This window comes from Phasianus colchicus, chromosome 2, assembly GCF_987193195.1.
Source record: "Phasianus colchicus chromosome 2, bPhaCol1.hap1.1, whole genome shotgun sequence".
Taxonomy (NCBI): Eukaryota; Metazoa; Chordata; class Aves; order Galliformes; family Phasianidae; genus Phasianus; species Phasianus colchicus.
Genome location: NC_143437.1, coordinates 74,759,319 through 74,831,407, shown reverse-complemented (window position 1 = coordinate 74,831,407; position 72,089 = coordinate 74,759,319). Strand labels below are relative to the sequence as shown.

General features: G+C 38.2%; 1 protein-coding gene across 6 annotated transcripts; it reads right to left on the bottom strand.

Moving 5' to 3' along the window:
- Nucleotides 1–17,501: 17,501 nt before the first annotated feature.
- MAP3K7 (mitogen-activated protein kinase kinase kinase 7) lies at nucleotides 17,502–67,739 on the bottom strand. 6 transcript variants are annotated; one of them, XM_031611234.2, is made up of 18 exons: nucleotides 67,518–67,739; nucleotides 56,018–56,128; nucleotides 54,430–54,495; nucleotides 53,467–53,512; nucleotides 52,790–52,928; nucleotides 51,578–51,702; nucleotides 47,879–48,007; nucleotides 45,847–45,977; nucleotides 45,360–45,441; nucleotides 44,235–44,386; nucleotides 43,439–43,598; nucleotides 40,749–40,829; nucleotides 33,337–33,404; nucleotides 26,584–26,692; nucleotides 24,635–24,721; nucleotides 23,762–23,823; nucleotides 23,114–23,229; nucleotides 17,502–20,668 (listed from the first exon to the last, which is right to left on the bottom strand). In XM_031611234.2, exons 1-18 carry the CDS (start codon nucleotides 67,605–67,607, stop codon nucleotides 20,488–20,490), a joined length of 1,935 nt encoding a protein of 644 aa, XP_031467094.1. In that variant the 5' UTR covers nucleotides 67,608–67,739; the 3' UTR covers nucleotides 17,502–20,487. The 6 variants fall into 6 exon arrangements, with proteins under 6 accessions (XP_031467094.1, XP_031467088.1, XP_031467089.1 ...); XM_031611228.2 differs by lacking the exon at nucleotides 24,635–24,721 and having other exon boundaries at nucleotides 67,518–67,738; XM_031611229.2 differs by lacking the exon at nucleotides 24,635–24,721 and having other exon boundaries at nucleotides 33,337–33,401; nucleotides 67,518–67,738.
- Between the last annotated feature and the right edge of the window lie 4,350 nt (nucleotides 67,740–72,089).

The following is a 72,089-nucleotide window of genomic DNA, read 5'->3' as shown; positions in this document are numbered from 1 at the left end:
AGTACAGGGAGCTATGATCAGTTGTTTGCCTTTTCGTCTAAGACTGACTTTCCAGAAATATTTTTCTTGTGAATGTTTTTTTTTTCTTAGAGAAACTTCTCATGGATTAGTGCAAAGGTCAATATTGAGGTCAGAGGAGTCCCAGACATTAGGGCAAGTGTGGTTTTCCCCTTATAAATAGGTAAAATTCTGAGCTCAGGGCTTCCTTTCATTTAAGAATTGTAGAAATAGGATTTGAAAAGGCTAAAATTTAGGATGGTTCAGACTGACAAAGGCTAGAGGTAGCTCAGACCCAAGTATCATTCATGTGAAGTTTTTGTTTTTCAGGCTTCTCAGAAAGGAAACGCACACATCCAGGTTTAACAAAATGGCAAGAGAGAAGGGCTCTTACCATGTCTCTGGCTGGTTCATTGTGCTCATCTGGTGGGACAAAGTCAGAGCAATTGCTGAAAAAGAGCCATGCCTTCTGTTAGTGAGTGTCTTGAAAGGGGACATGGAGATACAGGTTGCTGATAAGGTGACCCAGTAAGTGCTCTTCTAAAGAGAATGAATTGACAGGTCCTACAAGAGGGTGAGGACTCACTGGTGCTAAAGAAGAAGGAATTCACTGCCAGTGGGAGCTGTGAGGTCATTCCAAATAAAGGGCAGTGCAACAGCTGGCCTTCTGCTCATTCTACCCACAGTTCCCTCCCACTGAGGGGAGCTCTAAGCTCCTCTTAGCTCTCTTATGGCCTTGGCTCCCTTTCCTCTTCTCACAACTTTACCAGTGACCCCAGTTCTCCGGGTTCCCATCACCCCAGCCTTCCACATCCTTGCAGTCTACCAAGGCCTGCAGCTCCCTGCTAAGCCTGCTCCCTGGCCTTTGCTCCATCCTTCCCATGCTGTGGACACTATTGGTGAAAATCTTAGCACGATGCAGTTTTTCCATTCTGTAAGATCCCCCTCTGTCTCATCTGCCCTTGTGTTAGCTGATCTCTCCACATCTGTTGATTCCTACACAAGGAATTTCTTTTCCTTCTCATCTGATTTGGCCTGTGACAAGTTCTCTCTCCGCCACATTCCCTGCTGCAGAACCCCTTTTCTGCAGAACCATGTGGGTTTTGCTAAGAAAAACAGTGAGCTCTGCTGTGACCTCTCTCTTCCGTTTGACCCACTCTTTCCTTTAGTCACACGCACAGCTTTGACTAACAGTATTATTCTGAGGACTACGGCCTCTCCTTCTGTGAAATTCAAAGACAACAGCTATGTTCTGCTTCAAGAACCCAACAGACCAAGTGAGGGGCCCTGAGCAGTGGCATGGCATTGTCCATGCAGTTAATTAGCAAGCTCTAGGCACACTGGTACTCTCTCATAAATGTTGAGACACTGCCTGGGACTGCTTCCTGACAAGCTGCAGAAAGGCAGTAGTTACCTGTATGGTGTGAACAACATCCTGCAGGTTTGTGTCAGCCCTAAAGATCTGAGGCCCACGTTATTTACAAAGGTAGGTGTGATTAGCATCTAAGCTGTCATGAAGAATGACTCACTGGCCAGAAGACAACGCCTATCTGCTTGAATGGCACCCTGGACCTTTCCCTCAGCAAACAAGGACTGAAGCCCAGAAGTTGCACCAGCACTACAGCATTCCTCCCATGAGGCCTGCTCTTCCTCACTGTGTCTATGGGAAATGTGTAATGGATTTGGGAAGCACTGAGATAAACTCCTGGCAGAAAGATCCACCAAGGACCTTCAGACCCTTCAGAGACACCTCAGTATTCCCCCATTGCCTGCTCTCCAGGATGGGCTGGATTTGCTTTAGCGTGAGCCAGAGTGCCCTGACACTCTCTGAGTGCCCTGGACACAAAACCAAAAGTGAATTAAAGCCTAGGATCTAATGGTAGTGCTTTCTTTAGTGTGAGGGCAGCCAGATTTACATACTGAATTGCTGTGTTAAGACAATTCAGGCAACAATATGGGGGAAGACCTAGAGAGCTCGTGATCCACAAAAACCCAAGGGAATCTTTTCTTATATGCATACCTTAGATTGTAATGTATGAAATATTGTAGCTAATGAGTCCCATTTACCTGAGGTGTTAATACATCCACATCCTGTATCACTTTTATCTTTTGACATTTTAGAACTTCTTTTTTGAAGTGATAATTTCCTTAACGATATTATTGTGAATTCATTTAAACTCCTAAAAGCTTAGCTACAGTCTAATTGTGACATCGATATTGATAATATGAAATCTGCTTTTGGAAAGCAAATGCCTGTCTATTAGCAGAATCTTGTATAATTGATTTTGAGTTGAGAGCAGCAGCTGTTTATTCAGTTCGCAGGTTTCTTGTGGTTTGTGGTTTCTTGTGGTTTAAACATTTGCAGGGTGTAGACACTAATGAGAGCACTGAATTGTTTATGGTGATCTTTGAAGGAGCACTGCAGATTTGTTACGAACTTTTGCCAGCCCAGCAGAAATATATTAGTGTCTCCTTATGCAAAGTCCCACGTGCAGAGTAACCTCACTAATCCAATGCCTTGGGACCGTGCCACCATGCAGGGTAGTGAAAGTTTACCCTGCCATCAAATGGCAGTTGATTACAAGATTTCTTCAGATCTATTATGTGGAGGATTGCCTCTCTCCCAAAATAGGTCTCTCAGGCATAAAGCAAAACAAAAAGAAAATTCATTTTAAAGCTCTTGCAGCAAAAGCCAGTGTAAGAGCAATGGACAATGCATTAGCTTAGGAGTTACCTCCTCAACTGCTGAACTAGTTCTGTCTAGCTAGCTCTGCACCACGAGTGCATGGATAGGCTGCCCCAGTTGGAAATCTGTCTCTTACAACAACAATCTCCTGCCAGAAACTTTGAGATAAAGCTCCTCTTTTTTCTTCTTTTCATGGCTTTTGACTTTTACAAGTACTTCCATACCTATTCCACCACTGCACATTTTCCACTGGACAGTTCATATTGGTATTTATGAGCTACAGCGAGAATGGTCTGGTTCTCCCAAACTCAGAACGTGACCAAATTTCTCTTATTAACTCATAACTTAATAAGTACTGACTGCAGAGTGGTCTACTAGATGGTTATCAACTCTATAGGGAAGGAGAGGAAGTTTATTTGAAGTAGGCTTGCCAAGCCTTTGAAAAAATACACCTGCAGAAACAATATTAAACCATGGAGGAATAGAAAAATTGATCTCACAATCCTTTCTCCATAAATATTCTTCATGACAGATCATCTTCCTTAAGTACATGGCAAAAGGGAGCCCTCTAGGGTAAGTATTATGTGGGAAGATCACCATTTTCAAGGTGCTGCACAGCTGGTTTCATTTTGTGCTTCAGCAGCAAGGAAACACATGTTCATGAAACACGATAACTTATGTTGCAACCTCTACATCTAGAAAAACCTAAATTGCTGCTTATCCAAGCCTAGGAGACTTTGCCAGCAGAAACATCTCTGTACCTATTCCCTGTGTCTCTAAGCATCTGTCAAAGAGCAGGTGGAAGAGCTGAATGTTCTTTGCAAAAGCTCATACTGGTCATTCTTGTACTTCCTAAAATAGAGCATGAAAAGGTGAATGGAGGCCACCTCTTTTACCCAAGTCCCATTCTGGCCTTCACTTCTTTTCACAGCTGCCAAAACCTCACGTATTGCCTCTCCTTTTTCCAAGGTTTTCTGCCACCACACCAATGCTTCCACTCTCTGCTATCTGTGCTTCCAGTATCAACAGCCATCACGTCCTATTTGTATACTTTATCATGTCTTTTCCTTCTACTGCTCTCAGACTTCTTCAACAAACAATCACACGCATTCTGCTAAGCTTGTACACACTGCAGTGGGGTGAGGAGTACGGAAGGGCAGGAAGAGGAAAGCAGTGGTGGTGTGGTGAAAGAGAAGAGTGACAAAAGTAGACAGCTGGAAGGAGTGGGATTGGTTATGATATTTAAAAATACAAAATCTTGGTGCTAGTAAGGTAGGTGGCTTTTGTGGTCTGTTTTATGCAGTCTCTTCCTTGCATTTGATTGAATGCAAAACTCAGAGCCACTCTAGTCTTCTGGCAGCCCTGTGGATGGTAGGATGCCATGAGATCTTTTGTTCAGGTGGGATGGAAGTCCTTTAAGTTGGTTACAGCAGACCCCAACCAGCTGAGCCCTCCCATCGCTCATGTCTTGGAAGCACTGCATCCACTAGGCTTCATAGTCTCATACTGTTCTGTCAGTGAGGATTTACTGCTGTTTCAGATCTAATGAAACTCTATTCTTCCTGCTGTTTTGCTAAAGCACATGGCTGTAGCTCAGGTAAATTACAGGCTTATAAAAGAAATGACTGGGTGTTACCACCTGGTCTGCACTGAAGGGATGATAGACCCAGAGACTGCAGAGACTCCTCCTGAGCCTGAGAAATAATGAATTGCCTTGCAGAGCTGTGGCTTTGCAAAATGCTACAAAGGCTTCATTTCTTCCTTTCATTCCCTTTTGTTTACCACCCCAATGGTGGTGCTTTTACTGGCTTGGACAGCTGTGTAGCTAAAGGATTGTATGACTATATATTGTCTGGCCTTTCCTTCTAATCCAGAAATACTACAGGCAGTAAAAAAAAACTTGTCCAGAAATTCCTGTCAGGCAAAAAGTATAAAACATTTTTATTTTCAATGGGATTTTATGTTTCTTCTTTTTCAATTCATATGCTGAAGAAATAGAAACAATCAATTTTGCCTTGAGTGATAGACTATGCCTGTTTCCTCTGCCACATGTGGGAGCACAGCCTTGAGCTTCCATTGGGGCTGTTCTTTGTGTATAGCTCCTGACTTCAGGCTGCAGTCAGTCTGAATGAAACAAGGTGAGAGAATTTAAGCTGATCGGTTGGGTGAGAAAAGCACCAAACCTGATGTTTTGCTGTGCCCATGTCTGTAAACATAGGCCTAGAATGAAAATAACAACATCAGAATTCATGGATGTTTCTTTCCTAATCAGGTGCCATGACACAATTAGGAATATAGTTATCATGGAAGCATTAAGTTTGGAAAAGACTACTAAGATCATCTAGTCCAATCACTGACCTATCATCACCATGCCCATTAACATAATCTTTTTTGAAAACAAAAAGCATCTTTTCAGACTTCACTGCTGACCTGGACTGAGCTTTAGATTCTTGTTTTAGATTTTGAAATTCTTCTCCTCCACAAGGTTTGTCCCAGTTTTGAATTGGCTTCACCTGGGGAACATTCCTGTATTAGTGAGCTCCTCTGCCATCTGCTGGAATGTCTGATGAGCACTGTGGGTTAAGTGTTTCATGCTTTGCAATGATGCTTTGTTTTCCGTGCCTGGACCACACCCTCTATTATTTCTCCCATCTGACTGAATTTCTAAGGCAGATCCTGGTGACAACAAAAGCACAGAGAGTCTCTAGGTGTGCAAAAATAACTCTTGGGAGCATTATGTTAGGTGCAGCTTATAGGGGAACTCCAGCTGGAAGAGAAGGCAAATGGAGCACTCACTAGCAGGGCAAAAACATTTGCAAGAGCTATCTGACACACTGGCCTTACCTTTCCTCAATAGGCAGAGTCCATCTTCTTCAGAAAGGTGTGAAGGTTTTGTCTGAGTTACCAAACTGTATCAATCTCCAAATCTACCTTCCTGCTTCTAGACCAGATCTGGTTATTGAGCCAAGTATGCTTAATACCCAATAACTAGTAGCAGAGTTCAGCTGTGAGACATGATGATTGTAAAAGGCTTCACCTGCTAAAGAACATTTCAATTAGTCTATTCACTGTTCTGAAGAAAGATTATGGCAGAAGACCAGATCTGGGGTGTTGGCTGCTTCCTCTGGAGTCGCAGACCAGAATCTAAAATGCACTACACAGTATGTCGTGTTGTGTTTCCAGCCAGCATCCTGGGCTACTGAACTAACAAATGAAAGTATCATGAGCTTTGCTGCTGCAGAACAGAAGGGCTGGAGCTTCCTCAGGACAACATTTCTGCTTCCTCTTGAACTTGGGAGATTCAGATCCCATTGTGGAGGGTCTAGGTAGCAATGATGTTCCCTGTTCATCTGTTCTGTTACAAAGATTGACTCTTCAGCTCATGCAGATGCTGTAGCTCCAGAGCATTTACAAGAGGCGAAGAGCAACTTAACAGCTCCCAATTAGCTTCTCGGAAAGAATACACGGTGCTTAAGTTATGCCAAAAGATCAGCATGCGACTCCTTTGACAAAAGCAATGCTGCTATTCCTTGTGATGCTTTAACCTCCTGCGGTGCCAGATGTAGCTAGTGTTTTACTATTTCTTTCTTCAAATAGCAGTGCTCAGGGGGGATAAACTTTACTTAACCTAATTAATTTTAATCACAGCTTTCAAATCTCATACTGTGCAAAGAATTACAAATTGGAATACATTAATAGAAGCTGTGGTTTATGCTGCAAGCTAATCGGGAAGTGTGCATTTACATTTTCTGCATGAGTTTGCAATTACCATTAAAATAAAATTCAGTTATGTCCTTTTATATTACTAAAATGTGATGAACAGATTGAGCTAGTCTGATTTGTTATAGAAAATGACTTGAAAACGGCCCACATTTCAAAGAATTAAATGATTCTTACTGAGTAAGAAGTTTTAGAAATGACTTCCAGTTGTCTAGAGTTAAGGTGCTTCCAGGCATTCTGGTTTAAACAATCTTTCTTTTACAATAATGGATTGCCTAATATTTCCTACCTGCTTCAGTGCTGATCCACAGAGGGAACAAAGAGAGTTCTTTCACGAAGTCAGTGATGCTTTGCTGAGAGAGTAAGTTGGAAAAATAGCATCTCAAAAGACTTCATCCAAAACCCACTGCTGAGGTACCACAGCACTGAGAAGCAGTCCAGAAAATTGCCCACCCAATGAAAGGCTTCTTATCTGGTGAATAATTTGGGGAGGGCTAGAATACCCCCAAATCCTACAATCCAGCCAATTTGGGGTTTCATTACAAACACAAAACTCCTTCATGTGATTTTGCAATTGTAATTCTAGTAGGACCACACTGCAAATTTTACTTGCACCCAATTTTGGAACCTATGTCTCTAATAGGAATGCATGTGGAAGACCAGTCTCTTCAGCCCACCCCCCAGCACTTGACCTTGAACAGAAGCCCGCTTTTGTACCCATGTGATTGTATAGGAAGGCTGAGTGTCAAGTTTCTGTGGACTGTGTCACTGTAGGTCTAAGAGCCTCTGTTTTTAGAGTACTGGTGACTGAAGAAGTTGAAAAGAGAAGTAGAGAGAGAAGAACAATCTTGGCCTTGCTGACACACAACAAAACAGCAGAGTTTTTTTTAACAGAGCTGTGATGCCAGATCAAAATGACTTGGCTGTGTAATGCCTGTTCTCAAAAGCAACTTGGACTTTTAGGAAACTAAGTCCCATTCATTTCAGTGGACAGCCAGCATCACCCTAAACATGTAACCAAAGCCCCTCAAGTCATTGTGGCTCATCTGAAAATGCATCATGTCTGGGGAAATGGCTTCATTTTGAGGAGAAAGTGAATTGCTCCCAAAGGTATAATTATCCTCAGGAGTGCAGTGTTACACTGCGATAGGGCTCCAAAACACTTGCAATATGAAGTTCTACACTGTAGTATAACAACAGTGTTCAAGAGAGTACAGTAGTGCTTGTATTTGTTTTCCAGCATAAACACCTTGCAACTTAATTTTTTTTCCTTTTTTTTTTTTTTTAAACTCAAGATTATGCAATGCTTGCAGTGCAGAATGAAGAGGAAAACCACAGTCTCATCATGCAGAAACAGCTTACTCCTTTGTATAGCAAAAGGTCAAATTGCATTGCTTCTGGGAAAATGCAAGCAGCTGTATATATTATAGATGATAACCTTTAGCTAAGTTGTAAGCCTTGTGCTTGTTAAATTATTGATAGTACATCGGAGGTTCATGAAAACCATGTTTAACATGCTGAGTTCAAATAAAAAGGTTTGTGAAAATGGTTTTTGTAAAATGTAATACAAAGTACAAATATTGATACAGAGACCAAGAATCTGGAACATCCCTTTTTTATTAAACAGGTTATAACATGTAAAATAGCACTGAAGCTCACTGAAAACTCTGGAAGAAGAAAATTAACTACATTATTGCTGTGAAATATCACTTCAAACTTGTATTTGCATCAGAAAGTTCACTGAGGGTTTCTTCTCTTTAAAAATTCAGTTGAAATGCTGCTTAGAGAGCTCCTAACCACAGGATGATATGAGTAGCTTTAAAGGAAGCGATGAGCTGATTCTCAACTGATGTAAATCACCAGAGCTCTGCTAAGGTAAGTGGAAATCTGCTCAATGGACACTTCTAACAGACTGCAGATCCACCAAAATAGTTTCTCACCATGGTTTCAAGAAAGTAAACAAAAGGAAAATTGGCTTTTCCACCCCTCTGGTTTCTGTGCGTGCCTCTTGTGAGATGGCACGCTGATGGTGCAGAAAGAAATGCAAAAAACATGCCTCGCCTTCCTCTTTGTCACATGCAGGTAAATCACCAGCAGATTCCAAACCGCTGCACTGCTGCAAGAAAGCAGAGGGAGCACATGGCTGCAAGCAAATCTGCCTTGTTTCAGGGTGATTTGACAGCATCTTTTGTGCCAGGCAGGAGGTCTACCTGGTTTGATGAGTCATCTGTGAGGTTTAGCCATTGATTTCCTTTATAATCTGTCCAATCAATTTGTGTTCTGTGCAAGTCAATCAAGGCTGATTTCTGAAAGCCCTAAGATGACTTGTTGCTAGTAGCCAAAATCCAACTTCTCTGGGGCCAAGCTGTCCAGCTGCCATCTGGGTCAGCCTGGGTTTTATGGTGGCTCTTTGCAGTAGCTGGAAGCTCCAGCCTCCTCCCAGGTGGACATTTTATGTGCTCCTAAATTATTAGCAGCACCAAATTTCAGACACAAAACCACTTTGCACCCATTAAAGCATCGTTGTGCATTGAACAGATATCAGCATGATGCTCCTTTCCAACAAGTCTGTATGTAAATGAGGAACCCACTGCAATTCTCAATTCCAAGTCATAGATCAGCTTTCAGCACCAGCAGCTGATGACTTAGCACAGTTTAATCAGCTCGGGAGCATTCCCAGGCCTCTGCTGAAATGAAATACGTGCACAACTTCAGGCTCGCTCAATGACAACCAAAGTTTTTAGGTTGCCAGGCCTGGGGAGATTTCTCTGCAGAGTGGGGCTGCTTCTTCAAAAGCAGTGATGTTCTTCTGAAGGGTAGGGAAAAAAAAAGAAAAAAAAAAATCATTTTTGCATAATCATAGCTTTCAGTAGAACAAAATTCGTGGCTCTGTGGGAAATCACAGAACAAAGACTCTTAGCAAGCATGAAGTCCTCAGTGCACTGACGTGTTAATATAAGAGAAAAATTGCCTTGCACAAAAGGGACCATAATGGCTGCTGGCACCATTTTTCTCTTGCTGGGTCTTTATTCAAGTTCTTGTCACAGTTACCACATTTTGAAGATCTCTGTGAACAACTCAGCTCAAAACCCTGCCTCCTTCTGCTGCTCAGCCCTCCTACAGCAGAGGCCTCTCAACTGCTGGGAATCCAAGACCCACCTCTCCACCTCTGAGCTGCAAACTGCTGCACTCTTCCTATCCAACTGAATAGTTGTCCAGAGAAGTAGTGGATGCCCCGTCCCTGGAGGCATTCAAGGGAAGACTGGATGGGGCTCTGAGCAACCTGATCTAGCTGCACGTGTCCCCATTCATTGCAGGGGAGTTGGACTAGATGACCTTTAAAGGTCCCCTCCAACTCAAACAATTCTATGATTCTATGACATACAAGTAGATGGGCTCATGAAAAAAAAAGTGTGAGAACCCAAATGCTGAGAGCAGGCAGAAAAAGAAAATGAACTGCCTATGATGAAAAATGAAATAGTCAAACCTCATACTGAATAACCTCAAAAGAAGTCAAAAATGTTGTTCTTGCTTGCCTGCTTTAAGTTCACAACAGAGAGAAAGTGAATAAGAGAGAAGTAATGCACATGGGAAAGCACTAAAAGGAAAAGAAGATTTATCTGCCATATGACCACTGAAGCACACCGGTAGGATCAAAACTACACTGCGTGTGCCAAGCCACTTGGGTACTTGACAGGCCTTCTATTCTTCCAACATCTGCAGTAGATATTCTTCTCCATGTGCTGCAGAAGCCTTTTATTTGCTTAAAACTTGAAGTCCCCAGCCTCGCTAGCTCATGCTCTCCCTCTCCTGAATAAGAGGAGAATCCTAGCATAGCCTTTTATATAAGAAGTAACTTTCAGTACTGAGGAGTGTAAAATGTAAAAAAAAAAAATCTTTTAAAATGAAGATTTTTGTTGTTGTTATTCATAATATCAAAACAGCAGCATTTTACCTCTCCAGTGACACGTGTAATCCATTTATAGCTGGCATGGAGGGTAATTACAAAATGATTTAGCCTGTGCTGGCATTCTCCATATTGCTTAATTAACTTTTAAAATTTATTGTAGTTTCTTGCAGATCCAGCTCTACTCCTAAAAGCACAAACATTATGTTTTGGCTGTTGCAAAGCTGACACTGAAGAACTGCAGAAAAACTGCATGTATTTATTACCACTCTTGTGGTAAAAACATAGTGCTTTTCACCACAAGTATACACAGCAAAGAGCAGAAGGACCTATTTTCCCTTTTCCTCTTGCTTGAACTTAGAGGATAATCTGTACATGTCAGACATATATTGATATAGAAATAAATACATATCTCTCAAAATCATATATCCAGTAAAACCAGAAAATGAGATTAATAATTAGTTTAAAACACATCCATGGATGCAGTCGGTCTTATTGGTGCAATTTAGGGTACTGGTGACCCAGGTGATAGGAGTTCCCCTATTAGGATGCTGGCTTTGGTAGCTCCCTGACTGGGGCTGGGTGAGAGTTCCCATGAGAGATGGGCACTCGAGCTAAGCAGCTCAAGTTTCTGCAGAAGGCAAGGGGGTTGCTCTCTACAAAGAGATAACAAAATCGGATCTTCAGTAAAACAGCAGTGGCGTGCAGAGAGCAAACAGAACACGATGCCTTTCTGTTCTGTGCTAGCTTTTGGTTTTGCCCTTCTGAATGTGGCTCTACTTCCTGGATCACTACAGGCTAAAGAGAATCCTGCCCGCTTTTTCAAATCAAGTGGCATATAATCAACAAATATACAGAGTGATTAGGCTGGTATTTACAGAACGTATAGCTAGAAAGATTATCATGACAGAAAGGGATAATTAAAAAAAAAAAAAAATCATGAAAACTCTCACCTGTGCCACGAGCTCACAAGAAAACTCCAGAGAGAACAATCTCCAGGAAGAGATCCTTCCTCAGTGGCAGTCAGCCATGAAATGGGGTCTAGGAGAGGTGCAGCCAGGCTCCACCCCTTCCTGTCACACAGGTGAATTGCCTTCACCTGAGCTCCTGTAACTGACACAATGCTTTCCTCAAGTGATCAATCAGAGGTTCAGGCTGTGATTCTAAAATTCCCATACAAGTGAGTTCTAGCTTTCTCAAAATGATGGGACTCTCGGAGCTGAGAGTAACTGAGCCAAGTCAGGAGATCAGCAGAATTCACTGTTTCATAGAGATTTTCTCTAGACATCAAGTGAAACAAAAGTTTGTTTTTTCTTTGCTCTTTCAGTGCTGCCACAAGAAAGTAATGTATTTTATTTATGGTTTTGCAGCCAGTGCTGGATTTCATAAAAGGAAAATGAACTTGCATTTCCTAAATAGCAGAGAAAAAACCTTGAGAAATTCTTTCTTCAAATGTGCTTTACATGTGGAGATGCAGCTTTAGGCAAATTCTTCAATAACTCCACTGAATTTTGAAGTAATGAAATGCAGTCACTTGTAAGGAGAGTCTTGAAGTGTGTAACATAAACAGATCTCTGACAAACTCCTACTTGGAGTTTGAACAACAACAAAAAATCAGAATTTTCAATGATTTTACAGAATTTTTAGCAAGTAACAGTTCATTTTGATTAGAATATTTTCCTCTCTCCTTGAATTGTAAAGCTCTTTTTGGCATTACCAGAAAGGTGTCTCTTAGACTGCTTTGTTTCATTAATAGTTATGATTCTGAGCAGGATTCAACAGAGTCAGCTGCTGTATGTAGCAGGCTCCAAACCCATTGTCTGTTATTAAGATCTTGTTACGCAGGAGACATGTCTCATGTGAAGATGGAGACACTGCTATGTGTCTCCAAATGATGTATCCTTCATGCATTGTTATCCCTCTTTCACAACAGTCAGACTGTATTGCAAGTGGCTGATAAACTTCCAGTCATACCAGTCCAATCAACTTAGCAAACAGCAGCAAAAAATGCCTCAATCTTTTCTGGCCTAGAAGTTAAGCACTCTCCAGGTGTAAGAAATACCCCCAATTTGTGCTGCTTACCTGCATCTTCACCAGGAATAGGATCACTGGAACCCATTGGAGAAAATCCCAGATGAACTGGCAGGAAAGCCATACCTGACTCCCAAATCAGGTATGGACATTTTGGAAGGTCAGCTACCATCCCTCAGGCCTCTGGATCTCTGTAACCATGCTTAGAAGGTTTTGGGGAAGTGTCTCAGGTAAGAACTACTCTGCCAGCAGGACATGCTGTCAATAAAAGCCTGCCTAATGGCTACATACACATCCTTTTCCCCTAAAAAGTTTCAGTGTGACCAGCATCATACACAGTCCTTGTGCTGCGTCCTTGTTCTGTTGTTATAACCTTATGAATTGTTGTGAGATATTTGCCATTATAAGCCTTTGCTAAGAGTTGTGCATCTAAATAAGCAGTGAAAACCCAGTCATTCCTGTCAGTCTTCTTATTACTGATGCTCTATCTGCTGCCAAGTAAGCTCTTGCCTTCTGGTCGCTGCAGTGACATTTTTACAAGATACTGCTGCCCGCGAGACCAGATGACTGCTAATGACCCACATCCTTGTTCCTTGCTTCCCTCGCGCCTCTAGTTTCTCCACACTCAATTAGGGAAGGAAATTGAGGTTAATATTCCTGTCCTTGAAATTAAATCTATCCTTGCCCCACAGTGCAATTAATGAAAAGAATTTGGATACAGAGCCTCTAGGTCACAGGCTTATGTAGGAGGTGCTGGTAATGATTCACGTCACTCATTTGTCTGCTGGGTGGCAAACACCAAGCAAATTGGTGACGTTAGCCTACATCAGAGATGTTTCCCTTGCAAAACCACAGCCACAATTTAGCATCCCCTTCTGCTCTGAGGTGAAGGTGTGGTGACTGCATGACTTCTTGTGCTGCAATTCTGCTGGAGACGCACCAAGGGCACACGTGGGTCTGCTGCTTGTGGTACTTCTATTTCCAACCATGATCTGAAAACTCTGGCTCTTGCATCTCAAAACATTATCTGTGGTCAAAATTATAGGGCAAGTTATGCTGTGTGCTCTTAACATGAGAATTGCAGGTCAGTTCCATGTTTGGCAGTTTTTAGGCCCAGAACATATTCAGCATCACAAACACAATAGCGGGGTCAAGATGGGTGTATGTATCATTTCAGGTTTTGTTCACTGATGGATGCTGACAGATGGGGAGCTGTCAGGGTCTTCACAAATGCTAACATCAGACAGCTAACAATCCCTCCCATGCCCATTCGTACAATCTCTGGGGAGGCTGATGCACAAGGCAGGGTGCTATCTGCTTTGCATCACCCACTTCAGGAGTCTAAATCAGGGTTGTTATTTGAGCTGCTGTGGAAAAGCACCCCATTCCCTTAGTTATAAAGCTAATGGAAAGTAGTGCTGTGATGAATACTCCCAGTGTCCCCCTGGCTGCCTGCTCCAAGGCTGAGAGAACATCTTCAAATTCACAGCAATAGGGGCTTCTCCCACTGGCTGCTGTCCTAGATACACTGGAATAAGATTTCCAACCCTGACAAGTACAAACAGCTCTGGAAAATAAAGAACAACCTGCAGTTTTCTTTTCCTTCATCTTGTTGGAACAAAACAAAAACGATCCTTAGAGCCACTGCTTGTTTTTAATCATGCTGAAAATTTTTGTACTTTGCTGTGGCTGAAAGCAACCAGAGCCAGCATTAGTGCACTACCATCACTCACACCGCAGTAATTAGGTCTGAGCTGATACCATGGGGAACATTAGTCCAACACCAGACATTGGATCATAAAGGTTGAGGAGAGCTCAAAGTGCTTAGCATTCATCATCTGATTCTTAAGGGATCTGTATCCATGCCAAGTTAAGAAGTGAACAGCATAGCTTGCAATCCATTGCCATACCGTACAGCAATATTTTATGCAACTAGCCCTAGCAACACTGATGCTGCACTCAGCTTCTGACCTGCCTGGGGGTGCAGATGTTCCTCTGAGCACTCCTGGCTGGGCAGCAGGTCACACCACAGAGCTGGCAGCAAGGAGGTTTGGGAGAGCTTGCAAAAACCTTCACCATGTGGAGTGCCACTGGGGTGGCTTGAGCACAGAGCTAAGAATGTCTCTCCTGAGTACCTCTGTACTTTAGGTGGATTTAAGAACCAGCACATACTTTCCCATTACACAGCAGGAGGGACCACAGCATAATCACTCAGCACTTTTAAGCTTCTTTTAAAACATTCAGTTCATTCTCTCAACCTGCTATAGCTGAAACACTCAGGAGCTGGCAGCACTGGCTGACAAAGAGCTATGGCTAGTAATTATAAAGTACATCACCAGTTTGGAGAGCTCTGCTGTATTGTTTAACAAGTGATCTAAATTTCAGATTTCTAAAATGTATACAAATTCCTTCTTTTTTTTTCATTTTTTTTCTTAAGAGGAAAAGCAATAAGCAGTTATAAAATAAGCCCTCTTGTGAGCACACAACAATGCTTCATCTGACACCTCTGCAGCTACATCTACACAGAGAAGGTGAAGGCCAAGGACTTGGGCAGGTGATTACATGCTCCTAAAACATCAGAACTGAAACAGCTGTGACTGAAGACTCACTTTGACCTACGGAGCTTTTTTGAGGAGGGCCAATACAGCTCCCCTGGCTGTGGTTGTGAGGCTTTTTACTTTTCTTCCTTAAGACCTGTGAGGTTTGAGCACTCCAGAAAGCAACTATGAAATAGAGCCCCTATGAAATCTATCTACTTATTTCATAAAACTATGAAATCGTGCCCCTTCTTGTTTCCCTATGCTGTCCCTTCAGCAGTGCACACAGACCATACCTTATGCTAGAGCTACAGGTGTGTTTCCCTGCTAAAAAGATAGGAAATAGTGTACTCATTTTTCTTTTTTCCCTCCATTTAAACAAAAATCCTGCATTGCTCTTCAGGCATCTCCTTGTACATAGCGTTTTAGAGAACTATAAGCAGATTGACCTAATCCTCAGACTTCACTACAACTTTAGTGTTTCCCAGCACTCATGGACACCTGGAGTGGTTGTTAAACCCCCTATGACAACAGCACTCTGCTCCAAGGCTGCCACTTTTGGCTGCTGAACTTCACTCTTATTTTAAGCACAGCTGCGCCCATCAGCATGGCTCCTTCTGCTACCTCTTAGGCCTTGTCCGTGCCCTGGAGTGACAGAAATACTTTGTGCCTGGAGCATGCAGCTCCAGGCTGAGCTCAGAGGACAAGCTAAATTAGCTTGTCCTACCTCCCTAACCATTTGCGGCTCTGCTCTAGCCTGGTTGCCACTGATGATGTAAGAAACTTTAATAAGAGTCTGATTTGCACGTACCAGGTTTAACTTTTGGGAGGCAGCTGTTCTGAAGAGTCCTGGGATCTGGCAAAAGGAGAGCCCCCTGGGGCCTCTCAAGAACCCTCAGCATCACTCCTGCTGTGATGGTCGGGCAAACACAGGCATCCTCACATCATGGGATGACTTATTCCCTCTTTTAGAAATAAATTTGTAGCTGCCTGTCTTCAGAAGGAAATCTGAGCAGTCTTAAATTTGTGTAGTGTTGGCACTAGCTACACAGCTTAAAGGGCTCAGTGCAAGCAGCTCTCCTTTTCTCATGCTGTTTTTTGCCCACTCCTCTTCTTACCCAGGGGAGCTGCTAGGGCCATCATGGGGGTTTGGCAGATCACTCAGTTGGCCCAACTGCTCTAGGCCCACCTACCCTACCAGATCATCAGTTTCAAGTCTCCTAGAACCAGGGATTCTTTTTTTCTGATTTTCCTTGTGACCTAATCCGTGTGCTGAGCCCGTATGCTATATGAATGGGAGTCAATCCTTGGTCTTCTGCCTAAATACCAGAGGAGAGCAGCCTACGTGCAGCTGCTCTGCTGCCTCTTGCCCTTGACATCAGTGGGAGGGAAAAGGGAAGAACCCTGCATTTTCCTGGTTTCTATGCCAGTGTTCAGGGATTAGTATTTACACTGAGACCATCAGCTGCATAGTACCAGGGAGAGGTCTGAGTGAAGACAGAGCTCAGAGCTGCAGTTTAGGATGGGGAAAATGTGGTCAGGGTGCGCAGCACCACCCTCATTGTCCCCTAGCACCAACTAGGAGCCACACTTTCAGCCCCACAAGATAGAGCTCACTTGTTCTGTTAGTGCTTGTTCAGGTTAAAGTTCTGGGATTATAGTGCTCTTAAAGAATTTTAAGACAGTATTTTGTTAATAAATTATCTGGCTTAAAGTTAGTTCAGCTTTTTCATGAAGTACACCCAGTGTCTGGAGTCAGAGTGCAGGTGTGAAGCTGAAATACTCATAGCAAAACTCTCAAAATTTGAACTGTTCCCACAAGCAGGAAAGGACCAAGCAGGCACAGCTCTTCAGTGCATTCTTCCACATAGACATCCATATGAATATGTCTTTATGGCACTTTACCTCAGATTCTTAAAGCACTGCCCACTTAACCTTTAAGTTAACCTGCAAGCTAAAATGCTATTTACAGGAAATAAAAGCTTTCTACAGAGAGCTTACCTCCCTCAGCTCAGCAGGTTCTGGAAGTAAAAGTAAATGTCAAAATTCTGATTGGATGCAACTCTCCATATCTATTATACATGTTAAGCAGATAAAACAATGTATATGTGTGCATAAACATGTACATGGATTATTATTTTTTCCCAAGATTATTCTCCTCGTGCAAGGGATTCTCCTCTCCTCCTGAGGGATCAAATGCACACCTGTAGTGGCCAAGTTGTTCAAAACAGCTCAGAACTGATCTGATGCAAGATTTTGTGTTCTTCACAGGCAAGGACACAGTTAAAGGTTGCATCTATCTGTGATATGTCAAAGGAAGCTCTCAGACAATAAAATCCATTACAAATAGGACAGAGAAATTCTAGGAAAAGGAATCTGTAAGAACAGCACAAGAAGAGCGCTCATCTTTTCACAGAACCCATATGAAAGATTTGGCATTCTTAAAATATCTCAATAGTCAGCTATGACCAGGAATATTCATCCCACGCCCCACTTCTGCACACAGGAAGGGAAGAGCTAATAACAGAAGAATTTTCTTTCGGTGGCGGGAACAACTGTGTGATGATCATCCCCCACCCAGTGTGGGATTCCAGAAGAGATCAAGGATGCCCTGGCAAGAGCATTATTATCTGTTGTGGAAGTCGCACAGCTTTTATTAATGAGATTCCTAATAAAGTATTAAAACCCTGGAGCAGAAAGCCACACTGCTAATTCCTGAATCATATGAAATCATTCACCATTTTATATACAAGTTTTGAATTACAATCTTCAGCTTCTCATCAGAAAAAAAAAAAAAAAAACAGGCCTAAAAAAAGCATTTTTTGATAGAACTGCACAGTGTACAGAAGCATACTTTCAGTTACACAGTATCTTACAGAACACATACTTGAACAAAAAGCAGAGCCTGTTATCTCTCCTAGAAGGCCCTACCCGGACAAAACTAGATGTGTCACCTCCATTACCAGAAGAACGGCTTTAACTGGACAAAAGAGTACATGAAAAACCTCCTGAACGCTCCAGATAGTTTAACAAAAGAAGAAAAGTACATTTGTAAACAACTTTAAAACAAGAACCTTATGAAAATAGTAACGGTCACTAGAAAGTTAAGCTATTAAAATCTTCATAGCCCAAATTGGTACGTTTTACTGTTTTTTGGTGGTTTTTTTTTTTTTTTTTTTTTACACAAATTTTGCCACACAGAACACTTCACTGAAAAATATAGGCAAATAATAATAATTAAAAAAAGGTGCATTTAAGAAAGAGACAGTTTGAAAGCCAAAGCCCAAACTCCAAGTTCCCCTTGTAAGTTACAAGAACAGCGCTACAACCCAGCTGTTGAATGGAGCTGAGATCAACAGTGCGCCGGTAGTACAGCACTTGTTTTGTGATCTGAGATTCTTTTTAATGTAAACTCCAAAAAGTCAAAAGCTATTGTTAGAACTGACTTTTATATTACGTACCATGAAGCACTGTTTTCACTTTCATTATCCAAATTTTGCCATGAATTGACTTTTTGTATACGGTATCAACTTATTTTAAGCAAATCTGTTTTACGATGAGGCAACCAGGTAAAAACTGTTCTGAGAAATGATTTTGTATGTGTAATTATCTACCATGCATCTCAAGTCAAGCATTAGTATTTATGTGCTCTACTTGATGCTTAAGCACATGTTAAGCAAGCTGTTGAGCACGGAGTGAGTCCATTTTGGTAGATGGACAGATGTATGTGAACAGCAATGCTTTGGATAACTTGTGCTATTCCTAATACTACAGTTATTTTCTCCACCAATTACATTTTACTATAAATATGTGTGCCCTTAAGTTGATCCCAATATCAGTTTCATCTAACTAATCAAATTATCTGCTAAGATTTTGGGAATGATAGCCCTTCCTTTATTTAAGTAAAAGTGGGACATGTTTCTTATTCCTAAAAATTTGCCAACAGCGGATTTATTTTCAAGACAGAGTGACGCTGCTCAGTAAACTGTTGGTCATTTTTGTTGTTCACAGATAAGCAGAAGAGTATTGATGTTTATTATCAGGTATACAGGAAGGGGAATAGAAAATACTGTGATATTTCTACCATTAATGTTTTTCTAAGTTCTGCTCATGGGTTACTATAAATAATTATTGATTTGAAATAAACAAACTGAAGTTCATATTACCTCTCATATTTTGAGGGCTCAGCAGCTAAATTTCAAATTTTTATTTTCCCTCTGCAAAATAATGCTGTTAAAGCCCTGCCGACACCTGAGTGCGCCAAGAGCTCACGTGAGGACTAATTTTCTCTTCTCTTTAGAAATACCTAATTTCTGTACTAGTTAGAAGTTAACTCATAGACCAAATAATAAATGTGCAATGTAAACAAGTAGTTGTAGTTGTTTTCTCTCATGTAATAATGATAAATAATGACTCTGATCATTATCTATCCTGCTTGAGTTCATTAAATGCAATTCTTCATTCACAAAGGCAGCAGCAGGCATTCTGAGATGGGCTATGCTCAAATGACTGGAATAACTGAGATTCCTGATGGAGATCTAAGCCTTTTCCCTCATTTTCTTAACAGTTTCCGCAGTTTTCATACTCAATTGCATTTCATAATTTGCTACTTAAAATAAATTCATTTCCCCAAGCCTTTTTCTTCCTATCCAGAACAAACTTATTTGCATTTATGGCAACTGCTGTTCAGCAAATAAGTTGTAAAGAAAAAAAAAATTCATGTGAAATGGAATGAAGAGAATATTTAAAATTGCGTTAATTTGCTTTCTGAATTTCATTTTCAGAATGCTTCAGAGAAAAAAAGCTTTAAAGGCTTAAAAAACGTTTTTGCACATTTTTGTTTCTTCTAAACAAGGGATCAATTTTACCCAGTGAATCACTGTCATAACCGCTGCCCAGTAACTACATGAAACTGCATGTCATTCCCCCCAAGAAAGTAAAGAAAATACAGTGTTTTACTTCAAATATTTTATGAATGCAAGATTACAACAAATATATTAGTCAAAATGCAGGGCTATCAAGCACTGAACCAAGGATGCTGGCATCAGTTTGACTACCATTTTGCAGGTGGAAAAAATATACTACGACTACAGATAAAAGGCATCACTAATGCATCATGAATTACTCTGGTCAGCCAACATCACCTCTGCAGCTTGGTGCATGTTTACATCCTGAAAATAATAATGATAAATTTGTTTGAGATGAGACACTGGAACAAAGCCATTCTTAAACAGGAAAGTTTTTGTTTTGCTCTTATCGAGGTAACACCAAAAACTAAAACCAAGATCTTACAATTTAGCAGCCATTTTAACACTTGTTAGGCTAGCCTTCACACAAGGAGCATGCATACAGCCACTGTTCTCGCTTTATATTGAGGGCTGTTGGTTAATTCAAGTCACTGTTTTCTCACCTTATCTCATTAACCTGTTGAATCAGATGTCCATCGTAGGAAAAGGAAAAATTAAATGATGTTAAGTGTAGCAGACAAATACAGATCACACCGAGAAGCTAACACTCATGAGTTGTCATAATAAGGGATAATAATAACAATTAAAAAAAAAATCAGTCTTTTCTGTGCATATTTTTTTCATTTGAAAGGTCCCAGGAAATCATGATGTGCCTGGCCGTTTCTGTTGCTGATTTCTGATGACCTCTAATTGTTTTTTGCATTGCTGATAATAAGTTGAGAGACTTTTATTTTCATCTAACAGCTTTTTATGTTCTTGTACCAGACGGGATGTATTTTGCTGGTCTTTTTCATCCTGGTCCAGTTCTGCTATTAATTCTTGCCTGCGGTAAAAAAAAAAAAAAAAAAAACAAAAACAAAGGAAAAAAAAAAAAAAACAAAGGAAAAAAAAATACCATCAATTATAAACAACGTCTATTTGAGCAGAAATGCATCACAGAATCAAGGAATCATTAAGTTTGGAGAAGACCTCTTAGATAATCAAGTCTAGCCATTAACCCATCCCCACCATGCCCAGTAAACAGTGTCCCTCAAGATGACCTCATATGTTTCAAATACTTGTTTGATCATCAGTCTAAATTTATGGCAGTTGACATTCTGTGCAAAAAACTAAGTTGACAAAAATCTTATTCTTTACAATAGTCTGGGAGAAATTCTCGTCCAAATCAAATCCACATTCAAACATTAAAACAGCTGGAAACCAGCCTCAATCTCTTCTCTTGTCCTTTTAATAATAGCTTTCAGGTGTAGAACATCTGAGGATCCACAGAGAAATTCATAAATTTAATACTAATTTTGCTTAGTACATTTAACAACGCAGTAAGCAATTTAAGAGGCAAAACCAAAATAATTTAGATCAGTTTTTAGTGAAATGCTGTTTTGCTGTTTTCTATTTGGAATTGACCTTCCTAAAGCTGTGGAAAGCAGAATCAGGCAGAATATTTTTACAATTGTTACTTGAGCTAATTTATGCAGTAATCATCTAAAATGTTTTTTAGCAACTACTGTTAGAAGAACAAATTCTCTACAATTGCATCTGTTAATTTCTGTACTGCAATTTTCCATAAAACATAAAGTTGTGAGTTGTTTTTTTCCCCAGCATCCTAATTATTTACATACAGCATTAAAACAAAACCACATTTGGAATTACCTGAGTGATTCAGTTAAGATTTCATCACAAAAGTTTAAAGCTGTAAGAACAGTATTCTGTGCTTTACATGCCCTTATGACATCATTCATGCTAAAGTTTTGGGGTTTTTTTTTTTTTGATCTTCAGAAAAACACCACAGCAACAGGCAACTTCGCATTGAAATGCTGTTTTGTACTTTGAACTGTACATTTTAAAGTAGTGGAAAGCAAAATTAGGCAGATTATTTTTGTAGCTGTGATTTCACTTAATTAATGCATTAGGGATTCAATACGTTTTTTAAACAACAATTTTAGAGGAACAAATGCACTGACAAACTTGCTAAAATTTATCCTACAAAATGGATGTAGCAAAATAGAATACAGTTTGTTTTACTATTTGTTTATGAGGTGACAAGAAGGCAAGCTGCCAATAGTAATCTAGCAATAAAATAGTAGAGGAGAAAGTTCATGTTCTTAATTAATTGTTGCCATGTGGTTTGTAATTACAGTTAAAAAATTTATTAGTTTAACCTTTATAGAATAATTATTACCTTAAACAACATTAAATACATCAACCACAGTACTATTTTTTGTTTCACACCTAAGGGCAATTATGTTCTGATTAAGAAAAAACAACTGGGGAGAAATCTATATACAGACAGTATGGGGGAAAAAAGGAAAAAGGAGAAATCAAAAGGTAAGAATTAGTTTTGAAACAGAAGCCCAATTTTATATTGCCAATCAGTCCTGAGGGACAATGGAAATAAAAACAAAATTAAGATCTTCACTCCAGTTTCAACATTTCTTCATGAGCTATGTAAATTCTAACAGTACTTGGAAAAAAAAAAAATGTTCTCAAGATGCTAAGTCAGAAGTGAACACACACAGGCACTTTTTTTTGTTCTTCAGCTATTCCACAAACACCAATGCAAGCTCTTCTTACAACACTTTGCCTGCCATGGCTTAGACCCTGGTGGGTAGCAATAAACCAAGTAACCAGCTTAAGTATTTATGACCTCTAAGAACTGCCCCCCAGCACCAGGAAACAGAAATGATGAGAAGCAAAACATAACAGAATGCAAATGGACATTCTGAATCAGCAATAACTTTGGCTCCAATTCAACTGTACATGCAAGCAGTTTCTTCACATATACATGTACACCATAAGAAAGTACATAATGGCTTTCATGAATTAGGTCCAAAACCCCTACTAGAAAAACATGATATTTGACTTGGTAATCCTGATTGATGAAATACAGATTGACAAATGTTGGATATAACACAATAACTAACTGTTAAATAAGTAATACTAAGCTATTATCTGAAATTCTATAATGCAATTGAAAGTCTTTTACTGGACAGAGAGTGAAATAAAATTCCAAGGTTCCTCAACAGTCCAGATCTTTTATTTGCAATGATGCAAATATAACTACTATGGTACATAGGCCGATGTCCCATAAACTTGAAGGTGGACTTGTCCAGAAGAAAGCCTTGATATTGATTAAAACTTTAGTTACCTCTCTGAATATCTCACCTGTGGAGAGTAGTTCAGTATTTCTAAGGGATTAGGTCTGAAAAACGATCATGGTCTATGAAATTTTACTTTGTAAAGCCTGAAATAGCAGTCACAGATCACTTACTTCCTCTGCAACAGCAATGCAATTTCTGTCTGAACTTTCATATATTCTTGTGCCATTTTGCAGTGCTGTTCAAACACAGCCATAGATTCTTTGGAGTTCGGGCATGGTGCTAGAGGCTGAAAATAAATCAGACATGTTAAAAACTAATGAACTGATATCTCAGTGTACAGCATGTTAGAACGTCTCCACAGAGTATTTATAACATCTTTTAAAAAACGGTAAGCTTTTAAAAATAAGTGTTAAACCACGCACTGGAAAATTTTACTGCACTGATGTCAAAGTCAACTCAAACCTCCAAATTGCAGTTATTTATCTGACAGTGTCTTCATCAAAAGGAACAAAAATCAAACTAGTTTTTAATCACACACATAACAAATACAGTGAATGCAACAATTTGATTCAGTAAAACTCAAGGAAGGAATGTCTTATTTTGACAGTCACTCATATTACATTTGGTTTTATGGATCATGTTTCCCAGAGGCTGTTTTTAATAGCTTGATCAAATCTGAGTCAACCAATCTCAGATTACATAATATATTTTTTTTAGCCTTGGTCAAAAGTTAGACAGAGTATAAACACAGGTAAATACGTGGCACTGTATTTTGCAGTCCCAAATTCACACATTAGAATAAAGCATATATTTGTTACCTGTAACTGATGATCTAATGTAAGATACGCCATTGGGATGGAGTTATCTGACCCATTGGTCTCTGTAACAATAATAACAATAAGATTTTAATGCATTTTTAAATGGAGTTCTATTTTTATAGGACAAAAACCATAATACTACATTATTTCACAATACACAATCTGAAGATGAAAAGGCAAATGGAAATAGCAGTGTTCCAATCCCAAGGCAGGTGATTTTTTTTTTTTTCTGATAAAGTTAGGAACTTCAAAATTATGGTCTATCATTTCAAGAAGAAATAAAGATTAAGGTGATCATTCTACCTTTCTAGAAGTCATTTATCAGCATACAGACTTTAAAAATACTATTTTTGCACAGTTTGCCATCACATTCTCTGCTTACAAAAAAAACTGCCATTTCATTCTTGTTTATGAAGGATCAGCCAGCCAGCCATGCATCTAATGATTTTAAAATTAGAAGCTGTGCAAACCAACTCTGCCAAAATAAAAAAAAGCTCAGTACTGAAACCAACTCCTGGTGAGGAGTTTGTATCTTCCTCACAACATGCTCTAGGGCATCCATCTCCTTTGCTCTGCTTTGTGGACAGCAAGGAACCCAATAATCAGCCTATCTCCTGGGTCTGGCTGCTCTCTTCTTACACTGCATTGCTCTGACTTTCTCTAGTTCTTTCATTCTATATATAACATGGTTCTCAATTCTTATAGGTTGCATCTTTTGGAAGCCCGGAATTTGGGGAGAACAAAGTTACCATTAAGCTTTAAGAGACATAGAAGTAAAGACACATTGAGAAACTACTGATTTTACAGCTGCATTATTGCTACTAGAGAATTATATGGAGGAGGGTAGGTGGGGAAAAAAAAGGGGCTGCTTACCCATACCCCAAAAGCACCTGCCACAGAGTAGTCGTGGTAGAGAAACTAAGGTGTTGCCCTCAAAGACTACGCTATCTCCAAGAGCAGCTTCAAAAGGAAACAGAAATAAGAGGGTGGGAATGGAGAAAAAGTGGTTAAGTCTATGCTTGTAAGGAAACTAGAAGGTGGTAAAAATAAATGAAAATAACAAAACAAAAATCAGAGAGACTTAATCACCACAGTGTCTTAGATAAGAACAATATTAAAGGCCTTCCCTGCTTTTGACTACTGCCATATATGGAATACTGCTACAGCAAGGGAATTATTGCAATGCTTCAAATACATCAATGCATGCAAAAAACTTCAGATTACATTCCTGAGCTTCTGGTTATGTGTCATAGAGCTGTAACTTTTCCTGTGATTGATCAGATTTGGCTGCGTCCTTATTTTATTATCACTTTGCCTCATTTACTTATTAATGCATTCTCTTTTATAGAAAACTGATTTATCTATTTAAAAATGTAAACCTTTGTTTATGGACTTCATAAACCTAATGTGAAAAAATACACATGGTACATTCTGTATTTACCTGAGTATAAGGTGAGGGATTTCTGTGAGCAAGAAAGTCACCAAGTAATAGACCTAACTTTAGTTCCAGCGGTGTGCTGCATTTAAGGCCAAACATTTGGGACAAACTGCCTTTGTGCTGGCGTAAGACAAGCAACTTCTGGTTCCCAGCAAACTGTCTATTAAACTAATGGTAAGAGATTGCTTCCATGTCAAACAGCAATTCCTGTAAACACTCACTGTCCAAAGCAACTTGGAAGCACAAAGGAAAGCACAGGGTAGGCTATGGTGGAAAGCAAGGGCTTTGGGAATTGTATGCTACTAGGCATAGTGTGTGATTAGGCAAAGTGATAATGGGCAGAAAGAAGAAAGCAAAGAGGCAAAGTACAAGAGTATGCTGCTCTCCTCCCACTAAAACAGGGGAAAGAAGTACACATCTTATATTCAGAATCACCTTATATTTGGTAAAATACGAGTACGCATATATATATATGCTGGCACAAAATCAGTCCATATGTGAATTTCCATTTTGCAGTTGGTTACAGGAAAAGAATGACAGAATCTGATCAGCCAAAGATGAAACAGATCACAAGTGAAAGGTTTCAGAATTTAAAGCACTATGAAGTCAAAGAATCAAGAATCATAGAGTTATTTAAGTCTTGATTTTAAGCCTAAGATTCAAGAGGTATGACCCGGTAATGAAAATGTAAATCTTATTTATATCCTAAAAAGGAATTTCTAGGGATCCATCATTTCCATGTAGTCTAGTATTGGTTCTTCTTGTGATGGCATGCATTATTATCTTTAAAGATCAAATTCAGCTATTTTGTATAGTCTTAATCACCTTTCATCACCTTTATAAAAGAACAGCAATGCTATAGTAATTACTTAGATTAGTTCATTTAAGAACAGTAAATTTTATGTGCATATTGTGTATGAGCAAAATTTCAACACATAGATTAAGAAAAAAAAAAAAATGACGTATTCCAGCTGGTACTCACCTAAGTAGCATTTCTTTCCAGAAGTCAGAGCAATGAAAGCTTTATCTGTGCATTCATAATACAAATGCACAACACTAAAATGCTGCAAGATGTCCATTCCCCTCACTCCACAATAACACGTTATAACCAAAACTGGTGCTCAAAGATCTTTGTTAAATAGTCGTATCACTGCATATGTACAATACTTTGTAACAAGCATAATTCCTACAAGTTTATGTAATTTAACAATATCTTTATAAAAAGTTTTCATATCTGATGTCCGAAACAAAGCAACAGTAAAATGATTTAACCTATGCGACATTAAAATGGACTGTCACTTTCACTGCCTAATTCTATACGTAGGCACATACCCTATACCATAATCAATTGTTTCTCTTCTAAAATGTTTAACTAATGAACTACCTGCATCATCAGGTGTCCATGGATTACGAGTTGGCTTTTCAGAGGTTGGTCCCGAGGTAGTGATCATTCTCACACTAGGACTAGATGATCTACTGCTGTTTCTACTCTCCTGAAATGATAAAACAAAGTGACAAGGAAAGTTAAGAGACGATTTTTCAAAACATTTATTTTACAAAAGGGCATTAAAATAAAAAATCAATGTGAAGAAATCTTAATACATATTCCTTCTGACCTCTTGCAAACCTTTTACCCTGAAAGCTTTCCAAACAGCTTCATATACTTTACATGTATTGCATGGATTTCATCATCATCATCTCTTCTTCATCTTTACCATACAAAAAGAAAAGGATGCAATATTCCCTATTCAGCATAGTGAAAAGGACTGTTGAACAATGCACTAAAAATCTTTATATAAAAGCACTATACTACACAGAGTAGTTTTTACAACACTGTTTGGTGAATTCCATCAGCTCCATAAAATAAAGAAGGAATAAAGTTTTATTTCTGCATTCATTGATTAAGCATCAACTACGTTCAAATAAAGGAATGAACTTTAGTAATTGCACTTCACTGCAAAGTATTAATCTACAGTTTTTATTGTGATTCCTGTGTTAACTCGGAACTTAAACGATTAATACTCAGAAAGCATGAAAGTGTTTAATCAAAGCAATCCATTTAAACAATTGATTAAGCTAAATTAGAAATTGAGGAAATTCTCTCCTTCAAAGCAAATTAAAAACCAAAGCAAAATTCTGTATTAATAGAAAGCTTGACTATTTAAAACCTTCTGTTTACCAAAGCACATAAACTAACACTGATACCATTACTGTACCTAGCTTCTCTTTCAGAATTCTAATTTACAATATATACTATTGTATTTCATATATCTCCTCACTGACACAAAATAAACACATTATAGTACTTAAAAGCACAGACCCCACCATCTTTTGCAGGAGAACACTTATGTCAAATGAAAAAATGCTATTAAAAGACAATTATTTTCAAAACAGTGCACTGTTAACAAAATGATTAACTAGCTGTCCCTGTTTTTCAAAAGGAGCACTGAAATGCACGTTACCTGAAAGCTGCAGTTCTTTATAACTCCGATTTCCTAGTATCATATCTTAAATTAATTTTTAAAAGCCAGGATTTCAGTCAAGCTACAGTCTGAAGAATAGCAAGATTCTACAGTGAAATACCCATTATTTCAACTGCCTTACAATATGTTTCTCCGGTAATTGCTTCAGCTTAAGAGGCTAGCAAAACACGCTATTAAACAGCACACATGAGACCTATAACAGTAAATGCCCATACTTTCTAAAATGAAACATCTTTAAAAGAACAATAATTTAAGTCCACTGGGTAAAACAGGAAAGTCAGAAACACGGCTCAATTATTACCTTCTCAGAGCTTTAAAAATTGTTTCAAATGCAAACCTTATTTTGCAGCAGTTAACACCGTCCCTGTGCCAACCCTGAATGCTTTGGTTTTGCTTGCTTATGCAATGGAAAAATGTTTGCAAGGTATGCAGCTTCAGTAGAAATAGGTGTTAAAAAACTGAAATTATTTGAAATGCCCTTAAGTATTTGCTTAAGCTACCTAATTTTCTTCAAATTATTTCAGTCTTAAGATGCTGAGGAAACTCATATCTGATTGTTTTCTGCCATATCAAGGGAAATAAATTCATAGAGTGATGTGAAACTCTATTAAAAATGAAGGAATTGGCAAACGGGATGAATATTTATCCATTAGCTGTACATTCCTCCTTTGACAGATGCATGATAAGCAACATGAAGAGTAGTTTCATTGTTATTAACCATTTAATGTTTTATGTTAGTAGCCAGAAACTATTGTAGAAATAATTCAATGGGTTGATACTATCAGGATGATGGCATTAGAAATTTTGAAAAAGCTTTAGTGTTGAAGTCTTTGCTGACATTAGGAAGCCTGGTGTTTACTGGTAATGTGCTCATATATGAATGATAAACACAAGAAGATAGAACAATCTTTCATAGTGAAGTGTAAGACTAAAACAAAAAGAAATTTGTTGAGTATTTAAGTTGTAGCAAAGGGGACCTGAGAAGTACACTAGCAAGCCAAATTGCAAGCTATGCTATACTGCATTGCATGCTGTACCAGATTGTTTAGATCTATGAGATACTAGAGATCGGAGTAAAGGATTTTTATCTGAAATGTATTTAAAAAGCATCACAAAACCCATGAGAAGTTCCCAAATCTGAACACGTCAGATTACAGTGTTTGAGTGTGCTGAATAAGATGCTTCAGCTTCCCTGGCGTAACAGTGGACCGCAGCCACCTTTCCTGACACCAGGTTCTCTGAAGGTAAGCCAAAGGCTGTTCTTCAGCAGACAGTTCCTGTTACTCCTTCATAGATTTCCTTTCATCCTTGCCTCCTCCAGACATCACAGTATGCCAAGCAGACTTTTTGTAGGGTCACCATTATATGAGGCCAACGTATCTTGGGACGCATCTAGCATGGCACTGCTAGCTGGTTGAGGGAAGGGCATCCTGTAGGGGGACCTACAGGAAGGTTGGGGAGGGACTTTTCATAATGGCATGTAGACATAGGACGAGGAGAAATGGCTTTAAAGTGAAAAAGAGGGTAGATTTAGACTAGATATTAGGGAGAAATTCTTTACTGTGAGGGTGGTGAGACACTGGAACAGGTTGCTCAGAGAGGCTGTGGATGCCCCCACCCTGGAGGCATTCAAGGCCAAGCTGGATGGGGCTGTGAGCAACCTGGTCTGAAGTTCTCTGCCTATAGTGAAGTCACTGCCTATAGCAGGAGGGTTGGAACTTCCCTTCCAACTCAACCATTCTTTGATTCTTTGATTGCCCTGCTCTACACTGCACTGGTGCAGCCTCACCTTCAGCATTATGTGCAGCTTTGGGTGCCACAGTACAAAAAAGACACAAAATTATTAGAAAGTGTCCTAAGGAGAGCTACAAAGGTGGTAAAGCACCTGTAGGAGAAGACATATGAGGAGCAGGTGAAGTCCCCTGGTTTGTTCAGCCCAGAGCAGAGCAGGCTGAGGGTGGCCTGCAGCTCCTCACTGGGGTAGGGTTGTGATCTGCTCTCTGATGACAGCAACAGGGCCCAAGGGAACGGCACGGAGTTGTGTCAGTGTGTCAGGTTGATACCAGGAAAAGGTTCTTCATCAGATAATGGTCAGGCCTTGGAAAAGGCAGTGCTCAGGGCCCCAAGCTGCCAGAGCTCAAAAAATGTTTGGACAATGCTCTCAGACATAGGGTTTGAGTTTTGAGTGGTGCTGTGAGGAGTCAGAAGTTGAACTTGGTGACCAGTGAGGGTTCCTTCCAACTTGAGATTCTATGATTGTATCTTCGTCAGGTGGCCAAAGTCACACTAATTTTTTTTCTCAGTTTTCATTTCTCAAAGTCTTACAGTCTCAATAACTTTGCTTGCTCTGAGGTACTATTCCCCCTCTAGGAACTGCAAAATTTTTTCAAGTTTAATTTAAGCAGGAAACCAGACTTAAAGAAGTCAGTGGCACTAGCCCTTTCTCCTCATCTCCTATGGATTTTATCACCCTACAAAATAGGAGAAAATAAAAATGTGCATCTGTGACCAATTGCACAGTCTCATGGACAAAATGATTCATCTGTACAGTACCAGTTCCCATAGATTCTCATACTTGACTTGTGCACGTGTTGGTCTGTACACTCAGACCTTACTTCTCAGATACATGCATTATTTTTTTCCCACTTCAAAGTAAACTAAGAAATATTAAGACTCAGCAAGAACTGTCAAAAAAAAAAAAAAAAAAGAAGTTGTTTAAGAGGTATTTCTGATATCATGGCACTGCAAAGGATGATATACCAAAACTACCTGGGTACCTCACTGTCTATCTAATTGCAATCTCCAGTTCTTTAATAATTATGCCAAACGTGTTCCAAATCTATTTGTACAAATTACTATTTTTTCCAAGGAGACTATCCAGTTTAAGCAGCAGGATTTTTGTGCTCCATCAAGCCTTTCTAAGTTTTTTGTGGCTGCAGTTCAGAGCACATCTATTTCTGTGTTACAAAGGTGCTTAGGAAAGAACAGTAGTTATTGGACAGCCAAAGACATCACAGCTCAATGAGGTATTAAAATGATCAGCTCCGTGAAAAAAAAATTACGTGGAAAAATGAGAAAATGAGTAGGCCATCACAATATATGAATGGAAACAGATGGGATTGCAGAATATAACTGCAGGAAAAAGGTTACATCAGTGCTGCTCATGTAACTTGTTCAGTCTAAGGTCACCAAGTACTAGAGCATATGACTTTTCACCAAGTCCTGAGATTTAATGCGTGATTCTCACCAGCAAGCCCCTCCAATGGCTGGCTCAGCGACTGAGAACCTTTGTTGTAGCACATTTTCCTATCTAAGCTCTCAGTATAAAAGGGTCAACTGAGCAGTAAAAGCGCTATTACTGTCTGATGTTTTGATAGTACCAGTACTCAGGCATTAGTGGAAAATGTCTTAAGACTCTGAACACAATTAAAAAAAAATTAATTAATAATCATAATCAAAACCACTCAAAGAATCCTATGCAGTACACAGAGAGAGAAATCACAACATGTACATCAATTTCAGATTAAAACAACCAAAGCTAAGCAGGGAGTCATAAGCCTTGGTCTACCTTTGTCAGGTAAGTACTGCAAGCTTCAGTATACTTGTCCCGTATTTTCCTCCACCTCAACAGAAAAATCCATTCTGAGTAGGAAAAACCTTGATAAAAACAAACTCCAAAGCACTGCAGAATAAATTTATATTTGCATGTTGGCAATTTCCAGAAAAAACTATGTTTATTATGATTTCTGATCAGCTTTACTATTCAGTCAGATGGGTTTAAATAAGAAAAAAAAACAACCAAACAAAAAATACAGCATAATTATGAGTGGAGTAGGGGCTTAAAAGGACTGGGTATGGGAGTGGAAGCACACAGTGCTATGGCAGTTCAATGAAGAAGCCAATGCAAAAGGGTGGGTTTAAGGAAGAATGGTATGCAGGAAAGAAGGATGTTTGCAGAGAAGAGAGGGAGGGGGAAGGGGACTTTCCAATTAGTGAAGATAACCTATATAGGGTATGGTGCATGTAGGGAGATGCTATAAACTGACCAGAGCTACACTAGTTACAGATGTTTTTTCTGCTTTGGCTAGTAGATTCCTTATATAGATAGCAGTTCAAGATTTTAAATAAACATTTAGATAGCAAAATCCAGAGCTTATAGAAACCTATACAGAACAATCTTAAGTATTATGTTTTGCTTGCTTTCTTAATAAATTACTGTTTTTTAAAAATACGTACATATATATATGTCAAAAGTTAGCACTAGTTTCAGCTATCTTTTCCTTTATTTTTCTAATACACACACACAAAAAGGGTGAAAATTCATGATTTATTTATATGGACAGTGCATAAACGTCTTCCAAAGAACATTCCTCATGCCTACTAAGGTCTTATCATTACATTTCCCAAAACTGCAAGATAAAAAAAGCAGGTAATTTTAATACTGCCACTTACATTTCCAATATGTATGCTATCAGAAGGAAAAAGGGTAAAATGCGATTCTGGTACTTCTACAGACCCACACCAGTCTGGCATAATTTCTGTTCTACTGTTAACCAAATTGGCTAATCTGTTTGTTTGTTATATTTTGCAGATTCATTTCTTTCTGCCTTCTTTGAAGACATTAAAGTGTATTTAAGAGTTATTTCATTATTTTCTGATATTTGTACATAGCAAATTCTACTAATAATATCCAGGGGATTGATGAGATTTCTGTGACTGTCACATTCTACAGAATTAAAGAAGGTTTAAATGTTGATCTCCTTGATAACAACATACCCTAAAATTACCACCTATTTTAGATTATTGCAGTAGGTTGTTTAATATGGAAACTTGATTAACCTGACAAACATGTTAAGATCTCATTTTCCAAACATACAAATAATAATAGGTACCTAAAAATTCCTAATTCACACTAGTGATAAAATGCCCTCTCTGAATCACTTCAACAGGCCTGGTAACAATTAAAACACAAAATAAACACATTTGAATGAAGCATTAGCTGTACTTTTCTCATTTAAGATGTTCTTAGTTTAATTTCAGCTTTATATAGCATAACACTGTCTGTTACCATGGCATTTATAATACCATCTACAAAGCTATTAAATTATAAAGCATCTTATTGCAATAGTCATATTTTTCTTTTTTTAAAATATCCTTGTGCTCCTTTTTGTAAAACTCTTGCAAGAAATGAGATAGTACTATAAGATATGTTTAGAGTATAGAGATTCATTAATAAATAAATACACATAACATTTATGTGGTTTTTTTTTTAATTTTATGCAATATGTGAGTCTAATGTATGTCTAACTGCTTCAGATGATTATAAGTAGTTATTTCAATTGTTTTCTATACAGAATGAGGCGAAAAGTCTTTCTGACATAACATGTGAGCCAAATTAAGTGGTACACACAAACTGTACATAAAAATGATAAATATTGGATGAGCTATAGAGAAATCACTTGTCATCTAGAGCTCATTCATAGATTATCCTCATGGTATCTAATTTAAACACAATTCAAATGACATTGCATTCTGTCGAGCCTCCATATCATTTTTACATAAGTATCAAAAGTGAAGATTTGCAGATCAGGTTCCCTATACACATACAGCACTGACTTTATTGAAACATAATGAAGGGATGAGAAAGAGCTTACCTGACTGGACTCTGTTCCAGCAACAGTAAGATCTTGAATGGATCTGCGCCTCTGTTGTCCGTTTCCTGCTGGGAAAACAAAACAAACCAAAACAAAAACAAAACAGTGAAATCTATTCCGAACAAAATAAGAAGGGTGAGACTGTTGCAGAGGAGCTTGGAATTTGTACAAATCCACAGAGAGAAAGGGAGAGAGGGGGAGAGAGAGACAGCTGCAGAATTTTAACTCAAAACATGCTGGCCTGTCAACAAAAAGTATCCCCTAATACAACAACCACTCCTACCACATGAATAGCTGCTGCACTCCACTCCACCATCTCTGACACACGTATTTAAACAGGCTTAGGACTCGGGGCAGGAGCTGATGACGACATCTATTTCAAGTGCGTTACGTTATGGGGATTTCTAAAAGCCAGACTGCAAAGATAACATGCTGCCAGCTTTAACCTGTTGCTCTTTGGTATGCTCAAGTAACATAGCAAGGACTTCTGCCTGTGTTTCGTTTCCCTCACTAAAACCAATCAGTGAGAGTACTTCCTTCTGGTCAAAGTGAAAGCACTTTTTCACCTTCAGATGAAGGAAAATGTGTCCCATTCTCATGCTCTAAGAACCGTGAAAAGGGGACTGTTCAGCTAAACCACATCTTGCTAATAACCTACTGAACATAGTGTGGTAATCTTTTCCTTTTCTCCTTCCACCTGTTAGCAATTATCCACTTGTGACAGCTACATAAAACAGTTTAAATTCTAACAGTGACACTCAAAGACATTACTGGGAAACAAAGTCTCCTCAAAAGTATTGGAGATTATGCAACGGAATCTCCCCAACTACTTTGATTTTTATTGCTGTGATTGTTTATATTGTCTCTTGAGAGCACATCAGCTGTTCAAAAGGAAACACCAAAACGTTCTGAGTAACAGCTGACAATGCTCAAAATTCTTGATCTGCATTACGTAACTTTTCTACTCAAGGGTAGCATCTCAAACATGTACTACAGCAGTGGCAGCCCCTAACCCATCAACCATGAACTCAGCAGCCAGCCCAACTCTAAGCCCTTTAAAAGGCATCTAATCTTTTTTTAACCTTTTAGATATTTATTTAGCATCATTTCAGTGCTGCTTCCCTGCCTATCTTGATGAGCAAATTTTGATTCATAACTGTTACTACAAACATATAAGACTATCTATGCAATATTGATCAATACAGTCAATGGAATCACAATTTAAATTCTTAAATAGTGACTATTGCATGTAAGAATACATTAGCATAGAGCAGCCATAGAGAACTCTTAGTGTCACTTTACCAATCTGACATTACATTTTATGTTCTAAAATTTCTAAGAAGTTCTATGAGAAAGAAGCATATCAGAAAATCAGGAGTTTCAGAATGAAAAGTCTTTGAAAAGTCCTGTAGTCTTTACTCTGGCTACAGAAGAATTTAAATCACAGCTTTTTCGAGGTCTTGATCTTTTGCTTCTGAAATTCAAAGGAAGTATATACTTACCTAAGCATCGTGACTATATTATGTTTTATATATTTGTACTAAGATGCTAGAGATCGAGTGAATGACGAATCTATATCAAATTTTTGATCTTATTCATTCACAGTGAATTTTTTCACTAAATGGCCATTTACAAACACAGTTACACATTTAATAGAATTATGTACGCTAGATACTTCATCTGGCTGTCACAGCTAATCGCAATATTCAAGATACAGATGATCCACCCATGACTGACACAAAATTATGTGCACGTTTCATTCAACAACACTGTTCTAAAATTAGCTCAGCTGAAATAAGCTTGCAAAAATATCTGAAATTCTCATTTCAGATTAGCAACATTTGTGAATTTAAAGAACCCGGCACATGTGTTGCTGAAACATTAGAACATGGCTGCCAAAAAAGTTAAAATAATCAGGGTGGGGTGCAAGAAAAGAAAATGCTTTGAAGAGGGGTGGAAGGAGGGCCAAAACTACCATGTTGTAATAAATGAACATCTTTAAATGAAATATCTTTGAGTTAGTAGCATGAGAGAAGAGCAAGCTCTACTGGGCAATGCCATTTTAATTAGTGTAACTGCTGCAGACATCTGGCAAATAGCTTAGACAAAGCAGAAATAGACTACAAATCAACAAATACTTATTGCTCCAGATTCAAGACAAATTTCAATTGAAAAAATACAACACAACATTTTTTATTCAAAATCGTCACAGCTATGTCTTTATGTCTTCTTTCCTTTCCTTCCCTAACGTGCTTTACCTCTACACCCATTTAAAATTCCTAATTCCTCCCTCCCCCTCCATACAACTAATCATGTTGTAAATGTGCAGAAGTTAGTCTACAGTAGCTTGATGTTCTATGACAGGATTTAAACAATTTACAGGACTTTAAGATTAGAAATTAATGAGCATCCAATTACACATCTGTTTTGAGAGTTTTAGTGAAAAAAGCTCTGAGTGCCTGATTGCTATCTGGAATGATGAAAGACTCTGATTTAATTTATTGTACTAAAAGGGAAATAGACCCACAAAATCATATGCCATTTCAAGCAATTACTGTAATATAGTTGTAGAAATTCCATACAGTATCTGGGGACTCATGCTTTCAAGTTTTCTTAATACACACAGCTTGCATATGAGAGAGCTACAATTACTGAAATATTCAAGTTCTGTGCTGTTTAATAACATATGAGTATATAAACTAAAAGTGCAAAATGAAAGCAAAAAAACTGAGAAGAGGAAAGAGCAAAAACATGCTTAGAGGAAAGTAACATTAATTGCTGAAATACCAGAGAGAAAAACTGAAGCAATCATTATGGTCTCAAATGAGTTCGATGCTGCAAAGCATTTCATATAAATAGGAATGTAAAATTTGTTCATGAAGTATTTGCATTGGTAAGGTATACATTTCTCTTCCACTCATTTCCTTTGTTCCATTTGTGTTTTCCTATTTCTTCCTCCAGCTCTTCCTTCCTTCTCTCTATGTTATTCTCATTTTTGTTTCATTCTCACTTCATTCCTTGTATTCTCCTTCCTCAATCCACTCCCTCCAACCTGCTCCAGTATTTCTTATTAATCTCTCCCCACAAATATCCTAAATTTACTTCTTGCCCTAAAAAAAAAAAAAAAAAAAAAAAAAAAGAAAAAAAAAAAAAGAAAAAAAAAAAAAAGAAAAAAAAAATTGCACACTGTTATTTCCTAAAATGAAATTCAAAAGGTATACAAAACTTCTGGTATGTGCCACTCCACATACTACAGTAAAGCAAATGACACAGCTTCCTGTTAAGGCTTTTGAACAACCCTCAAAAATCCAGAGCAGCCATGCAGTCCTCTCCCTTCCCTATAGCAGATGCTCGCTGTCTCCTTTTACACTTACACAAGCATACATGCTGCTTGTTTTCCTCTCATTAAGGCAAAAGTATTTCGTTTGTATCATTCCAGCCAAGTGCAAACTCACTCTTCCAGGTCTCCCATTCCTGCTTTCAAACTCACTTGAGTACTCTCTGATTTTGTAATAGGGAGTTTACCTCTTGGTTCCTCCTTTATCATGTTCTCCCATCCTTATTCATGTACAGTACGTTCAAGTGCTTTCCTTACACACAAAGAATCTTACGGTACAAGGCAATTAGTAAATTTACTAGTGTTAGGAGACATGGTAAGGAATTTAAGCCATTCATCTGGAATCCAGAATCATGAACTGATTTGAAGAGACAAAAGTAGGTTGAAGAGACAAAAGTAGGATTTCTGGCCTCTACTGGTTTTAAAAGTTAGATGGAAAAATTACCCGCTAAACCATCTATGATTCTTGTACGTTTTCTAAAGATACTTAACAAAATGTGTCTATCCTGAGTAATCGTTTATGCAGTGCCAATGTTATAAAATTACTTTAATGCTGTGGCACAGAGTTTTTGCATGACAAAATTAGAAAGCCAAATGCATGCATGCTATATGCATAAGCTGTTTAACATGCCAGAGAAGAAAAGGCTGTACTTCAAAGTATATTTTGTCAGATGCTTCTTGACTGGTTAGTATACAGAAGATGTCTGGGTTATTCTCCTTAATCATATGACAAACTATAACTGGATTTTACTTTTTCCTTTAAACATACGGCTATTTAAGCCTTTTGTACTTGTAAGAAATTTTATTTCTCATATATAAATAAGAAAAAAAAACACTTACATGGAGATGTTGGTGCCTACTATCCATATTATACTGCATATCAAGTAAAAGAAAGGGATACTCCATGTGGCTATCTGGTTGTGGTTTATCACCACTGAAAATCCATTTGCCATTGGAACTTGCTGATCTACTATTTTCAGTTTTTATTTTTGTAAACTAGTAACAAAATAGTACCTTAAATGAAAGTAAGTTTATTTACACCTATTGGAAAACATTTAGAAGAAGAGCAAATTCTACTTCTACAAACATGTAATCATCAACCGATAAAAAAATATACTTTATGACTTCACTATCACAATCAGTTCATGGATAAAAAGTGACCAAGGCAGAACTCATTATAAAAAAAAAACAAACAACCCAATGATGGCAGATGTAGTACTCATGCTTCTAAAATAGCCCTGCCCCAAAGCAGCTGACTCACGGTAACACGCCGGCCCAGTGCCCTCCCCTCTGCGGGAAGCAGCTGCTTTGCCATGTACTCAGCGGCAGGCTAGCAGCAGTGTGGACAATGTCAGTGCTCTCTTCCCACGGATGGACGTGCCCAGGGAAGGCTGGAGGAGCTGGGTATGTGCAGAAGCGCTGAGGAACATAACAGGGTGGGATTTAGACAGTGGTGCCACTCTGGAGAGCTTGGATGTGTAACTGGAAGGGGAAAAGTGTTAAGACGATAGGATTGAAAGCCATGTACTGAAGGAGTAAGGAAGGGAATGTGGTGAGGAACACATAATGTGAGGGCACATTATGCTGTCCTAAAAACAGAGCAAGATGCTTTTGAGAAACTGCTTTAAGGATACAGATAAATATAGTTAGTTTACTGGGCAGCTGGTTCCATCTCTGTCAAGTAACAATTAAGCTCTATTTTAATAAGCTGGGGACATGTTCTTTTTTCCTGGCACCGTGATTCTTACCAGGAAGCTGTTCTGACTATTTGAAACCTTTTATTATGCAGCCCAGACATCTGCATAGTTACACCCTTTGCCTTAGTGCTGGTACTGTGCCTTTTAGCTTGAACAATTCTCTCTTTCTAGTCTTTAGCTGCAAATTCATCTACAGAAAATAATTACTCATTTCTCAGCTTTCACTCTGAAGACTAAAAAAACCATGTTCTTTCACTTTCTTCTTCACACTCTTCATACCATTCTAGTAGCTTTTCTTGTTACTATTTCAGAGTGTACATATGATTAGCTCAACATACTTCTCTGGCTGCCCAGAATACTGTATTGATTTCCTGATCAGACCTCAACAATGGCCTGTAAATTAGCTTTAGTTTGTTCTAAGCTATCCTGGAAATATTCTTTTCAAAGTGAACCCTAAAGCCTGGTATCTATCTATCACTTACAAATAGACAGATATATATATATTTTTTAACAACTATTTCAGATTAGTTGCTTAGACTGCCTAGGATTAATCTTTATGCATCTGCTATGGTGCAGTCTACTAATGAGTTCTTTTCATAATTAAAAGAAATTGTTACTACTGCGTATGACATTAAATTTTACTCTATTTCTTGTCTACCAATCACCCTCCATCACACCACAATTCATCCTATGTGATACTTGAATCCTTCTTTTTATTGTCACACCTGATAACACTTCATCACTCACTTGGGGCTTAACAAATGCCTTAAGAGTAAACTCAGAGAAAATTCATTCCTATGCTTGCTTCAAACCTATATTTCATTTGAAATGAAGTCCTATATTTCATTTCTACAGGTTGCCATTTCTCTTTTATTTGTTCCAAATTTACCTTAGAGTTCCAGTCTTGTCAAGTTCAATTAAAATAGTTCAGGTGAAGGGCATCTAAATGACTTCCTTTGCCTAAATAAGCAAAACCTCAAAAAGGTATCTGATGGTGCAATCTACTTTGGGAAAGCCACATGATATATTATTTCACTGACCTTTTAATTATTCTTCTCTAAAAGATTTGAAGTTTTTTTTGAAGCAGACAGACAGTACGTGCAGACAACAGGTGCCTAGTTAACTTTTAGAGCAAACTTGCTGGGCTTCCATCACTTGTTGACATTGTAAAACTTGACAGATCTCTTAAGAATGTAGCTTCACTTCTCTTTCCTTGCTCTCTCAAGATTACCTTTGCAACACAGAAGGCCAGGAGTGTTTGAAAACTACAGTGGAATACTAATAAACATTCTGTCTGATCTGCTAGTCTATGTGCCAAATAGGTTTCATTTTCATCAACTGTGCAATTTTCATCTGGAAGCTACATTTTGACAAACTGTATTTTTATAAGTACACTTCAATAAAGGTATTTAAAGTTTTGCACAGAACTGTATCTTCTGTATTCAACTTTAAAATACAATAATCCTCAAGATCTACAAGGAAGTTTCCTCAAATGACTCACATTTAGAATCGAGGTCCAGAGTTTTTAATAGATCTTTTGATTAGCAACATATACTATTACTTGCATCTCCTAACAAATAATTCTGAGGTGACTGGAATACTAATCATGGTATACTTATCACAGTTTGGGATTGATTAAACTTATTTTTAGTCTTTGAGAAGTATGAAAGGAAATGGGAGGGAAGATGGGAAAGAAAAATACATTATTTCCTACTGAAAATAAATATGAAATAGATGAGTCTCAACAGAAAATACCTGCTAAGGTGCTGAATATGCTGATTCTCTTCCTGTCAGAAGCCTGTCCTAATAGTTTTAGTTTGTCTTCAGTTAAACACAACAGAAATACTAATGCAAATACATTTTAGATCTAGTAAACTGTAGTCAAATATGAAAACTACAGATTAAGCTTTAATCTTGTTTAATCACAAGCATTACACAGATTTGAAGTTCTGTACATATTGTATTTAAGTCTTTTCTTCTACTAATATTTGATTAGATTAGCAATGGGTGCTTAAACACTACACAGATCAGGGCACTGTAATTATCTAGATGGGAATTTTTCAACTGAGGTTCATTTTTGCCAAATGAAGTACTGTAATAAAATAATGCCTGCCCTATAATACGAATCTAACATCAAGATCATAAAAGGAAAAAGCACTTTATTACTAAAAGTAAGTTAGACCAAGAAGATCACATCCTTTACTGATAAAAGTTAGTACTGAAAGATCATGCTCCTCTTTACTGAGACAATTTAAAAAAAATGCATTGGGATATTTCTAGGTCTGTTCTAGTGCAGCTGGAGCAAGAAGTATTTTTTAGCAGTCTGATCATTATTCCAGCATCTTAACCAATTGACCCGTTCACATGGTCTGCGATACCTGGTATGATGATCTCAGGGACATCCAGAATGTTGCCAAATGAAGCAGTTTTACGATGGCCTCGTTTAGGCTTGGAATAGGCTGAAAAAATACACACATACAATACACATGCAAAACACTAAAAAGGCAATAGCAAAATTATTAAATTTGTCATATTGCATTTTTCATAAAATCTGTTAAACTGTAGTTCATGCAAAAATATTTCATGCAGAATAAACTGCATTGCCTTTCACTCATGCTTACACATAGTAAAGCAACTGTTAAAAAGCAAAAATGCAGAACTAGCCGTCAATACAACACTGTGTAATTAGTTTTAGTTAGCAACACAAAAGTCAAACACAGAAAGCAGCACGGCAACAAAGAAGGGAAAACCAAATGTAATTATCCAAACAGAGAATAAAATAAATTGTTTCAGATCACCTGTATATTCAGAGTAAATTCTTGATTGCCTGAACTTATATAGCACTTCCTCTTTAGTGCTGGGCATAAACTATTTTATGAACAAGATTAAAAGCTGGATACTTTTTTCTTTGAATCATCTCCTGTTAAAGCAAAGGTAATCTGTCCCTGAAAAGTGCTTACTCTTATTACATTAGACAATCGTTCCTGCTTTCCATTATTTTGCCCTACTAGTGAAGATGTTCCTTGTTTGAAAAAGTGGCTGCCACCACTAATGTCTTCATTCCTGAAGGATATTCAAGAAGCATTATATATTTGCAACGAAAGCTTAAGTTTTTTTTTTTTTTATTTTGCCACTTGTGTAGTTACCCATTTAGAGAAAAAAAATAGTTCCCATTTAGAGAAAAGCCCAAATACAGCTCCCAAAGATAGAATACTGCAGCAAATTTATCTCAAACTTAATGTGAAATGGTGGCGTGTATTATGCAATTTACACTTAACACTTAAATCTAGCAATAGGTGGAACAAGAAGATTAAATATTCTTGACTTTATTTATGCTTAACAGCCTGATTCTCATCCAGCCACAATTCTATTTCAGTTTACAGCATATTATTTCTGTCACAAAGTTAACAGCATTAAAAAACAAAGCAAAAACAACACTGTGTTGTTTCAGCTCTTATTGAAATAGGTATGGCCAGATAGGTTTGACTTGATTTCTAGTGGTCAGTTACTGCCTGAAATAACTGAAAAAAAGAAAGCAAACAAATAAAAAACCCAACAACCCACACACAAAAAAACCAAACCAAACCAAAACACAAAACTCCACAATATTCAACATATTCCTTTGCGTCAAGAAAAAGAAACTTTCATAACAAAAAAAAAAAAAAAAAAAAAAAAAATCCTTACAATATTTTGAAATAACAATTACTATTCAAAACGGTGTACTTATGGAAGACAAACCAGGAAAATTAAAAACTCACACAAAGGAAGGCCACAGTTATCTCCACTAATGTCAAAACCTTACATTGACTTTAGAGGGTCAGTGAGTCCTGACGTTTTAAAGTAAAAACAAGTTATTATTATCAGGTAAGTACATAGTTGCCTTCCATGTTAGGAAACCTTTAGAAATATTCAGGGTGAAGTGCTACACAATGAATCAGTCAAAAATTGACAATACAAAAGACAAAATTTTGGAGTAAGGCTTTAAGATAAGTACATAAAAGTAAAAGCGTTTAGGGCAAGATAATATTATCCCACGAATATCTTCAGTATTTAGCAAAACAAGATCCTAAAAAAATCATCATACAACAAAGAACAAAAATAAAGTAGTCATGGTTGAAAAGAGTCAGAACGTGATGCTTATTTCCTTATTTCTTACAGTTTCTTGGATTACCCTAATTATCAGATTTGTGGAGAAATATTATATCAGCTAAATAACCCTGAACAAACCAAAGTAATTCTGTCTGCTAATTAAATCTATAGTTATATACCATTAAAAAAAGTTTCAAATGTCAAACTTAATAACTGAGGTTTGCATAGATCAACAAACAATATATTTCATGAAGAAAAGAGACAAGAAAGTGTTTGCCAAGAATAAACATTTTTATTAAACTGATCTTCTGGGAAGACTGAAGATTGTTTTCACCATAAAATTATGTATTTATGCTTATGCATAACTTCCAATTCACTCACGGACTCAGTATTTAAACATAACAGTTTATGGCTACCTGAAGCAAAGCACCTGAAGCTAGTTTACTTTTTAAACAAAAGATATTATGCTGTGTTCATCTGATGAATAAAATATGCTTATGTTCCTGAAATATGGCAAAATTGATTTTAAAACTTATTTGGGAACATGCTGACTGTTAAAACCAACTATCTACTTTTATATATTAGAGAAATAACTGCAAAAAAAAAAAAAAAAAAAAAGCTATTTTAGAGATAATTAAGGTAAGTGCAAAGATAAAGCTTATCATTTGGAATAGGACTGACATTTATAAGTCTCAGCATGGTTTTAGAAAGGTGAAAGTCTAATTGAACAGAAGTAATCTCTTTGTGACCTTAAAAGTACCTAATTAAAATACCTGCCTTGCAGCTGAATGTACAATATTCCACCTCAACTAATAAAGGATGAGAAAGATTACATGAAAAGTTAAAATATTTTCACATGGCTAATTTTATTAACCTTTTGTAAGACTTCATTTTTTTTTCTCTTTTCTTATTTATTTATTTTTAAAAATAATCTTCCTCCCTACCAGTTCTTTACTCTACCCCACAAACATAATTTTACCTGTGGTAGAAGGTATTCTTGCTTCCATTTCGGACATGTCAGCACTCATCCTTTTGGCTTCTCCTGAAACAAGGGCTGACTGAGGTCGCCCACGAACATCTGACAAGCTCTCCACACTGCTCCCACGAGATGGTGGTAAACTCAAACGGCCAGGATCACCCTGTTTCAATGGTTAGAATTTTAAAAAGAAGGGAATCAGACCTGCAGAAACTTCCCCATAATATACTCAGTATGTGAAATAAAATATATTTCTACAGCAGATTTAAAAATTAGGCAAATTTTTAAAATGGTGAAAATTAAAACTATTATTGGCACTTAAGAGTCAAATATCTCGTAACCTCGCAAAGAATTCAATTTACTCTAATTCAAATTGAGTAGAATTAGGTCAGTATTGTCAGAAGAGAATATTTGTATTTTTCCATCCCACTTGAAATAAAACAGTGTTTTCAAAAGTCACATAAATATATAAACCTTTCATGTTATACTAAACTTGTAGATCTAAATTAAGGTAACGATATTTGAATTCAATTTTTTTAAAATCTACTGAATCCCCCTACATCAAATTAACCCTTTTTTGTTTCATTGGAGGTACCTCTTTATAGCCTTCCAGTTTATCTTTTTGGAATCATTCAGTGTTTTTTCATCCACTTTCATGCTCCTTTCTTATAAGTAACTGAATCCAATTTTGTTCTATTTTTTAAAGAAAAGACACTAATGTTTCTATTAGTTGCAAACACGCTTTTGTCCATTTCATCCTTTTCATTATTATGATTTAAAATTACAGACATTCACTTACCGGCTGCTTGGCTGTATTTTTCATTTGCTGTGCCAATTTTGATTCTAAACGTTTAATAGTGTCATTTGTAGAAGCTCCTTGGAAGTCATTCGGTTCCATGTTTGCATCGCTTTTGTTACTTGTATTTGTAGAAGTGATGTCCATAAATGAACCTGGAAATTCAAAGGAAGAACAAATTTCCATTAAAAGTCCTAACGTGTATTTCTCCTCCTGCTTCTCAGAAGCTTTACTTTGCTTTAAGGTAACTTTTAATGAAAGGAAAGCTGCCAAACTGCACAGATCCCTAATTATAAAATGTGAAGAGGAGTGGGTGGAAGACAGAATATACGACTAACTACTACAATGACATTTGAAGTCATTCTTTAGTTTGCTCTGAAATTGTTGGAGTAGTTGGTAAATTAACAATACAACTGGCAATATAATTCATGATTAATGATAAGGTCAATCGTTTGTTACAGAGAACAAATATCTGAAAAAATAGAAATCAGTATATATTCATAGTTTAAAGTTACAAATCTTATCTTATAATCATGTGTTGAGAAGTGGAGAACTCCTAGTAAAGTTAGTAAAAATATAATTTGCAGGTCATTAACGGCAAAGTAGTGAAAGAAACTTCATTCAAAATAACATAAATTTGGAGGTAGAAAAAAACAAATCAGATAGCAAAAGATGAAGACAGTTTCTACTGAAGTGGGAAAACTTGTCTATAAAATCAGAGGACAGAACAATCTTTATTTTCTATTAGTAAAATTGTTTCAGTAGGGGAAACACTACCTGAAAGCCTAGCCTACATTTTGTTCTACTCGCCTTTCTAGCGTTTTCTTTGTGCTTCATTTAAATTATTGTACTTACTGCAGTTTAACATAGAACTACTGCAAGTTTAAACTGTGGAGATGTATATGCCCATTTTTAATTAAAGACATAATTCAGCAAAACTATTTGTCTAAGAACAATAAATATGTTGTGGTATGAGGTCTTAACAAAAAATGGATTCCTGCCAATACATAAGTTTTTGAAAGATTATCTTTTCGAATTTGAGTTCAAAACAAACATGAAACTGTATTTTATAACCCTTCTGTATCACTTCAATGTTTCCATTGTATTCTCTTATTTATACAAGAGTACCTGTACTAGTGGCAGAGTTGCTTTGCCCTTCATCTGAATACTGGCAAGGATACTGCAGAGGTTCATCAGCTCCTGGAAAGTACTGTGATAAAAAGCAGTGTTTTAATAGTAATAAAAAGTAATTGCTTTAAAGTAGTATGAATAGGACTTTATAAAATAATTCATAAATATAATAAATTCTATATCATACATGAGACTTTATTTGGAAAAAGAAGTCAGATTATTTTAAATAATACATTAAAATATGACTCCTTTTATTAATTTCTCCATGTTTATTATAAATGAAATACTCTACTCCTCTCAAAAAGAAAGAAATTACTCTCCTTTACAGCAATAACTTGATATATATATATTTTTTCAAATAAAAAGAGGAGAGAGGAAAACATTAGTCTGTCTCTCAAGTGTGATAAAAGGCATACCTACTGTAATTCAATTTCTCAACTGAATAAGTTAAGAAATGATTAAGATACTAAAATAAATTTAATACCCGCATCAAGTGTGTCATTATCTTAACAATTTCCTCCATGGAAGGTCGTTGTGAGGGATCCTTGGACCAACAACGGGTCATTAAACTCTCAATTGGTTTAGGTAAGTTTTTGATCAGTGGTGGTCGAGTACCTAAAATTGAAATTAGAAGAAAACTTAAGCAAACTTTAAAAAAGTTTTGCTAAACAAGTACAGGAAAACATGTAGTCTGAGGGAGCTGGCCCATATTTCATTTTCTCTTTTAAGTAAACAACTGACAATGTTCATTTGCACTACAAATGAATTACAGGTACATTAAAAAGAAAAAAAAATAGAAGAAATAAAATGAATTTTTTCCTTTAGAAGTCATTTGCATAAATTCAGTGACTGACAAAATACAGTGTATCACAATGGTACTTAAAATGGCTAATGATTATGTTACAGCTTTCTGAAGAACAAAGCCCTATGCTGGGAAGTGCCAGAAGCCTTTGATATCTACTGTTGAACTCGTACACAAAGAAGTATTTTTGAAGGTTGCTTTTGTTTGTCCTGAAAAACTACTAAGCACTAAAAGCATCAACTCTGGATGACTTTCATGGAGTCTAGGTATTTTCAATTATGTACTTTATTTCAACTGTAGTATAACCTATTCATTTGATTTTGTTCCATTTTCTACTCATTTTATTATTTTTACAACAAATACAGTTAGTAGACATCCAGTTGTGCTTAACACATGAGAAGTACAGATGTTTTGCAAAGAAAGCAGAGAGTACTTAAAACTGTATTAGCTGTAACAAGTAATACATAAATTAAGACAGTTTAGAGAAGTGAACCAAAAAAACATTTTAAAAATCAAAGTGGACTTTCTCTTCCCCTCTGAGCTTTTTCTGCAACTTAGCAAGGCCTTCTTACATTCACATTTATAGCTAGTGCTTTTCTTAAGTCTCTCATCAGCCCTGACTCAATGACTTGCGCCCTTGAAAAACTGAAATGGAGAACTTCGCTCTTCACTCAAAAATGCTGTTTGCAAACATCTTTCCTTGTGTATCACTGACTCTAACACTCATCCATCCTACCAATGCCTGCCACCTTTATGTATTTGATCAAACAAGATTCCTATTCTCACCTTGAGCTTCTATCATTCAGTACTGAAACTATGATTCTCAGGCACAGTGCCAGCCATCATTGTTTGCTTGTTAATTAAATCATCCAAACAAGTTCATTCTTTCTTTGATGGTGTTTTTCACAAATGGTAGAAACTTTTTGCAGACATTCAGTGAACTATATCACTTCCATTACTGCCTTCTTCTTACAACTCTGATTTGTCAAAGTAACTGAAAGTACTCTGTTAAAGCAGTTATACTACTAGAATTAAGATACTGCAGTCAATTATTTTGATTGATGCTTCATCTGTCTTAATCCAATCCACTGCTTCATCTGTCTTAATCCAATCATTTCTCTTGTTCATTATCCTAAAGTGCTTGGGACATGGCTCTGTTCTGTATAGTACCTAGCACAGTAAAGTCCTGCTCCGTGACTGCAGGACCTTAGATAAAACAATTTAAATAGCAGAATAAAAAAAAATGACAGATGAAAAACAAAGTAATATTTTTAATGCCCTATGGTCCTGCAGAGTTTGACAGTTCTTACATTCTAAAATATAGGTTAAATTACTTGAACTTGCACATTCATAGTGTAAATGCCCATTTTTTTAAAAGATAAAGGGGCTATTTTTTTTAAAGTACATGACTCAGACCACTGTCAAATCTTTTAAAATGGGAAGCTGCAATAAATGTACAGCTTTTCTCCCTTGTTTATTTATACAGTGGTTATATGCAGCGGGAAATGCAAACAATGTTGCAGTCAAATAAAACAAAAACCACTCTAACATCGAAGTGTTAGTGTCTTATTATTTATACTTTATGATAGAAGTACTTATTAAATGAAGTACAGAACTGAAAAACTAATAATTTAAGAATGCACGCTTCAGAATGTTTAGCAAATTTATAGGTGAAATATACAACTTAAAATGCAGTTAAACATTTTCAACTCACCATTGTGAACTGCCCACATTATGCGGAAAGCTGGACCACCAATCTCATCAAAAGGTTTCCTACGGGTGATTACCTCCCAGAGAATAATACCCCAACTGAAAACATCACATTTTTCACTGTAATTGCTACCTGGAAGAAATCAGAAATATACTGTTTCTTTTCTATGTAACTTTTCTATAACTCATTTTTAATAGGTACAGTTCCATGTGAAAAATAGCTCTATATACTTCTTTTCACCTCAGATTTGTTTTCTTAAGAAGAAAAGGTTTTCTAAAGCTGTTTGATTCAAGCTAACTTAAGTCTGAAATCATTTGACAGTATGATCATTAAGAATGCCTCTCTCTGAAAATCATTCCATTTCACTTGTAGTCATACTGGAATGATAAACAGAGTCAGTTTGATTTTATAATATCAAATGCAATTTATTGCATTTCAAAGATCTTTTGAATTCAGAACTTAACCTTGCTTCATCTAAATATTTTTGTTGAACTCGCTTCTTCCATATTAATCACAATGTTAGCCATCTCTGTCATATCTCTTGCTCTCAATTAATTAGAGGTCTTTAGCAGAATCATAAATATAAAACATCACCATCTTATTTCTACTCTGTTCATCTTTCTTATTGTTTTTGTCATGTCATTACTTAAATCAATTTCTCTAATCACAGGTTAAATATTTATAAGTCTAAGTTACAGGTGCAGAAGAGGTACAGGTGATATATAATAACATTCAGAGACTACAAGAGGAAGACTGCATGTTCTGTTGCCCTAACTCATGCAAGTACTGAAAGAAATGTGAATGATTAATAACATGATAATGATAGCATAATTATAAATAACAGAGATTTTTAAAATTAATATGTAATAAGAAAGTGTTATTGAGACAAGTCAGTTCATAAGTAGAAATTATTGAAGCCTAGTTTCATGTCAATTTTCATCTTATAACACCCAGTTACAACACGTTTCCTATAAGCCCATCCTCCTCTGGCCCCCAGTTCCGCTGACAAACTGCAAGGAAAGCAGCATACCCTAAGACCAGTTCTTACAGATTGGAAAGTCTGAAAGTCAAACTGAATAAACAAGATGCAGCCATGTACAGGAATCCTTTCTAAGCAAGGGCACTCATTTGAACTTCTCACATCTATTGATTTTACAAAGCTCGTAAGAACTTGGTATCTCTGAAACCCTTTATACTTGTATCAAAGTAGCTGAATGCAGCTAATGAATTAAAAAAATTCTGAAGGTGAATAACAAAGTCAGCTTTCCCTTCAAAAGGTAGCTGTTAACGATGGATTATAAGGGAAGTAAAACAATCTTTCAGTCTATCCAGCGACAACATTTCTAGCTACAAATTCACCCCATCTTAGGCATTCCACTTTGAAGTGATTCCTCCCAACAGTGGCAAGACAGGAGCCCAACAAGATCTTTAATGCTGCTGTGTGGAGCAAAGCACTAAAGAATTGCATCCCTCTCCCTTTTGTCAAAACTCCTGCATGGAAAGAAGAAAGTGACAACCTTAAGGCCTTTTGTCTCTGCCAGATAGGAAGATCTGATGAAGTGACTTTTCAGTGGACAAAGATGTCTAAAAATGATACTTGGTACCAATGAAGGAGTGAAGACTCTATGGTACACAGTGGCAGACAGCCAGCCTCTGATGGGAATGTTATACTCCTGTTTGAGCAAGGAAATTCTATTTTGAAGCTGAAAACTAATTCTGAGAAGTGATAGTTCAAAGCCAGTATCTAACACAAGGAGGATATCCTATTTTTTCATTACTTAACAGACCTAGGTAGGATAACGGATGCATCATTTTTCAATATCCAATTATCTCAAAGCATTTTAAAAATAATTTTGACACAGGGATCTCAGAGCTTATAGTGCTTTCTTCTCTTTCACTTTATTCTATCTAAATGATATTTTTTTTCATTTAGACTGTATGATCTGTTACATGAGTCTAAATGCCATAATACTTAAAACTCAGAGAAAGTCATAATATTAGGAAAATTACATCAACAACCACTTTTTAAGTATGCCTCCTATAAGAGATAGTTCTTAAGCCTTTTTAGTTCTCAACTAAAACTTAGTTCTAAAACAGTACCAAAATAACATTACTGCTTATCCCACTGTTAATTTCTGATACAGTAGTAGATGCAAAAAAAGTTTAACAATTTTGACATAATTTCAATACTCTTTTAATACATTAATACTTTAATGACTGTCCCAAGAGTAATTTGATATGCTGCATCACAGAATTTATTGGAACCCTTGATCTTTTCTTTATACTGATTCTTGCATAAAAGACTTGTGGCATCATCACTAAAAGCTTTCAGAAAAAGGTACATAAAGCCAACTGTAAAGTGAAAGCTTTTGCTGCCATCTAACAATAGATTTGCAATACAATATTTCTTTGTTCTGCGCTGCTGAATTTATGTAGCAGAGAAATTAAGCAAAGCACTGTAAATCCCCCACTACAGTGCTCTAATTTCAAAATCAGTTCTTATTTTTTTCACTCAAAAAAAAATTTTGCTTTAACACTGATAGTGCAATCGATAACTTCTAAAGGAAGTAGACATCTCTAATTTACACAATTTCATTTAATAGTAAACAAAAGCTAAGAAAGGGAGCACTCCTAGCTGAAGTTAAAGAAACAAAGCAGGTGCTCCAAGTGTTGCAGTGGAAAATGTTTAGGCACCAGAGTAAAACAGAATCATCCTTAGGTGATTACCCAGAGTGACAAGCAGAAGAATGAGGTACCTTCAAAATAAAAGCTCCAAAGGTGGTGCCCAGGAGGAAACCCCTCCCAAGAATATTAACTGTGGACACTGCAAAACAGAACACCTGCTTTCTGAAGCAGGAAGATGATGCCTCCAGACCCCTCTACTAATCACAGTCAATGCTAAAACGTGTTTAATTTGCAATCTAATGACAACTGCATTATTTCTCTAGTAATAATAAAGCAATTATACCTATCTAATTATCAACTGTCATCAGCCTTTCCCAGCTCGACTCAGAGCTTGTTTTCTTACTTAACTAAATTAACTGTTAATAACAAGTTTCTCAGAATGGAGGGAAGAGGAAGTACATCAAACCTCTAGAGATGAAGAAAACTAAGAAAGAGATGCAAAGAAAACCAGACAAAAGTGAAATTACAAGAAAGTGGAGGTTTCAAAATGAAGGCAATTATGTTCAATTTAGTGACACTAACACGCAAATTCTAAAGATAAAAGCTGATCACAATTGGGAGTGAAAGTAATAACGGTATATTTAAATGTCAGGAGAATTTGAAATTACTTAAGAATCTCAGAAATAGCAAATTACTTGTGAAATAGCCCTTTATTACTCAGTTTTACTTGGTTTTAAATAAGAAACAGCAGCTTTCTAAAGGTATCCCTTATGTAAACCTCGGAAATGACACAAAGGTCCCACATCTTCCAGTAATTAGTGGTATAACACTAACATGATACAGTCTGTTTGGTGCTGCTCTTTGAAACACTGCACAATTATTTGGTAATATACAAACATACAGGTTTTAAATAAAAGTTAGGATTCTGCCAAGACACTTTCAATTGCTATCTCAAACTTTAATATGATGATTGAAATAGAAGTATAATTAAGTGGTGCTTTTATTTCCTATATAAATACATTCAAAGTTCCATCCCTAAAAAGAATGTATAATAACCACACCATAAATTATTGTTACCTTCAAAAACTTCAGGTGCCATCCAAGCAGCACTTCCCTTATTGTTGGTCATGTGTGTTTGAATATCACAGGCTGTACCAAAATCACAGATTTTTAGAACTGTCCCCCCAGCTACCAAGAGCAAACTGTCAAGGAAACAAAATAAATAAAAAAATTCAAAACTGTAGGATGAAATAGCCTGGTGATAAAACAAGGAATTTTTTATCCCAACAATTATTCTAATATAAATGAGTATATGGGACTCTGTTTCCCGATGCTTTAGTTTTGTAATCTGAGAAATAAGTAAGATCAATTGTGTCTAATCTGAGCATACAAAATAGTTTTTAAATCAAATATATTCCGTTATTTATTCATACTTCTACATCATACATGTTTCTTCCATGCTAGATTTAAATATTCTCAGGCATAGCAATCCAGCATATATTGATAAAATTTAGTCTTTCAGATGGGAGAGAATGAAAAACAAGTGTTGTAAAAATTTTTGCCAAAAGAATGATGATTAAGACTCCCATTAATGTCAATCAGTGTAGTAATTCAAATCTTAATCAAAACTGGGGATACAAGAAAGAATTCAAGATTCAAAGTGTGACTTCACACTGTAGTTTTATCTGGTAGAAGAGCTGGCTTTGCCAAAAGTGGGTGATCCTGCAGATCTGTTTCCATCAAACCTGTGAAAGCATCTGAAGGTTGTACAGTTCTAAGATGAGTAAGATCAACAAACTGCCTGGACAAAATAGATATTCATTTCTATTTCAGTAGAAAGTGATGAGAGATTTTGGCTATGGGTAGTGAAATGGACAAGAGAAAATAGAATAAGATGATCATGTCAGATTAAATATGAAAATATCAGATTAAATACAACATTAAAACCAACCAACCCAATACTCTCTTACCGAATACCACTACCCATTGTAAAATTGGGATGCTTTACATGCCTCTGATTAAGAGCCCTATCTCTATGAAAATCCTCTCCTGTGAGAAAGGGCAAGAGCAAGATGTTTTTCTGGTAATATAGTGACTACAAATTGTTTCCTGTACCATGCACAGTCACTCTGTAACTGAAGCTTCAAACGCATGGTTTTCATTTAAAATACAGTCCATCCAATAAATGTACTGTCAATTAAAGGTATTCATGTCAAATACAATGAACTTATTAAAAATGCTCTTCAATTCAAAGTGTAAGAAAAAATGAAATATGTGCAATAAACCTACTTTGGTGGTTTCAGGTCTCTGTGAATTAGGGCCTTTGGTTTCATACTGTGAAGATATGCCACTCCTTGGGAACACTGTAAACACCAACTCATTGCGTGTGCAGCAGTATAATGAGGCAGAGGTTCAGCACCATGCAGCACTGCAAAACAAAGGCACAAACTAAAAAGAACTTTATTGTATATTACAACAGATACAATGGAGTTAACAACATACCAGTCAGAAAGCTGTACAGAACCTACATACTTATCACTGCAACTTAAAATATCCTTTTGGAAATTGTTAAATTAATGGAAATGTCAAAATGATATCTAAGTTTTAGTAAGTTTTTCCTAATACTTTTATTAGAATTCTGCCAACCAGTGATTAACAATATGAAACAAGTTACTTTTCTCAGGAAGTGATAAAGTCTGTGTTAAACAACGATAATGGGAATTTACATATAAGTGAGAGTTTTTTCAGATGAAGTTTTCCACAGGAAAATCTTAAAATGACTTTTACAAATATTACCAAACTGATATCAATAAATAAACTAATAGGCTTAAAAGTAATTTTTAGAAGGACACATCTTTCTCTTCAAAATTCGTTTAAGACATATATATGGAGTGATATTATATTTAAGATATTTTCCCTAGCACTGGCACTTCAGCTCCAGGAAGACATATTAAAATGATACTCACCATTGTATAGAGAACCTCCTTCAGCATACTCCATAACAAGACACACCTTTAAGGAGAGGGGACAAAAAATATGGATATTTTAAATGGAGGGACAGAAAACAGATATTGTAAACCAAAAGTTCTTTGAGAGGATGTGCAGTGTTCCACACCTAAGCTAACAGAACACTTAACCATGAGGTACAGTCAGGCTTAATATAAATACAATTTAGCTTAATACTTAATTTGCACTGTAAGTTAGGAAATAAGGGAATGCACTTTCTCCCTTTCCTTGGTCATCTTGAAAATCAAACACTGTCTTTATACTGCAATTAATTTGCCTTTACTATTTCCTCAGAATGGCTTTCAATAGTTTTAAATACTATGTCAAAAGAATGTAATTAGTTCCAAGAAAAAAGTGACTCAGTGTTATTTTAACCAATTGTAAATTCCTCGTTAGAATTAGTTAAGGATGTATTTCTACTGTGACTGTACTTTTTCTTCTGCTTTCAGAATTTGTGAGACTGTTTGCAGATGTGGCAAGAACACAAAAAATCCTGAAAAGTGCGTATAAAACAGGATCTGATTTCCAAGCTATGATTAATATGTTGCTAATATATATAACTTCTGCTTGCTGATTTGCAATTAATGGGACTATACATCTGAATGATACTGCATATGTACATTAGATGCCATTTTGACAAACTGAAATATAAATAGTGTTTAAAAATGTTTTTGGGGGGATTATCTTGAAAAAATTTATTTCTCCTAACAGAGGAGAGAAAGCAACAACAGAAAACATAACTGAAAATATCAGCCAACCTATACACCTCTATCTATATCTGCACCAATAAGCCTTATTGTGGCTTAACCATACTAGATTTATATAAAGCACACTTTTTTGTATATAGATTACACATTTGCGTGTTGATGCTTGCATATGGTAAGCTAGTTACCTTCTGTTGCACTAACAAAGCTATAACTTACTGGGTTTAGACAGGCTCCATATAACTTGACAATATTGGGATGGTTTACTCGTGACAGCTGACGAAGCTGCAATACAAATCACACTTAATTTCAAACCACGGGAAAAAAAGTGCTAACACTTGATTTTTACATGTATAATTCACACACAACAACAACAACTACAGTTTTATGTGTCTGCCTAAACCTCAATGATGATTTGAGAAATTACAAGACTAATGCCATTTTTTACATTTTAATTTATATAATTAGAATTGTGTCTGATTTTAACCGAATTTAAAAGAAATGAAATGTAAAGATCTTTTTCTTTTCTGGCGTAGTAAGAACATTAAAATCATAAGCACTGTGCAACTTTGGCTTTTTAGAGGTTTTACAGTCTTATGTCCTTTCTTCAAGTCAGACTGCCTAACCTCATAAGTAACCTGAATCATAACAGCTTTATAAACAATAAAGAAAGCTACTCCTCTATGAAAAAAAAAAAGCCACAAGCCTATAAAATATTCTACTGGGCTTGATATTAATGTGACACAGTTCCAAGAGCCTACTGCTGCTTGTTCTGATAGTGTTTAGAAATGTGCCTGCTACAGAGAGGAGACTATTTTGCACTGAATTTTTCTTCACCTTTAGACAGAAGGAAAGGCAAAAGGAATTCTTTTCTTTTCCATAGACTTCTGAGGCAGCTTATGCTTTTTGCTATTTGGTCTAGGAATCTAGCAGTATTTTTTCTGCATACTTTGGAAGTTCTAATAAAACTGGAATATTACATCTGATGCTTACACTGTGTAGGCCTTCTTGAATCCCAGTAATTATTAAAAATTTCTGGGATTCTCAGATCTCCTTCTAACACAAAAATGCTAAGAGACTCATCTGATGTACTCAGTACTAAATTAGACTCAGATTAGAAACACTGAAAACTTGTAATGAACAGCATTTTTACATAGAGAGACCTGTAACAAATATGCTTCCTTTAGTCCTTAAATATGCTGCATTTGTAGTTCAGTGTCTGAGAGATTTATTTTAATAAATTTTGTCTTTCTTGAAAACTGTAGATTCTTACTAAGCAACATGACACAATACACCTCATTTAAAATACCTAGCACTCAATACTAGAAAATATTATACATCTTGGGAAGTTTATCAGTATATCTGAACTACTCAAAATCTTTCTAAGGAAATAGACATTGAATGGACAAGTGATTTGTCCTTGAGTGGTATTCACATGAATTAACAAATCTACACACAAAACTGATAGCATGATTCAAGCTGCTGAATGAAGATTCTAGCTCAAGCACCTGGAAGTATTAATCAGCTCCAGGATGATAATGGGTATTTCAGCTGTCACTTGATTTCACACTGGGACAGAATCCTAAAAGTGGTGTTTCCCCTGCCTCTCTTTTCCTCTTTCCTCCCAGTTTTTATGGGAGTGAGCTAAAGGAGGTGCAGTGCATTCTAACTGTCCTAACTGGCACTGTACTGGATACCATAGGCCACATGGACTTTGTAAAACACACATAGCTTTTAATGCTCAAATTTAACATGAAAAAAAAACAAGCTCTGCCAAAATCCGTGATTGCCAAGAAACTTACTGTACCTCTACAATGAAGGCTTTTCTTTCAGATTCACTTTCTATTTGTTTAATGGCTACATCCTTAGCTCGCCATTTTGCCTTGCAGACCACACCAAAGGCTCCTCTTCCAACAACCTAGAACAAGATGATACAAAACATTTCAGTTAAAACTTGACATGGTTTAATTTTCTGCTTAGAATTTCACAAATAGAATAGAAATTTAACTTATCTATCTTCTCTAATATGCTATTCTAGCTATTAATAGAGGTATTCAAACCTCTGAAATTAAAATAAACATGCAAAAAAAAAATACAGAACTACCCTGAAGTCTGGATGGGATGTTCAGTATGATCACAATTATCGTTCCACTTTCTTGCAGGTGCCTCAATAACGTGAAAAAAGTAAAATTTTGCTGTGAGTCTTGCAGGTAAGCATAGTGTCTGTATAATTATGCTCTCTCCATTGTTTTTCATGTCTGTTGGAATCACATTTCCTAAAGGTAATACAGAGCCAGACAGGAGCTATAATCTCCAATGCAATTTCACAGAAGCTGCAGTAGCCACTTCATTATACTGTGTTATCTAAGAAGCCTTTCAAAACAGAAAACATTTGTGAAGAAGCTCAATATTTAGAGCAGTTTTTACAAACTCAGCATGAGAATGAAAGCAGGATAGAGAGAAATGTCCTTTCTCTGTGAGGTTTACTTTCAGTTATGGGTGAGTTATAAAATATTGTAAACTGAAATTTCACTTCTTTTAGTGCACTTTTTCAGGGGGAAAACAGCAACGCACAGGAACAAAACCAAAATATGCATATGCAATTTAAAATTGAAACAAGACCATCACCAACAGTGACTCTAGCTTCTACAGGAAAGCACAGACAAATACGTGTTTTTTATATATATATACACAGAGAGAGAGAGAGAGAGAGAGAGAGAGAGAGAGAGAGAGAGAGAGAGAGAAAGAGAGGAGGGGAGAGAGGGAGAGGGCAAAATGAAGGTAGAGAAAGGCATAAAAGAAGGTAAGGGATAGGAGCTCCTCAAAAAGAGTGTGAGGTGAAGCAGGTGTGAAGGATGGGGAAAGAGGAAAGGTACAAGGGGCTGGATACACTGGTACAAGGGGATATCAGATTTAGTAGCTGGCCATAGCAACCTTCCTGTGTTGTTGGTTTTAATGGCATTCTATGCTTGTGCTATTAGTCTTTGATTTTAAGTAATTATATATGTATCTTTGTTATGCAATAAAGCAGACACTTATAATGCAATGAATGCTTTTTTTTTAGGGGAGAGGGGTGGGAGGGATGGGTAAAGGAGAAGAGTGGGCAGAGAAAATAGCAAGGGTGGAGTGGAAGCATTTAGAAATGTGATTATAATAACAGTGTATTATGGCAGAGTTTAATTTTACTGAAATGGGTAACTCACACCCACATGAATATTATTTTAGTTTGAAAAACAGACTTCCCAAAATTATATTTACTCATCACTAAATAAAAAAGTGAAAAGATGCTTTGGAAAAAAAAAGAAGAGAATAAAGAGAATATTCAAAATTCTAAAATAGAATAAAATGCAAAAAATAGATGACAATTAGAAGACAGACAAAATGTTTAAATCAGAAAATCTGATACTGCATCCACATTATAAACATTACAGTGATTCTTACAGAATTGTTAGTGAAGTCACTCAACAGTCACTTAACAGAATGGCTTCTTACAAGCAAAACGTAGTTTGGAGGAGTTCAGTGAGTAACTGCACGTTCCAAATGCTTAAACCATGCAAAGCACCTGCTGCCTGAAAGCTCATTTTATGGTTTCACCTCAAAATATTGAGATGCCCCACCTGTACAGTAGTAGCTTGGAATGCAAAATAGATGTGAAAGTAGCATAGTGGCCAGGAACGTACAAGTGCCAGACTGAACCTGCCAAGGCTCTGTGTCACAGTGGCCTGTGACTATCAGGCATGAAAACTATGCTCTGGTGAAGTTCAGCCTACTAGATTTCATAACAAATACATAGTGAAGCTGATTTCTCCTGAGAACATGGGAACAGAGGCAGGGATAGCCATAGCTGCAGGTAGATAGTTCAAGACCTGCCACGATTCCATGCTAAGCATCACAGAATCTACAATCAAAGGCCCAGTCTGAAGAGAAAAATAAACAACCAAAATTTTCATATTAAGAAAAGGAGAAGTATGTGAGATCCTTTTGAAAGGTCATTTATGGATATGAAAGACAGCTGCCCAGGAATGGTGATCAATGGCATTTTTCTTTTCTGGTTTCCTTAATACGCTCAAATATATTTTCTCTTCTATATCATAGCACACACACCTAGCTTTATCACCTTCACCTACCACAGGCTGAATCTACCAGATGAGAACTACAGCATGTCCACCATCTACTGCATTCTGTCCCTCAAAAAAGGGACACACTGCCTATAATGCCTTTCTCCAGCTGCAATATATAAGACCAAGACTCTTCTCGTGAAACAACAGACACCAACTATTTTGTTGCAGCCTACAAGAGAGTTTGGAAACCTGGAGCCAAACAAATGATCATTTACTACAGAAAAATAAATGGGAAACAGTGAGTCATCTTAAGACCTCAAGACCCCAAAGTCTATTTTGATACCTCCTCTTCTCACTTAGACCACATTTGAATAAAAAAAAAAAACCCAAGTTATTGACCTTGGAAGCTCCCCACCTTCCTCAGTAGCACAAGTGAGCTGTCCTTCACAACATACATCCCTCCACATCCCCCACAACCAGATGGACAGCTAGTGAAAACTCTCAATCTGTTGGTGCACTGTAAGTTTGCACTTCATAAAAGTGCTGATTTACTCAACGCGTTGAGACCAAGATCACCTACTGAGCAAGCAGACCTAACAGCCTGCTTACAGCACAGCAGTTCTAAGGAAATGCTGTTAAATAGAGCAGGATGTCACAGAGCAACTCGTGCATGAACTGCACTGGCACCAGCAACTCAGTTTCAACTCTGCTGTTATTCTACAACTAAAAGAAACCTAAACTGAGGGAGTAACTGAGGACTTTGTCCTCTGCTTAGGGAAAGAGAGCTGTGTACATAATGATTTATCCTAGCTGGAGACAATTGACATTAATGCTGAGTGAGTCTCCATTTCTAAATGTATCCTTACATTTAGATCCTTACATCCTTAATGTTTTTTGACTATAGCTTATAGCTCTGTTCTATTCAATGCAGTGATGTGGAGAAGCCACTCAAAGATACTTCAAACACTTCAAAAGATATTGAAGATACCACATACAATCCAAAGACATCAGATAAAATCCAATGAAATAATTTGACTTTTTTTTTTTTTTTTTTTTTTAAACTTAGCCTACATTTACAACATCTGATAGACAAAGTTTACTTTTTGAGAGAATAGTTCTACCTTCCCTTGCTGAAAAGATTCACTCCCTACAACTATCTGAAAGTAGGTTATAGTGAGGTGAGAGTTGGCCTCTTCTCCCAGGTAACAGTGACAGGACAGGAGGTAATGGCCTTAAGTTGTGTCAGCAGAGGTTCAGGTTGGATATCAGAAAAAATTTCTTCTCAGAAGGAGTAGTGAGGTATTGGAATAGGCTGCTCAGGGAGGCAGTGAAGTAATTGTCCCTGGAGGTATTCAAGAAATGTGTAGATGTGGCACTGTGGGATATGGTTAGTGAGTATGGTGGTGATGAGTTAACAGTTGGCCTAGATGATCTTAGAGGTCTTTTCCAACTTCAGGATGCTGTGATTCTATGAGATTTACAAATATGCATACATATTAGTAAGAAATTTCTCTTGCATTTGATTTTACAGTCAAATCCAGCCCATAAGCCATTACAATAGCATACTCTGCCCTGAAGATTAATCTATGACTGCCTGCAGACTTAACATGAAGAATCTGTAAATAAATACTGCTAATCAGATGCACTTGAGGATGTCCTACCAACGCCTGCTAAAAAAAATTTTAAGAATCAGTGTCAAGAGCAAACACGAAGAGTTTACCAAGAGTTTACCATACAGTGAAGTCAAGGTTTCATAACAATTTGTCAGTGACTCTGTGCCTGCCTGTGCAGAGGCTTAAACTTCAGAGAAGGACATGAACGCAATAAATATTTATCTGGGATACAGAGAAAACAGAGAAGAGTGAGCAAATATCAAGAGCAATGATGGATCTGATACAAACTTGAAGTTTACTATATATGGTATCCCACAGTATGTTTTCTTACATAATGGGGAAAAAATATTAATTGTAAAAGACATTCTTTATAAACAACAGAATGAATCTAGTGATGGAATCCACTTTCATTTTATTTTCTTCCTTTTAGGCTTTCACCAAACTTATTCTTCAAAGGACTAAGTGTTGGAATCTGTCAGAACAGTTCAACAAAGGCACTAAGTAAAGTTTCCTACAACACCGTGTGCTGGAACTAAGTAACTTAATAGCATATGAGGGAAGCACTGTCTGAACTTTAATTTCTTCATGCTCATTCCTTCTTGTCCCCTGCTGTTGGTGCCACACCATATGTTTGGGCAGTAGCGCATATTCTGAATTATATGAAGCACAGTTAATGGAATTATTGACACAACAAATCAATAAACAGCAGTTGATCCGTGGCACCGTGTATGTTTGGAAAATGATCTAAAAATAAACACATTCTTTTGGTAAAAGACTTTGGCCCTTTAAATATCTTAGAAGATAGAAAAGGAAAATACAGGGCAGATTACAGGTTTAGAAGTAGAACACTGGTGCTTCTACTAATCCACATAATAGTTTCTCAAGAATCACTGAGTTAATACTTGACACAGACATTTTAAACTAGCAGAAATGCTTAAAGAGCTTTACAGGCCAAAAAGATTGTATCTGAATATATTCTTCTCTCTATAAAACTCATACCAGTAAAAAGTTATGTTTTAACGTGTGACAAAACAACACAGCAAAAGAGAGTGCCATTTGCATGTTTTCCAGATAGTGTATTAAGAGTCTTATTTAAAGAATATGAACCATACAAGATCCATGGAACAAATATTACCTCTGCCACTGTGTACAAATAGTATCAAATGCTGTACGTAAACAAAGATACATGATACTGACTGGTAAGTATGTAGACCATACCACTGCTAAGAATGTAGACTAGAAATCGTAGGAAAAAGAAACTGCAGATATATTAAGGATGTATTTTGTACCAGGGGATGTGAGAAGTGTTGTGTTCCCTAAATGAATAAGAAAATTGCATCAGTGAAACTAAATGTATTCAGAAGCACTATTCTCCTATCAGATGTCAAAACCTTACAAAGATTAACTTCAATTTTATATCAGTTGTTTTCTATTCATACAAAAGTATAAAGAAACAGAAATAGTTTTTATTCCTACCCATGAAATTTCCACATCATTTAGCTCTGTATGTTGGATACTTGGTGCTTTTCTTTCTAAAAAGACATTGCTGAATATGCAAGGCAGCAATAAAATATAATAACTCCCTGGTTAGCATACAGAGTATTCCTTGGAGAACTGTCTTCATCATTTGCAGCATCTACACTACACTTTTGTTTATGATTATGGGAAGCAAGACAGGCATTTACAAATTAACAAAATGGAACAAAACCCATGCTTCCAGACAAACAGCAGTCTCTAAAGTATCATTAATGTCTGTCCATCTTTTTTATTGCTGGCATATTTGGAAATGAAAGATGCAGTGAAACATTTGGAACCCTCAAGCTTCATACATAATAAAAGATGGAGAAAAAAAGTAGACAATGAAAAAAAAAAAAAAAAAAAAAAAAAAAAGCTACAAAAGAACCCACAAAACCCAGTGTGGAGGCCCTGGAATACATACCTAAGTTTTGTATCATTCATTTAGGCAACATCAAATTCCAACTTCTGTTCCCCTGCATTTGTTACATTTTATTAAGCAGGTTGAAGCAAATCGGCCCCATGCCATGAATGACTGTGGCCAATAGTCTGGCAGCACTATTATGAAGGAACTCAGATCTGCCAATTCTTGCAGACAAGTTCTTTGATGGGCTGAGTTTATTTGTATTAGTGCCCAACTCTAAACATTTCTTGTCCTTTTTGGGATTGATACAGCAAACAACAGCAACAACAAAGTCACACTACTCCAAAATAAAAAAAAAACATGAGCAATCCTACTGACATGTAGATGTTGTGTCTAGTTTAGGTTATGCAAAACATTATAAGAAAAAAGATTTCTTAAAGAAAAAGCAGTGATTAAAAACCAGTTTGTATTCTCAACAAATATATTTAATATCTGTTTGCCACAAACTGATGCAGGCAGTCTTTGTTTACTAAGGCACTGTCTATTGGAGTTGGACAACACTGTACAGCTATTATTTAGTGACTTGGCTAAACTGAGTTCAGTTCTATTGTAAGAAATCACTCTCTTTTCAGCTTCTTCAGAACATGCTTATGGAGATCAAAATACCATTATGGTTGTTTCTAGTGTTATGAGTGCTTCCAGGAATTCCTTTTTTCTTTTTTCTTTTTTTGCTTAAATATGCAACTTCCTGCACATAGATAGCTCACTCATTCTAAGAAAACATGTTCAACTCATGCAAAGATAACAGTTTATCAGGTTATACTTTCATTCCAACTTTCTACATACTGACAGCCTCAAGAACTGAAATAATTACAATTAGCAGTAATTTAAAAATATTAATAAAATATCTGTCCCATGTTCTAGTGTTAATCATTTTGTTCTGTTACAGCAGCATAGATGGGAGATTCTAGTTTTAAACAAAATACTGCATACAGCAGCACTCAAAGTAAAGGACTCCAACACGAGCCTGGTTTTCTAGTTTGGTACAGCCTGGTACAGTAACGGTCTTTGAAAACAAATAATCATCATGCAGTCAGTAAAGTAGTTCTAGAATCCAAAGGGTGGGACAAGTAAGGGTTACATGAAGATTGTTTCATTGTTCTATTTTTCCAAGGGAAAGACTCTCCCCCCACAGTTACAGCAGTTACATTGTCATTCAGTTGTGACATTACCTGCTACATTAAGCACAGATGTTTATTATTATCTCGTAAATAAAGCTTGCTTTCGCTGCTGGCATACAAGAGCCTGCAAAGTTTCTTTTCCAAGCATTCTTCATGAGAGTGAATTAGCAGTATATGTCAAAGGATGCAAATCAATCCATTGAACATGCGTAGGAAAAAACGTGAAGTCTTACATTAATGCTTTAACAGACTGTTAGCAGCTTTCTAACGCTTTATTGTAAGCTAGATTTCATCCACATGAAACTGATGCTATATAGCTTCACCTATCAATTCACACTCCAGTTTTCACTTCAGTTATTTTCTCATTTAGATGAATCACAGAATCACTAAGGTTGGAAAAGACCTATAAGATCATCCAGTCCAACCATCCACCTATCACCAATGGTTCTCGCTAAACCATATCCCTCAACACAACATCCAAACGTTCCTTGAACACCTCCAGGGAAGGGGATTCCACCACCTCCCTCGGCAGCCCATTCCAGTGCCTGACCACCCTCTCAGAGAAGTAGTATTTCCTAATATCCAGCCTGAATCTTCCCTGGCACAGCTTGAAACCATTCCCTCTAGTCCTATCACCGGTTATACGAGAGAAGAGGCCGACCCCCAGCTCGCTACAACCTCCCTTCAGGTAGTTATAGAGAGCAATAAGGTCTCCCCTGAGCCTCCTCTTCTCCAGACTGAACAATCCCAGCTCCCTCAGCCGCTCCTCAAAAGGCCTGTGCTCCAGACCCCTCACCAGCTTTGTTGCCCTTCTTTGAACACGCTCCAGGGCCTCAATGTCTTTCTTGCAGTGAGGGGAATCTTTATGGATATAACTAATAATAATAATAGTAGTCCTATGAATTACATCAACATCAGAAATACATTTAGACTGAATCATAGGAATTCTGGATTATGCTTTCACCATCTATTCATCTTTCAGCTTTGCTTTGGGACACCCACCTTTCCACCTTAAAGGCTTATTTTCTGGAACAGATAAGATGTTGCAAATATGACTAACTTCAAATGGATTCCTAATGACTACCTTGAACTCTCTAGAACCAATCCTTTTGTAACTCAAATCAGATATCCAAGAGTATTGTTCAGATCTCAGCTCACACCTGCAATTATGCTCCTTCCAGTTGTGAAGATTTCTGGAACAGGTATTCTATAACCAAGCACAATCCTCCAGGGTCCATTTTTATAAAAACAACAAGTATTACACAGATGTAGTAACAGTTTCAGTAACAGTAGTTTACACAATCCAGTGTTGCGTTGCAACTCAAGGAATAGAACTGGTCATTGCATCTTATTAACTTTGTAAAGTTAACTACTATAAAGGAGAGTAAAAATGATCTGTCTCACTGAATTCCTTCTACATATGTCTCTAAAGTGCTCTGTTCCCAGATTTCAAGAATCATGACAGAATTTTCAGCACACTTCTCAGACAGCTGAAATTATTCACCTATTTCAAAAATATCTAATGAAGGTAAACCGACTCCTTAGCTGCTAGCACCTTAATTAGGTTTGCTAAAATCACTATTTAGAAAGCTTACCTATTCATCTTAAAGAAAACATTCCCCTACACTCTCTTGGAATTAACTACTGTTCAGTTAGATCACTGAATGCAAACTTCAATACTTCTCCTTCGTCAGGAGAGCACTTTAGTTTTAGGAAACATTTTAAAATAGTTTCGAACTAATGGAGGTATAAATTAACTTGCAACTGAGTAAACATGGTGATGATTTTCAACACATCTATGTCAGGCAGTGCCTGGGCAGGACCACAGCATATATGACCAGATGTGCACCTTCTGGTTGTGCAATCTAAATCATACACGTCATGTGATGAAGAGGTTTGCATTTTGGTCATCTATGACACTGTCATCAAGTTACACGATGGAGGAAGGGCTGTGGATTTTCAGGAGTGGCAGGAAGCAGGTTGTCAGAATGATTCAGAACCAAAGTCTGGGTACTGCTTAGATGTGAACTCTTAAGAAGAACAGAAAGCATTACTTCGGCTATATACAAATCACATATTTTAAAAACAGACCAACTTAGCTTTTTCTTGCCAACTTGATTTCCTTTATATTAAGTTTTCAGATAAATTGTGTAGTTCTACTAACTCAGTTTGTAGTGATTTGTCTAACTAATGGATGAAAACTTGAAAGGATGTTCACACAGTAAAAAAACCCAAAATCTGCATTGTAAAGTAGGGAACATTTCTGTTGAGACCAAGTTTTGAATTGTTTTTTTTCCCCTTCTAGTTTTGAACATGTTTCCACTGTGACGCATCAATTTTGCTTTAACTCCAACTCGTTCTTAATAATTACGTTCATATTTTGCTTTGGTCTAAGCTCTTTTAACAATGAAAAGACCGCTTGCTTGGAGACATGTTTGACTTATGGGAAGTAACACTGCAGGATAGCTGCATTACATAGTCACAGGTGTGGCAGATAAAACAAAATATGGTATATTCTTGATATGATCAGCTAAACCTAAATGGAAGTGCACTTATAGATCTCACGTTTATTAGCAAGGACTCAGTGCCTACAAGTATTTCAGAACTTCCATATCTATTAATAAACCCGTGGCAGAGTGGAACTGCTATCTGCTGACAAGACAGCCTTGATAATACAACAGCAAAGCTATGATTATACAAGCATTCATTTGAGTTTCCACTGTAGATCTGTTGACACTCCATTTCGAAACATCTGAAGCTCATCAGGTACATAAAAAATAGACCATTCTGAGTACTCACAGCCAGATAAAAACCTTTGAAAGCTTCTGAATCTGCAGTGAGAGGACTGAAATTTTTCATCAACTGTGTATGTTTTGTTATGACTGTAAAGCTGTTGGAAACTGCACCATGAATTGCATCTGTGACAAACCCAAGGTAAGAACCATGCTTAGACCTTGCTTTTCTTAATCCACCTGTTTTATTGTAAGGTAGATCTTAACTCTTTCACTGTGCAATGACATTTAGACTGTATTCAGTGCTATGGTAGCCCCGCTGTCTAATAAGAGTTTCTTGTAGACAGGTATAAAAAGCATAACTCAAAATGTTACAACAGCTGTCAGCAGCCTTCCTCATGACAAGAACACTTCATCAAGGCTCCCTTGCTTATATTACATGAGATTTGTCACCTCCAACAGAGATACTACTTTGAGGATAACGCAACAATCACATTAAATAAAGCACAAATTGCTGCTTAGGCATCATTTCTACATACATTTTTGTAGATACATTCCTGTCTCCACAGGTGCTGGTATGGCAAGTATGTAGGGCATATCCATGCCCTGAATGCTAAAACTCAGAATGATAAATCCCAGTTACCCCAAATATACACTATGCAAGTCCACATTTCCACACGTAAATGGCAATATATCCTTTGCTAATAGTCTTCCCAAGGGTGCTGTGAGGATTAAAGGTTTCCATAGTGTTTTACTCATTCAGTGTTATGTGTAAGGCATTATATGTGCTACTCACTTTCAGGAGCCATCACCGGACACCTTTTCAGGCTGGCTAAATTCCTACCAACTTTATTTTCTTCTTTGGGTGAGGAAAGCAATTTCTCCTGAAAAAATGTGATTTGATCCCTGTCCATTAGTAAGCGATGTACAAACATCAACGCATTATCAAATGAAAAAATACTTTTGGTTCTACAAATACTCTCATTTCACAACAGTTAAACTGAGGAGAGAAATCCAACAGGAATATTCTGTGTTTTTCTGAGATTTGAACACCCCTGCAATAGACATATGTGCTTGAGTAAAGGAATCAAGCTTTACCATCTCCCATATATTTTGCTTCTACAAGAAATCCAGGAGGCAAAATAGCAGGTATGATATTCTGCACCGTACCACAGTTACAACTTCAAAGAACTTCAGAGAATCACTTTACTGCTAAGCTTTGTACAGAAGAGGGAGATATACTATGCTACAAAGTAACCCAGTGCCACTTCCTGGGTAACAGTGACAAGTCACAGATGAAGTGTTACAGATCCATAAGTGCAACATAGTCAGCCTACGTTAAAAACTAAAAGATGTTCGTCCTTACGACTGCTGGAGTTGTAACTTTGGGAAATCGCTGGCACTGATGGGAAGAACACACACACAGTGATGCAGTGAAGTGACAAAAAGAGAATGCAGAGACACTCAGAGATTTGAAAGGAACAACGAAAATAACAGTTCCCCCTTGTGACAGCGCTTGACAACTCTCCGTGCTAAAACGGGTGACGTTCTGGGAATTTTGAAGCCCGGAACGAACACACCCTGCTAAAATAAAAGCCCACATCGCAGCCCCTCGCTCTCGTGTCCGCAATAAGCGAGGGACCTGGCACCTGCATTAAAGGTGCCCGGCGCCAAAGCCTCCGGCTCCCAGAGCGGCACACAGGTACGCGCCGGGAGCTCCGCAGCGCCGCGGCCCCTTCCGAGCACGGAGCGCGGCGCGGACGGGCGGCCCTGTAGCGGGCGGCCCTGAGGCGGGCGCCGTTCCGCGAGGCCGCGCCGGGAGAGGCCGGGCTGCCACTCACCTCTTCCACTTCGATCTCTTTGTAGTCGATTTCTTCGAAGTTGAGGACGGGGGGGGTTTCAATCATTTCAGCGGAGGCTGCAGCGGACATCCCTCCTCTTTCACCTGGGGGAGGAGAGGCCAGGGCAGGCCGGGGGCCGCGCTCGGCGGGCCGGGCCGGCGCTAGTCGGGGCGCGGCGGCGGCTCCTGCCCTCCGCGCGGGCGCAGGTCGGCGAGGGCCTGGCCGAGGCGCCGCCGCGCGGGGCGAGGCCGCATCCGCGGCGGCCGCGGGCCTCAGTGGCGGCGGGCGGGAGCCCCGCCGGCGGCGGCGCCGCCGCTCTGCATCCCGCGCCCTCCCGCACCGCGCCGCGCCGGCCGCCCTAGGCCGCGGCCTCTCCGGCGCCTGGGAGCCGCCTCGGCCGCGCGTCCCCGGCGGAGGGAAGGGGGCGCCCCTGGGGCCGAAGCCGGCCGCCTCCGCCCGCCCCGGCGGCAGCAGCGGGCGAGGGGCCGCGGCGGGGGTGGGGGAGCCGCTCAGAGCCGCGCCGCGGCCGCCGCTGCTGACATCAGAGCCGCTTCCTGCCGCCCCGGCCTGGGAACGCGGGGGAGGGAGCGCAGGGGGAGGGGGCGGGAAGTGGAAGCGCGCCGGCAGCCGCTGCTACTCAGGCGGCCGCGGAGGGGCCATGGCCTGCCGGCGGCGCCGCCGCTCCGCCCCCCGTCCCGCCGCCCGGCTCCGCCAGGGGGAGCTCGGCCGGCCGCGCTTCCTCTTCCTGCGGAGCTGGCGCCGCGAGGGGCGGGCGCGGGTGCGGGTGGGGTGTCCCTGTCCCGGCTGCCGTCCCGGTGCCGGCAGGGAGAAGTGCGGGGCGTCTGCGGGACGCGGCGGGCTGGGGGCCGAGGTAGGCGCCGCCATCGTAGCGGCTGGGCGGCGAGAGGCGGCCCTTGGCGGGCGGCAGCGCCGCCGGGCTGCGCGGACGTGGCCGGCGGGCTCGCGGCTCCCCGTCGTTTCACCTCTACAAAGTTCTGAAATTTTGAGTATGCCTGCTCCTGACGTGTTTGTGTGTGCGTTTATTGATGAAGGAGGTAGACGTGCTTCTTGGGGCTTTTTTTTTTCTGAATGCAGAAGCGCAGTGCGGCACCCGTGCTGTACAGCAGCGCTTTCTCACGAAAATATGTGTGTAGGAGGGCGGCTGGGGAGCAGACGGTAATTTACTGGTGTAAACACATAGCAGAAAAGGGATAGGACTGGGGAATGAACGCACACCTTCACCACTCCCTTTCCTGTCCACAGGAAATCCGAGCCTGCCCTCCTAGAAGCGAGTGCCTGCTTGCACTGCTGGCTTGAGCAAGGCATCCATATCTCCCAAGTTTAGTGTTTAGAGCTACCTACAGTGTGAAACCAATGGTGGGATGAAGTGAGAGTGACTCCTGTGTCTCACTGAAATAACTATGCTCCAGTGCTATGTGGTTAGCCTCCGTGCTATGTGTAAAAGTTGTGCTACTGTAAAATACTGTTAATAGCACGTAATTTAGGTAGATTTGGTGAGCTTTCATGGCTTTCTTGCTAAAATATTAATAAATGTTTGTACCTCACAGTAATGTCAAGTAAATGGGATGGGGAACAGATTTACAGAATGAGCCTGAAAAGTCTGTTTAAGCAATTAACTAGGAAAGAGAAGATCAAGGAGGAATATGTGCAATAACTTAACATCATGGTGGCTCAGATGTTGTTAGAAGAAATGAAATAAAAGCACTCTTGTCACAGTTACTGCTTTTTGTGTGTGTGTGATGGATTGCTTTTTTAGGTTGTTTGGTTCTCTCATGACTTTTTTTAATCAGCTTTAGTGACTTGTCCAGCAGCCCAGAAATCCCCTGATAAACTGTCGGGGTGCACTAATTGACTATGTTGCAGACATGATAAAACTTGTCTCTGGAACAGGTTGGATTGGTGTGATTGCATCGTGCAAGTGACATTTGTCTGCATGAGGAACAGACTCACGTCCTGATTACATTGAATTCTTATTGCTTCTTGATTTTTCAATATATTTTTCTCTAGAAAGATCTAAAGATGCATGGTTAGAAATGGAAAGGTTTATCACAAAATCTAGTTAATATCTGCTTCATCCAGAAATGGGATTATCCAGAGCTCCTAGTTTCTTGGAGATTAGAGTCAGGTTTACCTGTTCATAATGACCCAGGTATTCTCTGGATTTGTAGTCTCTGGATAATTAAGAACTAGCACTTATACTCAGATGTGTTCTAAATTTTGCCTGTATGAAAGGTACTGTTAGTGCCAATCTTTATTGCAGTGTCACATGGAGTTCTCTGCAGGAGGGTTAGAACTAGATGATCTTTAAAGTCCCTTCTAACCTGATGCCATTCCATGATTCTGCGATTCTGTGGTGTCACATCATAGAATAGCCCCCTTGGAAGAGATCCACGAGGACCACTGAGTCCCACTCCTGATTCTACACAGAACAATGCCAAAATCAAACTGTATGTCTAATAGTGTTCAAATGCTTCTTGAACTCTGTCAGGTTGGGACCATGACCACCACCATAAGGGGGCCTGTTCCATACCCACCACCCTGTGGTGAAATGCCTTTTCCTAATACCCAACCTGGTCCTCTCATGAACACATTTGTACCTGATCCTGACAATTTAATGGAAAGTACACCACTAGTGTACGGGCAGCTCCTGTTACTATCTGAGGTACTCAGTGTGCAGTGTATTGGCTTTTGGAAAATTAAGAATGAGTTTTGCAGAATCACAGAATGGCCTGGCTTGGAAGGGACGTCAAGGATCATGAATCTCCAACCCCCCTGCCACATGCAGGGCCACCAACCCCCCCATTTAATACTAGACCAGGCTGCCCAGGGCTCCATCCGACCCGGCCTTGAACACCTCCAAGGACGGGGCATCCACAACCTCTCTGGGCAGCCTGTTCCAGCACCTCACCACTCTCATAGTAAGGAACTTCCCCCTGACATCCAACCTAAATCTTCCCTTCCCTCAGCTTAAAACCATTTCCCCTTGTCCTGCTGTTATCTACCCTTTCAAAGAGTTGACTCCCCTCCTGTTTATAGGCTCCCTTTAGGTACTGAAAGACTGCAATGAGGTCACCCCGCAGCCTTCTCTTCTCCAGGCTGAACAAGCCCAGCTCCTTCAGCCTGTTTTCATGGGGGAGGTGCTCCAGTCCCCTGATCATCTTTGTGGCTCTCCTCTGGACCCTCTCCAACAGCTCCCTGTCTTTCTTGTATTGGGGGCTCCAGACCTGGACGCAGTACTCCAGATGGGGCCTCACAAGAGCAGAGTAGAGGGGAACAATCACCTCCCTGTCCCTGCTGGCCACCTCTCTTCTGATGCGGCCCAGGATACCATTTGCTTTCCGAGTTGCAAGAACACACTGCTGGCTCATGTTAAGTTTTTCATACACCAGGACCCCTAGGTCCTTCTCTGCAGGGCTGCTCTCAAGGACCGCTCCTACCAGTCTGTATAGATGCCAGGAATTCCTCTGGCCCAAGTGCAAAACTCTGCACTTTGCTATGTTGAACCTCATTAGGTTCACTTGGGCCCACCTTTCAAGTCTGTTGAGGTCCCTCTGAATGGCATCCCTTCCTTTCACCGTGTCAACCGCACCACTCAGCTTGGTGTCATCAGCAAACTTGCTGAGGGTGCACTCGATTCCGTCATTGGTATCATCGATAAAGATGTTAAAGAGCACCGGTCCCAAGACAGACCCCTGGGGGATGCCGCTCATTACCAGCCTTCACCTGGACATAGAACCATTAATCACCACCCTCTGCCGGCGGCCTTTCAACCAATTTCTTATCCATCAAGTGGTCCACTCATCAAATCCACATCCCTCCAATTTGGAGATAAGGATGTGGTGGGGGACCATGTCAAAGGCCTTGTGCAAGTTCAGGTAAATGAACTCCATCTCTTTTCTGAGGTTTTCAGAGATTAGGTCAGGTTGAAAACAGGCTCCTAACATTTAGACATCTCTCAGATAAATATGTACTGCTGAATGGGTCGCCTTAGTACTTTTATCACCTTTAAGTCTGAGATTCAGGACAACACATAGAGTCAACCAGAGACAAAAATGGAACTGAATGAAGAAAATGATGTGTGTACATCTAACTGCTGTTCTTGATACCTAGTTACAGTCTTCAGTGTGTATTAGATACAATTCTGAACTTAAAACTTGTTTTGTTGGATTTGGGCTCACATGTTATGCACTGGGGAAGGTGAACTACATCAGTGCTTTTTGGAAAGATGACTAAGTGTGTGGTGGTACTTTAGATGGTGGTTGAAGTCCCTAGTAATAGTAATTATTTGGCTTTCTGTTAGTTTCATAGACCTCTTTTGAGGATATAATCAAGCAAATGATAGTTTCTGTCTTTTATATTTTAGTAGTTTGATTCCTCTATAACTTTGTGTGTGTGTTTGTGTGTGTATGAGAATTAAAAGCACAGAGGAAAGCATTCCAATTATAGTTGTTTGTAAGGTTCATTTCCTTTTTGAAATTCATGTGGAAATATGTATCTTGAAAATAATGAGTTCTCTCTTTTGTGAAAGTGGAGTCATCATTATCAAAATGT

Excerpts from the sequence above, each read along its gene's own strand:
- MAP3K7 (XM_031611234.2), bottom strand. The coding sequence starts at position 67,607 with ATGTCCGCTGCAGCCTCCGCTGAAATGATTGAAACCCCCCCCGTCCTC. Across the intron at positions 45,978-47,878 it reads AATGTGGGCAGTTCACAATG|GTACTCGACCACCACTGATC; the intron begins GTGAGTTGAAAA and ends TTTCAATTTTAG. Across the intron at positions 24,722-26,583 it reads ATGGACACCTGATGATGCAG|CTGCTCTTGGAGATAGCGTA; the intron begins GTAGTTCATTAG and ends TTCCTTTTGAAG.